At 42.4% G+C, this 72089-nt stretch overlaps 1 protein-coding gene across 1 annotated transcript; it reads right to left on the reverse strand.

Annotated features, from left to right (window-relative positions):
• Positions 1-3921: 3921 nt before the first annotated feature.
• On the reverse strand, positions 3922-60239 carry IRS1 (insulin receptor substrate 1). The gene is made up of 2 exons (XM_080933205.1): positions 55881-60239; positions 3922-8470 (listed from the first exon to the last, which is right to left on the reverse strand). The coding sequence occupies exon 1, from the start codon at positions 59589-59591 to the stop codon at positions 55902-55904; it is 3690 nt and encodes a 1229-aa protein (XP_080789331.1). The 5' UTR covers positions 59592-60239; the 3' UTR covers positions 3922-8470; positions 55881-55901.
• Between the last annotated feature and the right edge of the window lie 11850 nt (positions 60240-72089).

The raw sequence follows: 72089 nt of genomic DNA on the forward strand, positions 1-72089 counted from the left end.
GTTTGTCACACATCTTTACTGACATCTTCCCATTCTGGATGCTGTGACCTCTCTGGCCTTCAAGGAAGCCCAACCTCCACTTAAAAAGAAAAACTCTTCACTGATTTCTGCCATTCAAAAAAAATTTTTTTATTTTATAAAAATTAAGGCAGAAGCATCATCTTAGCCCTACTTCGTTCAGAGCTATTTGCCAAAGTATAAAGTAGCATTTTAGTTTATACATAAAGCTATTTAGAAGGATCTTTAACAGTCGATGGCAGAGATGCACCAAGGACTGTGAACTCCATCCAACAACATACTAACTGTGTCAGCATAAATTTGGTATCTTCTATAATATTGTTCATAGCTGGTCCTGGAGAATTTGAGAAGCCCAGGGCAGAGGATGCTGCTTCAGAGCCCAGTTCTCCCTCTTGAGAAACACTGGGCCAGGCAATGCACTCTGTACTTCACAGGCTATTGAGACTCAGTGATAACCACTCAACTGTGCTGTCAAATAGCATAGACATTGTGAAATTGGACTTGCATAGTTACATCCCAATGAAACTGTGATAATAAAACCATGACGTAGACTGGATCCCACTTCCAGCTGTTAGGTGACTAACCTCTAATATATAGACCATGGAATGCTTAGGCTGTGAGATTTTCCTGATACAACTCCCTTTCATTTTGTATTTTAAATACTTTATTGGTGTCTTTCTCACTATTAAAGTGAGATAGAATCTTTGCAAAACTTTATAGGAAAACCATACAAAATACTATCAGACATAAATTAGTTCTTTAGGGAGCCCATCAAAGCTGTCCTCACTTTAGGTTTTGATACACTCTGAGCTTCCATCAGAGAAGGGAGATTTCTGAATTGTGACAGGTTGTCAAGTGGCTCATTCTCCAACCGAGATGAGTCTCAGGCATCTGCCTCTCCATTTTTTTTTCTGCTGTCACCATTGCTTACCAGTGCCCTTAACAGACAATATTAAAAGCTCTAATCTAGGAGGGCTTAGCAGAGGTGACACGAAAACACAAGCCCATCTTGGACTGCATGTGGCTTTAGTGTCTAATTCACTGTTGCTGTGTCTACCTAAAACCAGATGCTTCTACTCTGTTGCTGGAAGGAGACATACCCCGTGAGGTAAATAAGAGAGGCAAGAGACTACAATAGCAATGGATGGACTAAACCAGACATAAAGGGTAAGACTTCGTCAGCTCATACTGTGGAAGTTATAAGCTGGACACAGGCACATTTTCAATCTCACATGCAATCACATTTGTTCTGACGTCAATAACATCAGGCAGCTGGAGAGATGCTCATAGGAGTGTGTGTTTGAATGTGTATATGTGTATGTGCCAGTGATCAGACCAAGGGCCCCTCACATAGTCAATAACTAGTCCTGTCACTTACCTGTACCACAACTCAGTAGGATTTTCAATGTTTAAAATGTAGTTTTCAAAACACATGTGAGGGTTTACTAGGCTATCAATAAAACCACACACTTGCCAACAAATAGTCGTCAGCAAGAAGCTGTGCCACCTCTCAGGAACCTGTGACCAGACACATACCTCATCTACCTCTGGGGTGTTAGAAAGCAGATGATTGATGCAAATCCTGATGTATCCTAAACAATGATGCAGATTTCAATAGTACCACTGTGCTAATTCCAAGCTCTCCTTGACTATTCTGCAACTCCATTGTCAGCGCATCCTACTTGCTGTACACTTTATGTGTGTAAAGGTAAGAAGATAATTCTGCTGTAAATTTACACCATTAGTGCATTCCAACCAGACCATCTTATAATTAATGCCAATTAGTGATGCTCCGATGTGATTTCAATAGGAGATAAAGCACTGTTTACTTTGAAATTCTACTATAAGGAAATAGTGGTTTTTGTTTGTTGCTTTACTATAAATTACTATAAACGTAATTTAATAAAGGATAAACTACAACTTCAAGCCCATATTAGGTCTTTTTTTTTAGTGGTAATAAATATTAATTTAATTGTAAGCAAAAGTATAATCCAAAATGGAATCATTTGAGTTATTTTATGTATATATACATGGAGACCAAATAGATAAATAAATTTTTAACTAGCTTTTTCATTTTGAAGTTCTTGATTTTTTCATTAATTATTTTATTCATTTACATTTCAAATGTTGTTCCTCTTTCCACTCTACCCTCCATGACTTCCCACCCCATCTCCCCTCCCCTTTGGCTCTAAAAGGGTATTCCCCTACCCACCCACCCACTCCTCTCATCCATTTAACATCTCCCTTCTTGAAGCATCAACCTCTCCACAGGACCAAGTACAGTCCCCTCCCACTGAGACCAGACAAGGCAGTCTCTGTTACTTATGTAATGGGAACCACAGACCAGACCATGTATCTCTTAGGTTGGTGGCTTAGTCCCTGGGAGCTCTGAAGGGTTCGGTTAGTTGATACTGGTGTTCTTCCTATGGTGTTGCAATCCCCTTCAGCTCCTTCAGTCCTTCCCCTAACTCTTCCATAGTCATCCATGGGCTCAATCCAATGGTTCTTTTTGTGTGCTCCTTGTAAACAGTCAATATATCAATTATCCTATCTGACAGCTCTCTCTGGTATGTTTACCAATTCAGTCAGTCTTTGAAAACTCATGGTCATAAAATTAATCAATTTTAAAACTCAACATTAAATCTTCTTACAAAATGTCAGTAGCTTGAGTTAGCCCCAGCAGATTCAACCGCAAGAAAGCTCAAAAAGAGGAGGAGAAAGGACTTGACTGGCTGCTTTGACTCCAGGAAGGTAGATTATCTCCAAAAGTTCTAGAGCTGTCTTTGAGGTGGTTAGAATGAGAATGTCCTCAGGGGCTCAGACCCAAAGTGACTCTATTTGGAGAGTCTTTGGAGGTGTGGCCTTGTTGGAGAAAGTATATCATGGAGGGAGGGCAGGCTTTGAGGTTTAGAAGTCTCAGGACATTCCCAGCATTCTCTTGCCGTTCCCTGGTTGCAGTTTAACATGTGAGCACCCAGCTTGCTGCTCCAGCCATCATGTCTGCCAGCTGCCTCACTTCCCTGTCATAATAGTGATGGATTTTATCCCTCTGGATAAAAGTCTATATGCCCAAATAAACTCTTCCTGCTGTAAGTCACCTTGGCCACAAGCCAGCAATAGAAATGAAACTAATGCCATGTTGTTAAACCTCCTGGTGACAAAACAAAATCCAAAATTTTCATCGACACAGAGATCGGGATTTCCCAAACCTGCCTATCTGGAAAGCCATGTGTCCCCCCTCCCCAAAAGGTACACATTCCCAGAATAGTCCAGCACTCCAAACGGTATTTCTAGTAAGCAGTTCTAATGAGCCTATGCATGTCCCGGCAGAGGCTCTTGCTAGAATCTCCCAAAGAACATCAAAAGCCATTGATGCCCAGGGTAACTGAACCATCATTTTCATGGTTGTCCCAGCTGTGGGTTCTTTTTGAAATCTGCCCAAATGATATGGAGCCAGGGCAAAGAAGCATCTTTGTCTCACTTCTCAGTATCATTGGTCTACAGGGACTAACAACTGGGCTCCTAGAACCCATGACCTACATTTGAACAGAGAGATCTGTGTGTAGGTGCAAGGCAGCAAGGGTAAGGCTGTCCCAGTGAGCAGAAAGGCAACACAGACCTTCCCACTGAGAAGACACATTCTTTTCCTCCCACACCGTTAACCTTTGGCACCACCAACCATCAAGCAGGTAAAAATCCTTACAGAACTCTTTTTCTTAGTATACTCGGCCATTGAATGCTGACCAAGAAAGGAACAGAAAACTACCTGTTCTAATGAGCATCTATGGAAACATGTTCACGGTGTAAACTGCCCATATCCAACCAATGCCCCATGTCTGTCCCAGGTCCCATAGTGAAAGACAGTAAGTCCAAATGATGACTATGCACATCTGTGGGTTCATTTAGACAGTTTTCTTTAATTAACGATGAAGAACACTACAATTCTAAGTACCAGACAGAATGGGGGGGGGGGGCAAAAGAACTGAACAGAAGCATAACACTACAAAGAAAGCTTGGAAAAGTGAGACACTTCTAGAGAAAAAAGAAAGATATAAACCTGGCCTGGTACCCATTACATATATACATAATACGTTATCCACATATATACAGTAAATGTTTTGGTAGCAACATAGACCATGCGTCGGTCTTTTGTACACAGATGAAGTAGCACCTTAGATAGCACCACCATCTTCAGATGATAAACCAAACCACATACAGCAAATGGAAAGATAGATGGCATTCGTTTGGCCCACCCTGTAGCCAAGAGGTATAAGGAAAGTAACTACGTAAGAAAGATTATTTTGAAAACTATATTCTTAGGACAGTGGCGGAGTTCTAAAATGGACTAAAATAATAATAATAATAATAATGCTACCACTACAGATGTATACGCAAACAGACACATTTTCCTGGGTAGTGAATTTGTTCTACGGTATGACGTAATGGTTAGCACTGGAGAAGGGGAAAGCATGGACAAAGAGAGGTTTACCTAGAAGGCAAATGGCAAAGGGATAACACACTAATCTCTTAGTGTAGACATCCCAAATACCAAGCCGTCAAGCTAGGGAAGGGAGATAACACCTTGCCCAAGTCATACCCTTAGAACCATATTTTCTCATTATAGGCTCTTTAAGAGTAGGGCCAAACAGCTCAAGCACCTCTCAGTCTCCCTCCAGCATCTATTTGGTGCTCTAGTTGCAAATAGTGAGGGATAGATACCCAACACACTGGCTGTGCCATACGTTCTGCAAGCATGTGGAGGAGACTGATGGACAGAGCTCTTGTAGAACCTTCACTATCTCAGGCTTGACTCAGGGATGACCAGAGGCCCAGTGTCTAATGCTTGGTTCTACTAAGTATATGGAAGGCTGTCTTTGCTCTTCATAGCTAAGCCCAGCAGCTCAGCATGGAAGCCTTTTTGTTACTATTGACAAGGCTGTGCCTACTCACACACCTGGAAGAACAGCCTGCTTCCTTCAAGATTTTTAGCTGTCTGTACATGTGAGTAAAGCATCACCTTCTGCTAACATATACCTTGTCATGGTAACACCAACCTTCCTGTCTTGTCACTGCGAAGACACTGTTTCTTATTTGGTTCCCCGAGTTGTACTCCATATGCCTTCCAAAAATCTTTTTCTCCCAACGTCAGGTTCCAGGTATGGGACCTCTTTATATGACCATCTCATTTACAGAGCTCAGCCAAGGCAGTGTGAGGTAAATATGGGATCATCACCTTTAGCCATAGCACTTCAGAACTGTACTATCCCTCATGGCTCTTAATGTCCATCTTATGGTAAGCCATCTTCCCCTATCTTTAAGTCACCCATTTTAAAGGTGTTTCCAAATACATGGCATATTGCTTTCAGGATGTTCCACTGAATCAAACAGGGTTTCCACACTATAAAATATTGTTTCTTATAGTACAGTAAAATTGTTTCTTAACACTTTGTCTCACATATAAATGAGAGCTAGAAGACAAATGCCAAGGAAAGACAGAATAAAGCTCTCTACTTCTGGCTAGATAATTCTTGAGTATATCTACTGTTGTAGTTGGTAAATTAGTCAAGAGCGTCCCTGACCTTTGAAAGTTAGCAAAGAAAATAATCACACGTGTAGCATCAGTACTGGTTTGCCATTATTGACCCAGGAGGTTGATCATTAATGGAGTCCAGCTGGTTCTAGGGCTATACTTTTGCCTAAAAGGGAGCTTATCATCATAGCCAAGGGAACATACATGTTCTTTTCACAAAGGAGAATTTAAAAACCCTGTCTTAACAAATCTTTAAGAAAGAATGCTGGGAAAGGTTGGTCTCATAGAGAAAAAGCCGCTAACTTCCAGGTTAGCCAGAAGCCACTAGAAGCCCCATTAATATAAACCCTTGATTGGCTTACAAATACTTGAAAATAGATAAAAGCCAACCCCCTTTAATAGGAATTAAACACAAGAACTTAGCAGCTGATGTGCTTAAAGTAAACCCTTCAAGGAGCCAGAGCATGATATTTCAGCCTGGGTACCAGCAACTTCCAGTTCTAAGTCAGCCAAGTTTGATGCTTTCATCAACCCCAGCTCAGGTAAAGTCTAGAAGAAGCTGAAGAAGAATGTCTACCTTTACACTACTGACTCAACAGAAAGCATGAGATATAGAAACCAGGAGACAATTGTCCAGTCTGTTCATTTCTGTTCTCACCCCAAATATCAATAACCCCACATGCAGAGGTATGTTAGTCATAGATATTCAAAGCCTAGGCTCCTTGAGAAACTTTAGCCATCTTTGCAGGCAAATAGATGGGGCTGACATTGTTCACTGGTCTCTTTTAGTAGCTCAGATCCTTGAGGGAAGCGAGCAAGCAGCTTGCTTTCTTCTTATTTTAGCAAGAATTTGAGTCAGAACGCTTACAAAATAAAAAATAAAAATAAAAAAAATCACTTTGACAATGAGAGTCTTTTCTCACACACTTGTAAAAGACCAACTTTCACTTCCTATTTTCAAAGCCAGTGGGGTTTTCTACTGACAGCAAATGATGTCATTCAGCGAGTTCCTTGAAAACAGTGAATTCTTATGACTAGAAGCCTATTTATCTTAGAAATTGATGAGCATGCAAATGATTGAGATCTGCAACACTGAACATTGTACATCTGGTTAACTGAACACTAACCCAAGCCTCAGCAGTTGGGGGGGTCTATTTATCTCTTTGAATAGAGCCAGGGGTCCCCAACCAGTTGATCAGGGCAACTGGGCACTGCAGTGCCTCTGTTTCAACCCTTGCTCCTTCCTTGCAGCCCCACCCAGGTGGCTCAACCTTCCCAGAAGAGTGTTGCTCCTCCCTGCAGCAGGGCTGAGTTCACAGGGACTCAGAGGGAGCCTGATCACTCAATCAACCCACTGTCATTTCAGGGAGTTTCAATGGCAAGACAATTTACAATTCTGAAGAAACCATCTTCAGGTATAGTCATTGCCATTTCTATGTGATAAAGTGAAAAGTTCCAAGACATGTGGACCTTCCAAACAAGAAAAGGGTGAACATTTTCACTCCTAACTAGATGTTTCGATGGCAGTTTTTATGTGTTCTCTGTAAACTGTGTTTTATTAGCTAACCACTAAAAGGCCAGCAAACACCAGGGCAAATGGGCCAATTGCATTCATTTCAAACACACATAACATGAAAAGTTCCCAGAACACATAAGATAGGTGTCTTAGGGAACATAACACAGAGCCCTGGTCATGACTCAAAAAAAAAATAAAATAAAATAAAATAAAATAAAAAAATAAAAACAACTCTGGAATTTTCACTTCCAGTTAGCAAGAATGCACTTGTCTTTCAAGCCTTCTCAAGGCGATGTATGAAATGAAACATGATATGTACACAGAAAAAAAAAAATAAAGGATGAGGGTGGGGGGAAGTTTATAAGTGGGGGGAAGGGACCAACAGCATCTAGTTTATTATGAACAGAAAGACATTTTCAGAATTTATAAACACCCACATTCTTCATTCCAAAGAGAGCCTTTGACTTGAAGGGACCACTTGTGTCTCAGTCTCTCTAGAGTTTACAATGGGAGTCTGTGGCCCCCTCTCTTTGTTGCAGTTTGCTTCTGTTCAACTTCCAATTCTAAGCTGACACTTGAAAACATCCCAGTAGAATACAACCTCCTTCCGTTTGGAAAAAAAAAAAAATACAAAACTAAGCTTAATTCTTAAAAGGAACTCAGCTCAACATCAAGTTTATATTACAAGAGACAGTATCAGCAAGTATAACTATACAGTCCAGAACCTTCTATGGCACTATGATTCTTATTATATTATTATTCTGAATTAGAATCTTAAAACAAGGATCATCGCCTAACCTACTCTTTTTAGCCTTGTTCTAAGTATTCTTCCCACTCTTTAAAACATAACATTGAATACCTCAGTTCCACATCCCAAAAAAAAAAAAAAAAAAAAAAAAAAAAATGTGTTGTAAGGAAAGTTACATTTGTTTTTTTAAAAAATTACATATATAAATCAAGACCTATGTTAAATATTTAATACTCTCTCCACCCAACGCGAACAGTCCCATATGAAATAATTTACAGCGGCGTGCATCATGGAACACGGTTTCAGAGCAGAGGAAGCGGATGTTGTAAATTTGATGAGAGTAAACCCATTCTCTTTCTGCATGGCAGGGGACGCACCAGCTCTGTGTGGCCAGCCGTCCTTAAAGTTCAAGATGACGTTTATGCTCACTCATTGTTCCGGTGTCACAGTGCTTTCTTGTTGCTTGGCACAATATAGAACGTGCGGTTCTGTCAATGAGCTCCTGAGGATTGTACAAAGTAAACAAATTGTCACGGATGCATCGTACCATCTACTGAGGAGGAAGACATGAGGTCCTGGTTGTGAATCGTGAAATAGTTCGAGTCTGGGTACCCATGAGTTAAAAGGAGGATTTGCTGAGGTCATTTAGGTCTTCATTCTGGGAAGAAAATGGGGAGGAAAAAAGAAAGAAAGAAAAGAAAAGAAAAGAAGAAAAAGAAAACGTTACCACGGGCATCTGGAAATGTGTATTCAGGCACAATATGGGGAGCTCAGCCCTTTCAGAAGGAAGTCTGTATGAGATCAATTAATGTTATAAGCACAAATGGTACCTACATAAAATCAACAAACTATTTAACTTTTCTTTCAAAATGCAGGTGTTTCTAGCGATCACAAACTAAACTCCGTCAATACTAAAACAGCAAACATACCAACGTAACCCATGCACTTCAGAGTTTTGGCAACCAATGAATAGACAATTCAATGGGGTTTTGATTGAAGCAAAAATGTACATTCTGGTTCTCGTTTAAAATATTAGAACACATCAGGAACAGTTTAGAGCCTACACTCAAGATTCTAATGTAGGTGTCATAGAAATTTATTTAGGGGAGACCATTGCCTTTCTTCTCTGAAGTTTAACAAAGCTGACCACAACAGGGCATTATCTGTAATTCTCCTTTAGAAAGGGGACCTTTTATGAACCCCTAAACACATCTCATGCTCTCAAGTTTTACATCAAACGGTCCCTTCAGAAATACCTATTTTTCATGCACCAAGAACTTAATCTATATATATATCAATAGAGTGTTCCAAATAGTCCACAGTGCAGTCAATTAGCATAAATACTCAATGAAGGAATAAACCGGCTGGTTACATTGAATGCCATGGGGCAGGCACAATTGCATCCTGCTGGTTGTTCCGGAAAGGCAGGCAAGTTTCATTCATAAATTGATAGACTGTGAAGCAAACAGGTAAATTTCACAACAGGTGCACAGGGGGAAAGTTCTAGATTCAAAAAGAAGGGAAGAGTGCTTTCAGCTAAGACCATTAGGTAAGTACCTACTGACACATTTGGCTGTGTTCAGAAGAAAAGAGATAATCCAGGGATGTGGAAACAGGGATTGTCGCCCCAGTGTTTGTACAAGGCTTGCCACATAACAGGCACTTTATAAATTTGAACCATGCCACAGACTTGCTATTAAAGACGAGATAGACCAGGGTGGTAAGAGACTAGCAATGGCTAAGCCACAGAAGAAGATGCAGTTTTATAGGATTGCTGAAGAACTGAAGGGACATATGGAGTTAAATACACTGATCTAGGTCAGATACCTGGTGAAAAACTCAATGAATAGCCCAGGGGGGTCTTTATCTAATTGCATGGGTAACAAAGGCATTGGTTTCAGATAAGATCAAGGTGAGATACAAGAGATCAGAGGTTTCCAAAACTCACAGGCATAAATGCTGACCAACTTGTTTTTCCGCTCGCCTTCACATTGTGTTTGAGACGAGGTCTTACTATGTAGTCCAGGATGTCTCTGAACTCATGATCCTCCTGACTCAGTCTTTCCAGTGTTGTGACTATGGGAGGAGTGTACCATCAAGCCTAGCCTCTATCTCCTTTTGAACGGGTTGATTGAAACTCTGATCCATTAGCATTTACTATTTACATAATGGATTTCAGATAAGTCACTTTACCAAACAAAGCCTCTAATTTTACAAGATTTGTATTTATTCTAAAATATTAACTCTGCCTCTAAAAGGCAAGCTACTGTTTTACCCACTCATAAAGACTCCACATGGAGATGCCAATGCAAAAAACAAACACGAGCATCCCGGGTTTCCACTTTAACTGCAGTGAGACTGTACTTCAGGAGGGGAAAGGGCCAGGCTATCTGACCAACAGCCCCAGCGGGACGATGAAACTCACCAGCGAAGCTCCGGGAGTCTCATTTACTTCTAAGGTTTGCCTGAACTCCTGTGAGAATACCAAGGGGCACCAGACACAGCTTCACAGCTCTGGAGCAAAAGTGAACCCAGTGGGCCACACTATATGACACAGAGGGTGCAGGGGGATGAAGGGCATACAGTATGTTTTCCATTTCCTGTCTGGCTCTCCTCCAGAAGCGCTGAACAAACATCTTAGGTTAGAAACAAGCTGTACCCAGGGTTATCATCACACATGTCAAACTGCATGGGTGCATGGGGCGGAGACTACTGAGAGGAGACAAGAATAATGCTTCGCTGTGTGCTTGAATACATTGCTTTGCCCACATCAGGTGTAACCCTTGTAATTTTGCATAAGCGTGTTCAAAAAGCAGGAAATTACAAAACAAGAAAAAAAAGAAGAAAAAAAAAACATACCCTTCATCAAATACCTTCCTTCCAAAGTCTTAGCATGCTACCTTAAAAAGTGTTTCCTATAAATCTTTATCCGACATCCACCTCAGCCACAGGTCTCACTTGTTGGTGTCACCAGTTTAGGAGCTTATGAAAGAGTGAGAGCGAGAGGTGATGTGGAAAGGGGACAGAAGGCTACAGAGGAAGGGTGACGTTGACACCTGTTTGTACATTGGTGTGAACCTGTGGCTGTGAATAAAGGATAACTATTGGGTAATGACACAGATTTTTTTTTTTTTTTTTTTTTTTTTGACAGACAACCCTCTTCTTCTAGATGTCCCTTTTGGAGGCAGCAAACATGTTCCAATCATGCCGTCATTGATTGCGGCAGCAGCGTTTGTAGACCACTTTCTCAGGTTCCCATCTCTTTGCAACTGTCTTCCCAACCTCAGGCATAGTCTTTCCCATGGTCTCGGTAGCAGATGGTCTTAGCTCTTGGAGGGCACACTTGATCATTGGAGCTAGCCCAAAAGCTTTCAGAGCCAAATATGGTGACTAAAGGGGATGAATAAACCGGGCTGATGTCCCCAGTATCTAAAGCCAGAGAGCATCAAGACTGAAGCTACAAAGACTTAGTTCATCCCTGTGCGTCAGGGAGACTACAGACTCCACAGACAGACCTTGCAGAGGCTCTTTGGGACTTCTGTTCATCTTCCCACATCCTTATCACTATGCTCTTGCAATCTAGCTAGACTAAGCCTGCAGCATCCAATGCACGTGAAGAAGAAAGGTCTAGGGCCACATATTTTTGTAATTTAGAAATATGCTTGAAGAACAACAACTAAAAGATAACCATATTAGGTTCTCCCAGACATTCAGTTCAATAAATATCTTAGGCCAACACAATGCAATGAGAGATACAATAATAAGCAATAACAAGGAGGGCATAGCCATAAATGCTTGCAATGGACTTGATATGCACAGCCTCGGCTGGCAGATACCAATCACCCATACCAAATGTGGCCGAGCTAATCTCCAAACCTAAGAGCTCGCTGGTTCTATCCATAGGCCAAAAGCACAACTGCAACATGTTTCCTTAACAAAAGATGCTGTGCAAATATCAAGCAGTAGTGTTCTGTCATGTATTCTCTCCGGTTACATCTCCAGGGAATAGCTTCTGAACCCAGAAATGTGATGTACCTGTCAGGAGACTGAGCAGCAGGAAATTACACTTTGACAAAACTTCCTCATCACATCAGTGTCTACTACACCCTCTGTGTGTGTCTTTTTGTGAGATAAAACCCACCTATTCCTGCTGCCAAACAGTGGGAAAAAATGTATTTTCTAAAGCATTATGAAATGAGTCAGCACTTGAACAGTGGCACTTGATCTGGAGGGGTTATTACAATACTGCATCCAGGAAGGATGGACCTCTCCAGGAACTGGACCCTCTTAAACTATGCCTACTGGAGCTGAAGAACAAATACTGCTTCTTCCCCCTTTTAGTTTGCTTTGGCCTGCTGGGCACTTTTGACCCTGAAAGTTAAAAACCATACACAACTAAAACAGAAGTCCAGAAAGAGCCTGGTCCTTTCCAGCAACCAACTTGTAATCCAACCCACTGATAAGGGTTCTTCACCATCCCGTGCTTGCATGTTTTCAAACATTTTGCCAGTTTGTGAAGTCAGGTGCAACACAGTGTCTGACTAAGGTTACTAGTCTGGAGTCTCAGGAAAGGAGTAAAATACAGTTCTAAAATGTGGCTAAAAAGTAACCCTCCCTCATGTAATGACATTTTTTTGTAAAAGACTGAGGGACTGAGTTTCCTTCTATGGAGTTCTCTGTTTGAAACCTCTCTGTGGATTTAGCAAGGCAATCTCCTATCAATTAAATCCCTCTAACTCAAAGACATTTGTCAACATTTGGGGATGCTGCCTAGTAGAAAGACACTTGATTCGTTTGGATATACAAGGTCCTGTGTTCAATCTACTGCATGGCAAAAATAGTGTCAAAACAGCATATTAGTGCTTCATTTAACATCAGTCTATGTTTTTAGAAAAGATATAGAACATTATCAAATACAGAAGATATACAGAAGGAATGAAATGTTTATAATGCCCAGCACCCATGGGTTAACTGGTGAGTCACTTGGCCCCATTTCGTGAAGAGTTTGAGGCTTTCTAATTCTGCACTCATTTTTAAGTGAGTTTTAAAAAGAGAAAGCTAACATTCAAATCACACTTTTGTGCCTTGAAAAACACATGAAGGAGAGCCATGTGGAATTATTAGCCCATTTTTAAAGTCATTCTCCTTAGGATCCTGTCCTTTTTTCGAATGTTCCTAACTCACTATTTATAGATGGAATGTGAGGTGTAGCTGCTGCTGTCCTGGTTTTGGCCCAGCTGGGTAATGAAGAGAGAAGCGGAAGTCTAAGAGCATGCCACTTGGGCACTGGTTTGTGCTCCAAGATGAGAGCTATCTATGATGCCTGTGGTAGCAACATCTAGAATCTTCTCCCATCAGTTCCCCACTTTGTATTTTAAAGACAGGCTCCCTCACGAAATCGGAAGCTCACTGAGTCAGCCATATTAGCAGCCCAGCACGCCTCGGGGATCCTCTTGTCTCCACCTCCCAGCGCGAGGCTTACCCGTGCACACCACCGTGCCCGGCCTTTTAAAGTGGGCTCCGGGGCCGGACCTGATGCTCAGATTGCACAGCAAGCGCATTTCTGGAGAGACATCTCTTCCACCTTCCTCTTACTTCACTGATTACATCCCAGTTACAATACAGTCATTCATCCCTCCCGCTCCCTCCCTACTGCTGCAGTAGCAGCTCCTCGTGTGACTAATTCAAAACTCATCTTCTAGAACATTGATATAGTAATACAGCATCTACAACGAACTCCAAGAAAACTCTCGCTACTACACAATCTGAGATGAGGACACTGATGTCACTCCACGTGATAGACTTGAAACACGAATAGGATCCTGTGATTGACAGTCAGAACTCTGCAAGCACCCGAGAAACCAAACAGCACTCTGTAGGGTCATCTCTGCCGGCCCTGCAAACATCCACTGAAGAAAAAGAAAGAAAGCTATGGCCAGACAGATTCAAAAGTTTAGTTCGCAGCAGAATCTATTTGGGCTTTAGAAGGTGCAGGCAGTATTAAGGCAAGATGAAGCCTTGGAAGCAGGTGGAAGTAGATGGTGAGAAAGTACTGTCTATTCTAAAGCCTTCCAGTGATTACACCAAAATAAAGAGTAGCAGGAAGGTTAGGGGTAAGGACTGAGATAGTGCTACTTGATGTTGGAAAATGGAAAGGCATTTAAGCTCAAGAGAGAAAACGTTTCAAACTGGCCAAGACTGAGTTGGCCAGCCTGAGTTCCGTGATCTTAAACGGCTAAGGGTAGCGAAGCAAGCCAAACCAATGCTCTAATGGAACTGCTTAAATACCGCTCGTGCCTGCTGCCAGTCACATGGGGAGAAGCGAGCTGGTGAAAATAACAAGGTTGCTGGCCAGACCTTGACTGGCACAGAGTTAGTTGCCAGGGAGAAAATCCAGGATGGAGTGCCAACATGTGAGAGGCTATCTCGCTCCAATTCCTCCTTTGTCACCGAAAAAGACCTGGCAGGGCTGGTGACTTCAGGAGACCACCAACGAAGAAAGGCAAGCTTTATTAAAAGGAAATATCAAGATCTACCAAGGAGGCATTGGAGCCATTCGGTTTCTCTGTGACCTCCTGGCGTGAGGGCTGTCCTTGTGCTTCCTTCCATAAGGCTCTGGAAACTTCTCAAAATGATTAAGGATGAGAAATGAAATTTAATCAGAGATACTCACTTCTCGGCAAGGAGAGGTTTGGTGTCAATAACAAATTAAATAAAACTCAAAAACATTTTAAACTGAAGCTAGAGAGATGGCTCAGGGGTTAAGGACACTGGGCGCTCTCTCAGGCGGACCCAGTTTGAGTCCTACCACCCACATAGCAACTCACAGTCTGTAACTCCAACTCCAGGGCATGGGTCACCCTCTTTTGGCCTCTGTAGGCACCAGGAACTCATATAGAGCACAGACATGCACATAAAACGCTCATAAACATAAAATAAAAGCAATTAAAAATCTTTTAAAGTTACTTTTAAAAAGTCATTATGCATGTTTTAATCAATTAAGGGGAAACATAATAATAAAGCAATTGGTACCAAAGGCATAATAGTGTTCCTAGAAATCAATCAGAATGCCGCCAATGTTTCCGTCAATACCGTATGTTACTATAATTAATCATTTTTGTCAACTTGACCAATCTAGAATCACCAAGGAGGCAAGCCACTGAGCATGTTACTGAGGAACTTTCTAGATTAGGATAACTGATGTAGGAAGAGCCAGCCTAAATGTGGACTTGAATCCAGAAGTGAATGGAAAGGATTAAGTGATCTTAGCAACAGTATCCATCCCTCTCTGCCTCCTGATTGAGGATTTCACATGACCAGCTGCCTATTGTTCCTGTGGCCAGAACTTCACCACCATGATAGACTGTATCCCTGAATCACTACCCTAAAAAAGCTGTCCCATCCTTAAGCTGCCTTTGTCACAGCAACAACATAAGTAGTATATATGTTCACAATATGACAGAATCAAGGCAGGAAGACTTAGAAAAATTCCTCTGTGGCACATGCCAGACCATAAGTGTCATGGGGCAGGAAGTGTTTCACATTCACGGGGTTGATTCAACAGCATTGTTCTCTCTCTTGCTAGAAGTACATTCTGGTTAGTTCTGAGGTTTATAATGTAACATCACATCACTCTTTGGGTTGGGGTTTTATTTTGTTTATAATGATCAGAAATACAGGGCACAGAGTTTCTAAGTCTGACCTGGATACAAACCTGTGGACTTCAACTCCATCATGGCTTCCTTTACAATGTAGTGAAGTGAGCAAGAAGTGTTTCCTAAACAGTTTATGTCATTGGACAAAAGGGAAGGATGCAGACTTATTGCCACAAACCTTTCTTTGCTCTTGAACACTAAATACATTTCTCATGCATGCTCTGTCCCTGGAGTCTGATTGCTCCAAGAAAGCAAACACCTGACTGTGCATGTGAGGAAGTGTCCGGACAACCAGTTGCTTCACAACCATCATCAGATTTTCCATAACAACGAGTGAACAGGGCTCAGGACAGACATCCACACAAAAAGCCCTGGATCTGTAGGGAACTGAAGTAACAATTGTTACCACAGCTGACATCACTTTTGGCAGCTGAAGAACTAGGAAAACCTGTGTTTAATCTAGTTCCTGATTGCTACAAAAGTGAGCCTGACCCCCCCCCCACCTGGTATTATAGTTGTGGTTGACTTTATGGAAGATCTGGGTAATCCAAAAAATGTCTATGGAACCGAAGAGGAAACTTTTAAAGGAACCACAGGGTAACTCAGCAGTGAGGTCTGGTTTCCATCCTGTAGGTGGTTTAAACAGGTCTACAAGAGGACAATACCACTCTGAACAGTTCCAGGGAGTTCAATGTGAGTAAAAGACTTTCTTTCCCCACTAAACACATCTAACTAACATCTCCAGGAAACCCTCATGTCAAATCACAAGGATGAGGTTTGTCTGTCTGACCTGTCTCCCATCTTACTTTGAGGAGACTGTGGGCAAAGAAGGAGCATTTTGCAGTGAATTTGATCTTTGTTTGAAATTAAGTGAGCTGTTCCAAAAAAGAAAAGAAAAATGGTCCAACTTATAAAAGAACACTTTCTCTCTGAAACTAATTGAAAATACCTAAGAATGTGGCATTATTTCCAAATCTACTGAATCCCACACTAATCTCACTGATCTCAATTTAAGAACTCTTAGGGAAATACAACTTACAAAAGTTTTTGGGTGTGAGGCTGTATCATAAACAAAATCACTCTTTGGCCTAAGATCAAAAGTAAAGAAAAAAATAAAGAAAGTTAGAAAACTATGCACTTAGCTTTAACTACACAAGTTCAAAGCTAAAATGCAATGTGATGGGTTGTGTTAAAGACGAGCTACAGATATCCCTCGCAACAACGCAGTAACGTGTGCATTTATTGAGTGTTCTGGTTTTATTTCTACTGCTACAACAAACAACTTGGGGGAGAAAAGGCACAGCCCATTATTGTGGAGAAGTGAAGGTAGGCACTTGAATCAGACTACATTACATTCAAGGAAAGAAAGCAGGCAATGCATCCTTGCTTGTCTGCTTCCATGCTTGTTCTCAGCTAGCTTTCTCTTTTCTCATACTGTTCAGGACCTCCTGACTAGGGAATGATACTACCCACAATGGGCCAGGTCATGCATCCTTGCTTGTCTGCTTCCATGCTTGTTCTCAGCTAGCTTTCTCTTTTCTCATACTGTTCAGGACCTCCTAACTAGGGAATGATACTACCCACAATGGGCTGGGTCTTCTGGTATCAATTAGCAATCAAGACAATACTCAGAGATAGGGCCACAGGATCTAGAGCATTCTTTATTAAGACTCTCTTCCCAAGTGACTCTAGGTTGTGTCAAGTTGACAGTGAATTGCTATTGCTCCAGTGACAAATAAGTAATTTAATGGGAATGCATTCTAAAATGTATTTTGAGAAAGTCACCCTGCAAAGAGTGAGAATGGAAACTGAGCCATCAGATAGTTTCATTGACTTTTAATAACTGATAATTTTGTCTAACTCCAAAACTATTCACAAATTATATTGTGAATGAAAACTAAGACAACTTCTGTTACCTCCTCTCTTCTGTGCCCTGTACCTTAAGGCAAGTTACTCACTCTCTTGAAGTTTAATATTTCCATCTACAACACAGAATAACAATAACCACTGTGTAGGATTATCATAGCAATCTGCTGTGGTGATACATGAAATTCTCTTATTATGTATGCCACAGAAGTCCTTGATCTGTGATTCTTTTGTAACTTCTCTGACTTAGAACTAGAAATTCTTGGCACGCAGATTTTCTCCTGATAACTGAAAACATGCTAGCTGAGAATAGCTTATAGAACTAATAAGCACGAATGAGTCCGCAGACTATGGTCCAGCCACAAGCTAGAGTTGAAGGCAGACCCAGGATGCAGTTTAGAAAAAGAGATGCATTTACACTGGAGAGGAGATGGATGGCCCAGGAAATGCCAGAAGCAAGAGGGAAAGACTATAGTGGGAAAGCTTACACTGTGCCCCATGATATAATTTTATACATGACTAGGGCACAATAGGAGTTAAAATAGCAAGATAGTACCACTCATCTGAGATCTCCAACTAACACCATCTAGAGATACACCACCACCGAATGGGCCCTTCTACTACTTGGAGAGGTCAGAAAATGGAAGCCCTTACCCTTTCTAAGTCTGACAATGAAGACTTTCACAAAGAAACTACTCAAGCAAGCTAGATAGCTGTTCACTCAGGTGTTTTTAATGCACTGTTTCTAGTTTCTGAAGCGTGTTTATCATTGTGGGGGAGGAACTGGGTGGCTTAGGTTTCTAAATTCCTTCCTCCAATCTCTCACCTGAACAGACTGAAGAGGACAGTGACCTGACCAGTCAGGGCTGCCTGAGCAACTTGAAAACCCGAAGTGATGCCAGATGCAATCAAGTCTAACCATTAGCAGCTGGAAGAGTAGGGGGGAAATTTCTGAAAGCTAATCTGGATGACTTGATAATTCGTACATGGCTGCCTGTAACTCTCAGGCCTTTGAAGAAGACACCCAGTGTGGATTCCTGACTAACTGCAAACAGTTCTTTATTGTCTCACACAAAGAAGCAAAATTCTCTTAGCTGCCAAAGGGAGTGACCTTTCACCTCCTGACCGGAAAGGTCCTGTGCCTTTCCTTTCATCTTTCAAGTCTCACTTCCACTTGGCTTTATAGACAACCCTCCCAGCCACGTACACATGCACACATGCACATGAGTACTTGCATGTACTCGCCTCTGTAGGCCAGAGACCGACTTTGTATCATCATCTCCACACCATATACACCTCGTATTTTTTGAGACAATTTCTCTCTGTGGCTTGAGATTGGCCAAGCATGCTAGGCCGGACGCTCAGCGAGTGTCTCAGATCTACCAGTCTCTATCTTCCCAGCACTGGGAGGCTAAGTGTGAGATCCGAGTTCAGAACTCTTGCATAGACTCTGGGGATTGAATTTAGGTTCTGATGCTTGCAAAGGTAAGCACCTTCTGGTCCTAGCTATTTCCCAGGCCCTTGTTCTTTCTAACTTGGAAAGGCCCCTGACTTGGGAGTTACCTGGCTACATTTGAAGCTGTACCACATTGCAGTGATGAGTGATGGTCTGGCTGAACCAAAAGATCCCCGAGGACTGTTGTGCCCAGTTCTTAATAAGAAGGTACTCTTAATCAAGGCATTGTGATAGAGCTCTATCACTGTATTATAAATTGTGGTTTCTTTATATTCTTCATGTGCTCATATTAGGAAACAGGGCCTTAGGACTGTCACTAAGTCATGAAGACACAGAAGGATGACACCTATATAAGACACAGAGTTTGCTGTCTACTATGGCTTTGAGGCCACCAGACAACCAGGGAAAAGGCCTCACAAAAACGAGAGATCAGTAGGATCCTGATCTTGGCTTCCCAGGGTTCCAGAATTGTCTTCCTTAGCCATTGTTATGGTTTGAACAGGAAATGTTCTCCAAGAGCTTGTGTATTTGAACTTTTGGTCTCAAGGTAGTGACACTGTGTCGGAAAGTTATATAATCTTGGGAAATAAGAGCTATCTGGAAGAAGTGAGTCGATGGGAGAGGAACCTTAGAGGTCTTAGTCTAACCCCACTTTTTCATGAGACTTCCTACTTCCTGACACCTGAAAAAGTCTAAGTACTGATACAATGTAACTAGCTACCCATTCTGATTACTTACACAATGTAACCAGCCACCCATTCCTGTCTATGGCCTCAATCTTGAGCCACTTTTGCTACCACACCTTCTTCATTATGATGAACCAAAGAGTCCTAAGTCAGATTAAATTCTTCTTCCCTTCAATTATTTCATACAGGTGTTCTGTCATAGTGATCAGATGAGTACCTATTACACAGCCACCCATTCTGGTTTGTGACCTTAGCTAGTACTAAGACAGCAACTCTGAGGAACTCACAGTAACAAGGCAGAGGAATGTGGTCGCCTTCCAGATCCCCGATGTCTACACAAGGGACATCTGTAACCTCTGCTCAAGAATGCACTAGAGGCTGATACCATCTCTTTGTAGATAGATATCTTCTTGTCCTCAAGCCTTTTGCTCAATTTCCAGACTAATTTTCTCAGATAGGGTTGGTGGGGAAAATTCTGTCTCATGAGGGACATTTGGTAGCATCCACAGATATTTTTGGTTGTCTTAACTGAAATGGGGTATAGTGGGTGGGGTGCCATTAATTTCTCATGGCTAGAGCACATACCTATTGTTAAATACCCCACCATAGACAGAACCGTCAACTGCAACCAAGAACTATCTGGCTTCAAAATGTCAATACTGAGAAATTCTGACATAGGGCTGCTACCTCCAGCTGAAAAATGGGAGGTTCCAAATGCATCTTATTCATGGACTTCTGGGATTTTTCCAAGCCCTCAGCAAGAACATGTATTGCTCTTGTCTTGACACTTGACATTCTTGTCTTGACACTTCCTACTTTGAGGACTTCCTTTGTTTAAAGCCTACCACTGCCATGCCTCTTTAAGTCCCAAAACATCCCTCTGCATATCCAGACCCTCTTCAAAATTACTATGCGTGCTTGACTCTTAGCTTGTGCCACATCCTCTTACCTCAATAACTTTTTTTTTGGCTAGAGGACAGCTAGCTAATCCAATGAGTCCAAATCTGTGATTCTCTTCTCTTCCTCCAGAGAAACTTTCAGATGCAATGACTTAGCGAAGCACTAACTCTGTAGCAGAGGTCTACAGAGTCTGGGGAAGAAGAGCAAGATGAAGTACTGCTCTTCCTGTCCTGATGGGTAGCCCACGAGGAGATTCACTTAGCTCTCCCAAGTCGGTCTTCACCCAGCTTAACCTGCATAGTCCTGCCAGTTTTGAACAGGGCCTCTATCTGCTTCTACAACTTAATAAAGGAGAGAAAATACCCTACCCATCCCCACAGTCACTTGCAAGCTCAGGGAGATGACATGAGGAGATATTCAGACAAAGGGACATTTTATTTAAGTCATTTGTGACTACTTGTTCCATGTCTTTTCCTCAAATGTCTATTATAGAAACAAAATTACGAATTGGATTTCCACGGTTCTTGAATCAAGCTGACTTTTTCGACTCAATGCCTTTCTAAACTGAGTCTCAGAGAGGGCACATCTAAATCAGTATGCTGTTTCCTAAACTTTTTTTTTCACAGTTCATGAAACAAGTATCCACCTCAGAAGTAGGTCTATGCTAAAAACAAAAAGCCAAAGGCAAACAAGCCAACAAACAACAGCTGTGATGTAAGACCAAGACCTGTATTCCAGTCATTCTTTCTCTTATAGATCTGCCTGGGAAGGCAACTTCATGTCTGTCATCCTTAAGTTTTTCTTAAAGGAAAATAAGAAAAGGGATAGATGGCTGAGCAGGGTTCAGGTAGCATTACTGATGAGACTATGAAAGGTTCAAGATTTTAAACACACACACACACACACACACTCACATGTACACACATACACATTCATACATACATACAAGCACTCACGCACATAGACACACTCTCACACCCATACATTCATGCACACACACACATACACATTCACACAAAACAATTAACACAGAATAAGTTAATTCATAGATAATTAAACAGGAAGCTATTCAGGCTGATCCCTAAGGTAATAACAAAAATGATACATCCTCCTTATACAGCCTCAGGAACTGCTGTGATCCCATCGTATAACAAGCAAATTTTCTTTATAGACTGTAGCCCAGGATGCTAACAAAATGTCACGCAATTTTACCTTAGTATCAAACACTGATCGTTTGAATTGTTATTAACGGGCTCTCCTGAATTTTGCTTTAAAAAAAAAAAAAAAAAAAAAAAAAAAAACACCAAAATTTATCTTAAGACCATGCCACTAGGGGAACCATCCTTCCTGGTCATGTGGTCTCTTGGTACTTTTCTTCCATAAAGACAGAAGGAAGGAGGTGATCCAGTTGCTCTCCATGGCAAGCCTAGTTCTTTGTAGAGGGTGCTTACCTTCCCATCTCTCCTCACTCTCCCCTGCCACTCTAACCTACTAGGAATACCTTTAAGGTACCTTCTCCTTAGCTTCTGGGATCTCCCAAGATTTTCCAGTAAACAGGATCCCCTTCCCAAAGGCTCCCAAATGGAGGAACCAGGATGGCTCCAAATAGGCTCATTTCCTGCCTTGAATGCAGGAGGGACATGTGACCTTAGTGTATAGGCTGAGACCTTTCCCCATGACCTTTGCTCTCTGCCTCTGACCAGTAATTGGCTTACTAGCACTACCTGCAGGGAGAGATCCAAGAGATAAAAGGAAAACTCAAGAAAAATGATAATGAAGAAAGTGCGGTTGTACAGAAGCTGACAAGGCATATGTCTGTGTTCTCATCTGAAGTGCAGCTTTGTTGGTCAGGGACAGAAGTCAAGGCAAGGCAAGCACACACTTCCAAAGACTTTAGGAAGTTGGGACAAAGTGAAAGCACCTTTCACCCAGGGCTGTGGGATACAACAGCAATGCCAGCCTTTTGAGACACCTTCTGTGTGAGCCTCAATCACTGACTGCTTCACTGGAAGACCCCAGCTCAACTTCCTAGTGAGACTTCAGACAGCTGGTTAGTCTCAATAAACTAGTAAGACAGGAATAAAAGTGTGGATGGAATGAGATGGTGATTTGCTGATCAGGAAGCACAGAACTTGACAATTTAGCAATGATAGCACCTGATTTATTAGCATGGTGCTCCTAGGAACCATCATAGAGAGAGGAGATGGTGGAAAGGGAAGGAGATGGGGAAGAACATTATTTGGCAGAAACTTCTGCCTCTTTGAGTTTTCACACGTTTGCAGACTGGGGAGTGTCTTAAAATCACACCATCACAATTACACACATCATATGATAACAGATCTTAATTTCCTTTCCCACTTTATCATTGGGTATGAAGATCCTTCTTGTCTTGCCTTGAGCCTACCATATGTATTGACGAATCATTTGTTTGGATTACACTGCCCTTAGACTCAAAGAAACGTTCTAAAGCACCCACTTGTAGAACTAAGATTTTTCTACGTCATTATCTAGAAGATAAATTATGCCTAGCTAAGCACTAAAGTTTCACACAGTGTTCCAACTATGTCATGAAATAGTTAGATATATGTATACATATATACTATTTCATTCATATATATTCATATATATGAATATACACATTTTATACATATATAAATTTTGGCTGGAAATAAGCTTGCAGTTCATTGACACCCTTACTAGTCTGTCCATGTTTCACAGAGCTAACCTAGCTGTTCTTGCTATCTAAAGAAGAATATAGGCAAATCTTTAGATACAGACTCCTTTAGCCTCAGGTTCATGCCATTTCCTTAAGGTTAAACTGTTTCGGCTAAAGAAAAGATAACAGGCTTTAAATTTCGGGACAAAGATCCCACAGTTGACATTAATTGAAGACAGAGATTTGTTTGGGTCAAGGCCAAGGAATAATTATTTGACTAGTCTACAGGAGGCCCTGGTGCTTAATTCTCAGAAGTCACCCCCCCCCGTGCCATTTCAATGTAATAATATTTTTAAGAGCTGACTTTGCTTTTTTAATGCTACAAACCGCACATCCTGATAAAGAAAACAAAGCACTATTAATATTGATGATAATTGTTTTCACTTTATATTTGTATCTTTCTCCCTCACACCCTGAAAGGGGTTTAAGGTGTCACCCAGCCCTGCCAATAACCACAGGCAAAGCAATTTAGGCTCTCCGTCATTATTAAAGGCTGTTGTCGTCACACGCCAAGCTATACTGAAGATCGTAATATACGTTTTTTGATGTAACTCTTACAACACTGAGATTATACTATTTTTCTTGTTTCTAAAACAGGTAGGAAAAGGATTAGAAGGGGTAAGTAAGATTCCTCAAAACCTCACAGCCTGAATCCAGGGCAGCTGGAATGCATATCTCAAGCTTTTAGCCACATCCACTCATAGACAATGCTATTTAAAAAAGAAGAAAAAGCAAGCATAGGTGGAAGTACTGTTAAGCCTTTCATCTAAATAGAATCCGCTGCAATATACAAAGTTATTTTTACAAGAGGAAGCCAAGGGTACACACTGTATTTACAGAGGGTAATGAGAAATTACATCCTGAAATGCCACGCTGATAAGCATCCACTGAAACAAAACAACAGTCTACCTCAGAGGCACCCACATATCAGAAATATCTTCTCTGCCGAACAGCATCTGCACAGAAGATGGCCATCACCCAAGCATGCTTCTATCCTTTCTTAGGTGTTCTCCCCGAGTGTGGGGGGCACTGAAAATCCAAGCCCCTCCTTTCTGGTAGAGTCTAGACAGTGGCAGACACAAGACTTAAGTGGGATTAAAAGATCCGAGCAAACCCGTGGAGAATCAAAGGTAAAGACTAAGGCTTGCAGGTTATGGACCCTATAACATGGAACCCTTTTCCCTTTAAGGGGCCCAACTCTGCTACCCCGCTGCTTCCTGCTAAGACCTAGTGGCTGTGTGGATATTTTTATCCAGTAGTTTCCCTTCAGTCCTTCTATCCTTTATTTAGAAAGCCAAAATAAAAAGCAGAAAAACTATACTTATATAGTCATGAGCCATACACTGTAAGAGGTAAATAAAAGTCCTTTGCCAGGAGAGAGGCCACAAAAGAACATGTGATTAAAAAGTAAACTATAAACAGCTGCATCTCCCTTCCCGATTGTTTACATTCTTAAACATTCAGCTTTTAAAAATACTCCCTGCGTAGATCAAAACATGCTGTGCCTGAAGAAGTGGAAAGCAGTGACGTTAGCTTTAAACTACTACACAGTTTACACAGAAACAGGGCTAAGTTTATACAAAGGCCATGGCAAACTGAACTGAATGGTCAAATGGCGGCCTATAATTAAACGTGCTAATTATCTCCTTCTTCTGAAAAAAAAAATACCTATGGTGCTATTAAAGTATCTATCATGAGTGCATGTTCCACGCAACCATCTAGATGATGGAAAAAGGCGTTTTCAGGTTGAAAGGGGGTGCTGTGCTCTACAGTCTGAGTAAGAGTCAGGAATATTCTTGAGGACCTAAGGTTGGTCTCCAGCGCCATATAGATGGGACATTGTAGTGCATGCCTGCAGCCCTAGTGCTAAGGAGGGGACAAAAGAATTAGGACCTTAAGGTCATTTGTAGCAACACAAGTTTGATGGCAGCCTGGTTTGAATGTCTATGCAAGGGTGGGATGGTCTAAGCAAGAGTGGGTAAGATCAGACATTACCTGGCACACTGTCTTCCCATCCCTACTTCCTTCTGCTTTCTTCCTTCCCACAAACTTTTCCTTCTTCTTCGACTTTAATACACTCTTTCAACTACTGCCATGAATAAATATGCTCAGCCCATCTCAGATGATCAGGTTTAGAAAACTGGGTGGCCTCAAACCAACAACCCTTCTTCTTGTTAAAATTCTTGCCTTCAAGCATCGCAACACTAACCTAACAAAAAGCTACCCTCTGGGGGGGGGAAGCAAAATGAGTCATCCCAGTAAAGTGCTTGCTACCCAATCATGAAAATCTGAGTTTCCATTCCCCAAAGCTGGGGAGAAAAGAGCAATAGTGCTGAGCATCTGTAATTTCGGCACTGGGGAGGCAGAGACAGGAGATTCCTGAGACTTGCCCATTAGCCAGTCTACAAGAACCACTAACATCCTGTTGAGTGAGAGATCCTGCCTCAAAAAAGCAAGGTAGAGCAGGGTAAAGAAAAATAGTCCATAGGCTACCTGTGCTCCACACTCCGTCACATACACATCCCCACACAGTCACACATCTCACATATGAAATCTTCAGGAGAGCTTTAACACTGCAACTATACATATGTGTAAATATATTACATATGGTACACTTTACACTAGAAAATTTAGTTTAAAATGAAGTGTATCAGAAAACCACGCTTCCTTTGAAAACACCATACTTGGTTTATTTTCAAATTCCTCCAACTGCTTAAAAGAAAATAAAGCACCAGTAAGTTTTAGTCCGGCATGAGATTTAGACATCAAAAGAATTATTTGCTGCTCTGGGTCTGAAGGAAATGAGGAAGTAGGAAAATGCAGAGCATAACCACCCCCCACAATCCCTACTTTCCCCCACTCTCACCCCCTATCTACCTCAATCCCCCACCCCCACCCCAGGGCAGGGCTAGTATTGTCTGGGTAAATCTAGGTGAGATTGTAAACTACCTGACTCACTATTTTTCATCCTCTACTTCCTTTCTCCCTTTCCTTCCTCTCAAGTTCCCTTTTTCTTTCCACTTCAACACAACCTTTCAGCTTCCCCAGGTCTTCACCAGCAGGTCTTCCCTAGGCCTGCCACCTTCTTTTCTGTTTCTTGATTCATCTTTGAAAGCTGTTTTATTTCTACCTCCGTGGTATTGGTGAACAAATGAATGCCTTACAAACCAAATGGTTTATTGTTCAGCATATCATTTAAAATGGTGCATGGTATGTAAAACCATTTCACACCGTTAGAGGACCCATACTTCCATCGGTTTCCCACCAAAACCAATCAATTACACAATGAGTCCTTTTAAAAGGCAAGCTACACTAACATGAGCTCGTCTAAGTTTTTAAACAGAATGTTATGTTACCTTTGAACCTAAATGCTTTTCCGGTTTTACAGCTGTCTTTATTTGGGACCTGTAAAGGGTAAAAGTCTTAATAGGAATATTCTGACTTGCTACAGTTTTCATATATTTGATATCACACAGAAATAATTACAGTCAACCAGACTATTGTTTTGAATTTCTCCTTGGCCTCCAAGAGCCTGGGATGATATTTTCTAAGGCATAAACCTAAATTATATTTCCCTGTGAAGACAGAATTGAACATGGGGGGCTCAGTGATGAGGAGGTAGTAGAGGGGCTGAGATGAGCTGATCAAACACAAATAAAATCTCATAAATGGCTAAGTAGGACACAGTGGACTCATGGATTCCTAAAATGTCCAAAAAGGTGGTAAGAGGGAATTTTTAAGGCTTGATGGACAAAATTATCCATCTTATAAAAGAAGTTTTATAAGATCTTCTAGCAACAATATTCCTTCCATGTTACAAATGATTCCATCTAGATATTGTGGAATAAGATATACCCTGCAATCATACATTCCCTTCCGTTTGTGCCAGAGTATGACTTAAGAAGTCCAATGCATAATTTTTAAAAATTATAATATTTATTAGGTACCCATGTGGTTCTGAAAGACAATTCTAAATGCTTATGTATGTAACTGTGAGATACAATTTCTAGGTTTTTGCAATGCTATCCAAGTCAATGGAAAAGTGCTTTCTGCAAAATGAAATGTTTTGTTCAGAGAAAACTTTGACAGAGATTTTTTTTTTTTTGACTAACAACTTTCCTAACATAGCACTTGCATTTAATAAAAAGACACATATGTACTGGCTTCTGGAGCCTCAAACTTCAAGGGCTTTGGCTCAAGTCCAATAAAACAAGACAGAAGCTTGGCAGCTGGCAAATGTCCTAAGAACCAGCAAACAGCTGCTGAATCGAGGCACATTCTGAAACCTTCTACCTCCTATGCTGTGCTAAATGCTGGCATGCAAGGAAACACTTGTCCCACTAAAGCCAAAGGAAGCAAACAGGAGCTAGCAGGATCAAAGCAGATATACACCTTCAAAGATTTTTTTTTAATGAATAAAGAAATAAGGTAGACACTTGTTTCAAAATTGCAATGAAGACAAATAAACCTTTTCTTTTGATACAATTTAAAACCTGTAGCTTCCTTCATGAAAAACTCAGGAGTGTTAAAAGTCACAATACCAGGCAAAGAAACAGTGAACAATAAAGCCAGGAAAATGCATCCAGAAGTTTCACACCCCCTCCCAATCCTCTGCTAGAAGAAAAGGTAGGAGGATATGCCCACCCATCCCCCAAACAAGACTTTTAATTCATGTGCACTAATTAATTTTGTTTGGTTTGCTTTATACTTAATGACAAGAGTAAAAATTAATTATAGAACTGAGATTCAATAAATGGCTTTACTAAGAGGTTTCTTGAAATACTATCCCAACCAAAGCCAGCCTTAAGGACTCAATCCCCTTTCTATTTCCCGGTGAAAGCTGAAAATACCCAATTAAATTATAAAATGTCAATAAACTAGATCTCACAAATAGCAAATCTAATCCAGTCCACACTTCTCTACAAATATACCCAGCCATATTTTTTTAACCTCCTAATCTCCTGTGGCTCCATTAGTAAGGCCCTAAAACTGTAAGCTGGCATTTACAGTCTTGTCCATCTGGAATGCTTCCACATTAGAGGAAACCATTGCTCCTCCACTTCCACAAAAGTACACAGTTGGCAAAAGCTTGCACACGGATGAGGGCAAGGGCTATTATTCATGCATGCACACGGCTCAAACATTTAGTCCCCTAGCACCTACATCTATCTATTCATTTTCAGAGAATGCCAGAAAGAACATGCACCTTTTTTTTTAAGATGAAAATCTGTGCCATTATCAGATAGCAAATTTGATTCTTTGTTGAAAGATGTTGCAAGAACAAAGCTTCTAAACTTGCCATCAAAGCTCAGTCAGGGGGCCATCCTCATTAGACCTCATCAGAAGCCTTGGAGCCAACTATGTTTAATGCAAAGGCCAACGTGTGAAAGTAATGTTGTGAAACCCAAGGTTGCACTGCCTTCTGCTTCATAGCAGCCCTCTCATGCATGCCACAGCAAAGGTAGAGGGATTGCTAAGGTTCTTCACACAGCTTCTGTGAAAACCACCCCTACAGCTTTAGGATGCCAGGCTATACTTAGACATCAAACTGGGTTCCCTAACAGGCATTACCACCTAACTCACTCACTGTGGGCAGAAATGTGACTCCTCAGACAATTCAATTCCTGACTATCGGTTTTAATGAGCAAAACATACTAATAAAATCCAGCCCTCCAGGTATTTGACAACATAATTGCTGTGGAATGTGCTTCAGTATTCAATCTAGCTGTTGGAACCAAAGTTTTGACCACACAATTTCAGGGCAATGATGTGTACACCCTGTTTGTCAATGCCAACCATTCCACAAACTTGTATCACACACAGCTGTTCAGTTGCAGTTTGGGGGGTTTTAGGGTTGGTTTGGCTTTTCAAAATGGGGTTTCTCTGTGTATCCCTGGCTGCTCTGGAACTTGCTCTGTAGACCAGGCTGGCCTGGAACTCAAGAGATCTATCTGCCTTTACTTCCCAAGGGCTGGGATTAAATGTATAAGGTATGTGCCACCATAGCCCAGCTGTGGTGACAGGTTTTATTTAACCACTCTACACCAATTTCCAAGACCTTTCCCTCAGAACCACATTACATGATGAAGAGTTTTATACAATTCTTCTCAGCCCCCTTTTCCCCTCTAGCCAAGAGTCACTTGTATTTAAAAAGCTTTGCCTCCTCGCCAACCTTTGACCGAGTAAAGTCTTCATGAAATTGCGAAGAATATTTCCCTTTATCAAAATAAAACTAAACTGTATATGATTTGGGTTCTAAATTTGAATACAACTAGAATTTTGTAGACAATAGATAACTGCAGACTGTAAAAAATTATAGATAACATTTGTAGATAAAAGAGAGAGAATGAGATGCATTACAATGTTCATAGCAGCTCTATTTATAATAGCCAGAAGCTGGAAAGAATGCAGATGTCCTTCAGTAGATGAATGGATACCCAAATTGTGGTATATTTACACAATGGAGTACTACTCAGCCATCAGAAACAATGACTTAACCAAATTCTTAAGAAAATGGCTGCATCTAGAGAATATCATCCTGAGTGAGATAACCCAGTCACAAAAGAACAGACATAATATGCAGTCACTGATAGTGGGATGCTAACCCCAGAGGCTCGGACTGCCCCAGAAACAACTCACAGACTGTGTGAAGTTCAAGAAAAAAACAAAACAAAACAAAACAACTACAACAAAAAAAAGTAATGCTCAATCCTTACACACCAAGAAAACGTTGACTAATTCTGGGTTACACCCTGTTTTACATGTACTTTTTGCTCATTGTAAATTGTAAGACCTTAATGCAGAGTATCAAACCTTAAAAAAAAGAAAGAAAAAAGCCAAGCACAGACACAATTGTATTTGTATACATTTATGCAAAAATGTTTTAAATTTTTTCTTTTATCTTTGTTTTTTAAAATAAAGTTTAAAAAAAACAAAAAAACAAAAGTGACTATAGGATATTGTATACCAAAGAAAATATTAAACAAATATTTACAAACATGATATGTAGCCTAGAAAATAAAGACTGTAACAAAAGTCAAAAGAGAGAGAGAGAGAGAGAGAGAGAGAGAGAGAGAGAGAGAGAGAGAGAATGAGGATAGGGTTTCCAATCCAAGAAAATTAAGTTAAACAGATCAAAATGATAGGCCTCAGTACCATCAACTTCTACAGGTGAATTCTTGGACCTTTCGCCTTTGGGGCTGGAGTGTCAAGTCTAAATGCTATGTCTGAGATGCTCATGGCATAGCATAGACACATGTAGCTCAAGGGGCATATATACAATCCTATATGTAGAAGTCTACCACACAAACTTTAGTTCTCATTAATTCTGCCCTGAGCCAAGAGAATCTGCTTCCCACTTCTTGAATTAGATCCCCAACTCTCCCAACTCACAGGAGAGATTTGTCAATTGCTATTTCTTTCTTATGAAAAGATTTGCTCAATTCACCTCCCTCTGTACCTACAGCTGAGTTTAAGTGGGAATCAGACATGAGATCATGACTTTAGATCTCCACTGACTAGTACTCAGCAAACTCATGAGTGGCTTTTGCCATCAGACAAACTTTGTCACAGAGTATTCTCTGCCCTACTTTCTCTGGCTCTCAACCATATATAGCTATTAAGGCCTGAGAGAATTTTTATTGAGACCCTGTGGAAAGCCAGTAACTTATGTGGGTTTTCTACAAAGTTGGGTAACATCCCTCTGCATCTGGGGAAGTTTTCCAACACAGCCTTGTGGTCACTAACAATCCTTTGTAAGTGGTTATAAAAGTGAGGACTTCATGGGGCTTTGACAAATGCCTGCCCAACAGCTGACCTCAGAGTTTTGGAGCAATTAAGAAGCCCTATATCTACTCTGTGTAGATATTATATAATTTTATATATTATGTATTATCTATTTATATTATACATATGCACATATTGCATAGTACATATACATATAGAGATATACATTCATAAAGGCAAGACCTCCCAAGGCCATCCTCAGCCACCCCATTAGAGAAATGTAAGAAAAGAGCTAAGAAATAAACCTGATAGAAATGTGGGACTGGTGATTATTCTAAAATAGATTCAATTGAAAACTGGCTATTTTATGTTTAAAATGATACAAGTTTTACTGGCTGCAGTCCCTGGAGAGAACAAAGTGTCAACCAAAGATAAATGTTCACTTTTGGATTATTTTCCTATCATGTTTCATCTCTGGTTTTTATAAGATGTCAATCAAAATGAAGAAACATTTCCACAGAACCACTTCAAGGTTTTACCAAGTTTTCTCTAGTCCTTTGTTAATTTCATGGTGTTTCTTTTTCCAGAGGTCAGACACTCTAGAGAAACCCTTATCTCTGTACCTCCCTATCTGCTTCACCTGACTGCGTGGGTTCCCTACTTGTCACCTCGATTTGTGGAACTCATGGTTCTCCGATGTCACTTTCACTAACTTAATTAAGTCTGGCAGGTTTTCAAAATACACATCTCCGCACTGAGTCAAAGGAAGGGAGAAATGGACTCCATGTATTAAGTAGAGCGAGCTGAGAAGCCAGGAGAGTTTACAAGTGGTTAGTTCATTAGTGAGTGTTTTTATATCTGCTTCCATGCAAGATCCTTTTAATTGCAGGAACTCAAATAATAAAGACCACTCTCCCCCTCCCCCGACCATATGGTGGGATTTGGTTTCACCACCCTCTAGCATGCCTCCCTGAAACTGCCAGTACCAGCTGTCTACAGCCGCTCGAAATGGGAATAGTCACAAGAATTATCACTTAGAGACAAAATACTCAACAAAGTCACTGAAAGTTAATTCAACCAACGGAATTTCCCAGGAAGTAGAAAATATTAGGATTTAAAAGAAAGAAAGAAAAAAGAAAGAGCAATAAAAGTCAAAGCAAACTTACTACACCTAATTAGTGCTACATGTTTCTACTGTGGGCTTAAAATATTACCAAAAAAAAAAAAAAAAAGTACTGTGAAAGGTAGGTGTTGAAGTCACCTATTATCCAGCACACAGAAAGATTAAAGGATTAAAATGAACTAACACTGTACTTCCTAAAACATAATGAGACTTCTACACGGTGCCAGTCAACTGGTAGCTGGGTGTTATCAGTGAGGCTAAGTTTGGATCTCATAACCTAAAAACCACTTCCAATAAAAGGACAGCTCAAATACTAGCACATGGTAAAACAGGTCAGGAAGTAAGCAGGTCACATCAGGTGACCTAGACTCCAGAACAAAAAGGACCAATTCAAGATATAATAAAAGCTAGGTCAAATTATTTATAGCAAATTATTTACATCTTCTGGAGGATTAAAACAAAAATCTGACCTCAGAAGGAAACACTTGGCTATTCTTTATCATTGAGATCCAGCCCTGAAGAAACCAGAGGAGGTATGTCTTTAGAGGTATGTGTCAAGAGTCACACCTAAGTAGTGGGTGGTCCAGTGTCAAGTAGGCTTGGATCTAAGACCAAGCTCTACTGGCAATTCTCAACAGGCTTGGGCTGACTCAAAGATGTTTCAGAGGCTAAAGCAATAGGCTGCTGAAGCCACCCCTTGGATATACCTGACTGGTACTAGGAATGAATATGGTGATCTAGGTTAGAAGTAGGTTTAGCTTACATTTAAGAGATCACAGCTCATGGGCTGTGCCAACACGAAGACACAGAGAATAACAGATTACACAGAACACCTGGTGGCACAGTGGGTGGTCCTGGCACATTTGCTAGCCTTCTCCATCATAATGTGAATAAAATGCAACTTAACAATGGTCTTACAGTCTTTCCAGGGTCTGATCCAAGTCTGTTACTCCATTCCTTCTTTTACTTCTGCTCTTTCATGTGTACTGGGAAAAGCCAAAACTGTTTTCACTGCAACCCTCTGAAGCTACTGAGCTTCTCAGGAGTGATCTTACTCCCATATTTCCTATGAGTCTACTTCCTAGCCTCAATCACACACATATATTTTTGTTCAAACACTGCCTTCTCTCTCAAGAATGGGCCACCCCACCCCTTTTCTCACCCTTTACAGCATTTGATTTCTTCTGTGGTTCTTTCTGAAGCTGTGTTACTTTAGGTTGTCATTTGCCTCTTCCATTACAAGACTACACAATCCACAGAGACATAAACCTATTATTCTGTCCAATTCACCAGATACAAAAAGATATTCTGGGCATATAGCAAAGTTGAACAGTATTTTGTTGATATTTATAGACTATATTGAAATAAATTGATTTTATGATTTAAGTGATGAAATACTAAGTAATAAGGTAGTAAAAATTGCTAAGATCAAAACAACCAAACCTGGCTCTGGCCACATGAATTTGACTCCCCAGCACCTATGGAATAAGTGAGGCATGATGGGATGGACCTACAATCCCAGAGCTAAGAGGGGAAAATAGTAAGACACCATGGGCTCACTGGTCAACCAGCTGAATCTGTGAGATCCAGACACTGTCTCAAAAAACAATGAAACAAACAAACAAACAAACAAAAAGACAGGGTGGAAAACAACAGAAAAAGGGTGCATAAGGTCAACCTCTGGATTCTATAGGTGCGTACATAGGTATATACAATGAGAAACGACTGGTAACAAAATCTGATAACTTCAACATGACAGCTTAGCATCAAGTCACTCTATGAGGGTTCCCACTTAAAGCACTGCTTGCTAATAATGGCTGTCCTCTGGGCACAATCAGAAAAGAGCTGTGACAGACACCAAAACTGATTGCAAGTGAGTCCATTACCCTTGCCTTGCCAAGTAGAGTCACTGTAATGCTGTATCTGGACCCTGAATTCAGGACAGTGCAAGTTCAGTCACTCAGTGACCAAAATGGAAAATAAAGCCGAACCAAGAACAATTGTCTTCATGAGCAACTAACCCTATAGAAGATTAACCAAAAGTAACATAAGCCTCTAGTACTCTATGAGAACACAGAGCCTGTCATTACAGCTAATCATGACATGTATGGAAGACCTAGACATGTAGGTAATGCCATCTTCACTTTCTTAAGACATTCAAAGGAGTCTTAGAAACAACTTTCATTTGACAACCAGTTGCTTATGGACCTATCATGACCTGTCACTATGGTAATGAAGTAATTTAGCAAAACTATCCTGTCTGTGGGACCAGGAAGGAAAATAGACTTCTCTGTCAGATAATGTTGTATCAAGACTCCAAGAAACTTGTATATTAACAATCAATTGTGATCAGATGGAATCAAAACTTCAACATTTTTTGATTGAACCCAGACTCTTCACTGAGAACTAATTACATTAATCTTAATGAGGAAGCCCCAACCGTGGACTTCCCAACTGCTATATAGGGTCTAGCCTTTCAAATACTACAGAATATAACATCACAGGTTCACCTCTCTGCATAAGCAGTGGAGGGGCCATGAAATTCATTCATCTCCCAGAAGGGAAAACGAAGAGACCGAGGGGAAAGAAGAACACTAATGAAGTCCTATGAACCATAAATGCAGTTTTAAAAGATCATACTTAAAATTGGCTAAGTCATCAACAGATAATTACCAGTGCTCCCAAATTACTGGTAGGTAAAACTAATAATCAAGAACTCTATGTACAAAAGAGAAACATCCTTTAGCATGCTACCTTTTAATTCCTTTAATTATTCTAATGAACTGTCATTTTTTTTCCAGCCTTGTATTTGAATGGCATCTTACTTGGTAAAAGTTTCCAGAAGAAACTTGAAAAACATCAATTTAAAACTAAATTTAAAATGATAATAATAATTAAAAGAGCTGTCAAATGGATCAGCAAGTAAAAGGGACTCGTCAGCAACCCTGATGACCTGTGTTTGACCCGCAGAAACGATGGGGTAGAAGGAAATAAATAACTCTTACAGGTTGTCCTCTGGCTTCTGAACATGTGTCATGGGCACATGAGTGCATGTACATACAAACACACACATGCACACACTAGTGAATAAACATAAATAATAACCACCATAATAATAATAAATTTGAGTGTGGTCCTTTAAGCTTCTCTGACAAATTTGTAAGATTGTGCATTTTGACCATAAACTCTTCTGCCTTTGTTTTGACTAAGTAGCCCTCACTATCCAAAAACAAAAGAAAACAAGAACCAAAAAAAATTTTTTTTGCCAGTTTATTAGCTGTTTCTTCCATTAGAACATACACTCCAGAAGGGCAGACAACAAGTTCTTTTGTTTTGCTTTCAAGACAAGGTCTTGCAGTTTAGCCCAGGTCAGCCTTGAACTCAATATTCTCCTTCCTACAGAGTGCTGGTCTTAATGCATAAACAACACTCTTTTTCCCAGCAATGTGCCTGCACCCAAAATGGTGGCTGGCATTATAAGCATATATGAGAACAAATGCACAAACACGCAATTCTGTAATACATAGTCATTGGCCACATACTTATGAATATGCAGCATGAATGCAGAGTTATGAAAGAGACAAAATATCACATACAAGCACAGAGAGCATGGGATGGAATATGAAGCTAGCACCTGACATGCAGATGTTCTCTAATTCTACCATGAGATGACTTCACCATCTTGAGCAAATTTCTTACCATCTCTGACCCTGAGTCCGTTGGTTAATAGGGATATTTCTATTACCTCTAAGGGCACTTTTAGCTATAGTGTTTTTCAAAATAAATTTAAGAGACACAGTCAACTATTTTTAGAGCCCACTTTGGAAAGAAAGAAAAATGAGTTCTAAACATGGCCGTTAGAAAATGAAACATCACTCACCAACTCTATTTAACCCAAACACCTGTTGTATGAGCCCCACATTTATCAGTGTACCTCCTTGGTACTCACTGGTTTTCTGTTTTCTTTTGCCTTTTTGCATCTAGTGGTGTCATCAGAAGTGACGTTGAGACACAAATAAGCAGAGGGAGCTGGCGGATGACTGGCTAATAGCAAACCCTTGAGTTCAGAGAAGGGAGCCCCGCTCTGACACCCTCAACACTTGTGCCGACCACTCTCAGCATCTTTCCAGAGATCTCTGAGGTTGACAAACACAGACTGGACCAAGGATGCAACTGCACATAAATGCATACCCTTCTTGTTAAAAAACAGGGCACACCTTCAAATTACAAACAACACGGCCATCACTCTCTGGCATCCTCTAACAGTGAGCATGAAATTGCTATAAAGGCATTGGCTAGCTCTTGTTCCCCTCAGGTCCTGTTGTTGGGACATGTAAATTTAGATTCGACAGCCAACATGGAAGAGCTGATCTCACTTGCTCAGTCAGTAGGTGAACGATGGCATTTCTTTTATCCTTCTCTTCAGGATGGTCTTCCTATCTGCCCTGCTTGTAACAGGAGATCTTTTATCCAAAAGTATTTTGTAGAAGAAAGAATGCTCAGTACTATGCTGTGCTCGTTTTATCTTCCATATTTAGTATGCAATTAAAACCACAGGTACTACAGAATGTATACATACCTCTTTTTAAGTTTAATAAACATGTTTCAGTCTTTAGCCCTAACGCATAGTTATAGTTTATAGAATAATTGAGCTGATATGTAGAATGTGTTTTTAACTATGCCAGTCTAATGAAGGCAACCCAGCTTCCTAGAAAGTAAAAGCACAACATGCTCATTCCACGAAATAAATATCTGAGCTGCAGAGTCAACACTAATGTATCTCCTCACACACTCAACCACCATACACACCACCACCAGCCAAGAAATCAGGGAACTGGCTCAATTTGAAAAATATCTCTAAGGAAACAACATAACCAAACTCTTGTGATCTGAAGGTGAAAGGGAGTTGGGGGTACATGCAAGCCTCAACCTCCATGGGCAATTTGCAATTTACAAACATGCACTCACTCACTCTTCCCTTTGGTCCTCAAGACAACACTGGAAGATGGGTTGGGAAATATAACTTCCTCCAATTTTATGAACCAGAAAATTAGGTCAGAGAATGACAGGTCCCCCGAGGGGGCAGGGACAAGAAAAAAATCTACACCACTTCCTTTTCTGACCATACTAATTTAATTCTATCACTGGGTTCACTAAGCTATAACCATCACCAGGTACCGCATTTGAGATCTATATGCAATCGGTCATTCAGTACACTCCAGTCACAATACACAGTCGGGAATAAGAGAGCATTAATCGGTTTCTCACCTAGCTGAAAAAGAACAATGAGTCATAGGAAATGGGGGGGAGCTTCAAAAATATGCAGGTAAATTCTCTTTTCCCTTTACAAACACTTTTTTTTTTAATTTCTAATCCTCTTACAGAAGACTATTACAAGAACCCTTGGATTGGGAAAGCAGACCTGTAGACTTAAGCTGCTCTAAGTATCCTTATCAACAAAACAGGAAGCAATAAGTTACCACTGCATCCTGTTTTATGTGTTCTTATCTGTGCTTTTGTTTTGTTTTATTTTCCACAACAGAACCCCACAGTTAGGACATTCTTCCAAACCGCATCTTCTGATCCTCAGCTGTTCGCTGAGGTTGTTTCATAAATAGCCTAGCCTATGCACTCATGAGCACTGGGCACACTTTCCACTCACCCAGTCACAGAGTTCCCTGTAGACTTTGATGACTATGGAATGTGCACAGCCAAGCAGTGACATCAAGGCTATACAGGATACCACAAAGGCTTGCAGCTAATGACCTATGGGCCCATGTGGACTATTTCTGGAACCTTTGAAGTACAAGCCATTAGGAGATATATATTCCTATTTTGGACATATAACTTACAAAGGACCATAAGATGTCCAGTCCACGAAAAACAACTTTGACAAAGTGATTCATTTTAGTGAAAGGGCTGTTAGGTAAAATCAAACCTCTGGGTTGGCTATTAAAATTAAGTTGTCCAGTCAACAAGTACAAAACTGATCATAAGGGACTGTGTGTGAAGAACTGCGTGTGTAATCCAAGTTTAAATTGTACAAAACACTCCCCTCTTCTCTCACTCACACACACACAGTTGTAAGAGATGCCAACTATAGTTTTTATGATCTACTATGTCAAAAATTTTATTGCTATAATTGCAGAGCAATCTGAAATCATTTCAGAGAGAAATGGTCTTCAGAGAGAGTCTGTGTTTTCAAAGAGGAAAGAGGGAGTACGTGGAATTGCACTAGAGCACACACAAATGGCTTGGGATTTTCAGTACATTTTTTCAGTACACACTATGACTCCCTTTCTTACCCTTCTCCATCCTCTTCAACCACATCTTACCCAAAGGTGTAGGATTTTTACTTTGGGTCCCTGAGAATCACAGTGGCCCTAAAATGGCACATAATCTATAAAGCTCTGCTGTTAGTGAACAGATAACACTGACACAGAACATACTAAAGTTAGGAGAAATAGGGAAATGGGAAGCAATCTCCAGCTCGGATGGTCCCTGGATGGTCAACAGCACAGTACTACAGAACACTGGACAATTCTGGACATGAAAAATATGACATAGGTTTCAGACACAACCACTGGGTTAACGAAAGTCATGACTGAAAACTAGAGATGACTAAAATGAAGGGGAAACTGGGGCCTCTCCAGGGTTTTCCAACACATATAAAAAGAGACATGTCAGAAATGGACTGGCCACACAACCTTTAGTGTAGACACAGAGGGTTTTAATTATCAATAAAACCAAAAGGTACATCTAAGCCATGTAAGGATGCAGATGAATCTTTGATGCATATAGCTAAGTAAAGAAGTCAGTTTGATAAAGTAACACACCAAAACAGTTCTCATAGCATAGAAATAATACACAGATTTGTGGTGGCTATTAGATTAGGAACACTTCAATGTTAATTAAGGGAATTTTTTTTAAACTAAGGTATTCTGTGTGACAGTTCTAAGACTGAACATAAAATGTTAAGCATTTTGCAAAACCCATAGTACTTTATGGCATAAAGAGAAAACCCAAATGTATGCAGATTTAAATACACCATTTGTGAGGTTAGTGATCTTAGGATAGAATTCAGAACATGACAAAAGACTCTAGATGTGTTGCAAATGCATGAAATGGCCATGCTTCAGGAAGGGGGCAGGGTGAGAGCTAACCTGGGTAACTTGGAATTGAGGGGGAAAGGGAATTTATGAGAATAAACATAAACCACAGTATACACGATGTGGATTTCTAGTTGGTAAAGTTGCTTCTCAGAGGAATTTGGGCTAACAACAGTTGTGCTAACAATAAAATGTAGTAGAAGTTTCCTTTGAGATTGAAACATTCTATCCCATAGGGTAGCTCTTTAAACACCAAAGTAAACAAGTCAAAATAGCTTTAGGAAGTCCCTGAAACTGATCAGATTCACTAGGCCCCTCCCTTCTAGGTAAAAAAGTAAATGCTGAAAGGTTCCCTGCAGATGGAAAAAAAGTTGAGCTGCAGAGAAGGTCCTTGAATACAGACCAGCTGCCTGGAAGAAGAAGAAACCATCTGGACTGCCTCAAAGAGATTTAGATCAGAATCTCTTGGAAAGGACACTCTCTAACCTGTTGAGCTGCCTACAGGCTGTGCAGTGTGCTCTGGGTTTCCAGCTGTTGTGAGCTGTCACTTATGGTAGGGTGGGCTTTGTTGATGCAGCTGTCTTTGAGTCATTTCTGTTCCTGTAAGCAATCCCTCACCCATACTCCTGTAAGTAAGCCCAATAAAACTCATTGTTTCAACAAGTTAGACTCTGTTGGTATCTGGACTTTCATTGGTCAGTCATATCTGGAGCGTGTGTTGCATCTCCCACAAGAAATGTTTTGTCATACAACATAGGAGTTGAAACTTTCTGATTGAAAAACAACTTAAAGACCCCAATTAATTTTTTTTATGTCAGGTATATCACACATTACCAATAACAAAATCAGAATAAGTCATCTCAGTAGAAATGTCCCAGCATAGCACTTATTACTCCTGCAGATAATAATCTCAAAACTGAATGATTTCCTCCAGCCAGGTATAGATTTAAGGGTGATATGCCTGAAGATCTTTATATGTAATATAATAATTATATACATATATAATATATAATAATATCTTCTTATATAAGATCAGTTTCAAAACATTCTTTCCTCCCACTTTCGTAAGGAATACACTGGAGAAAAGCAAAATGTATTCAATAATTTTCTCATGTGATATATTTTTCAACAGAATTTCAGAAAAGGATCACTATATACAGGCATAAGCACTTTTGAATATGATCCTTAAAAGAAAACTTAATACCTCTTGAAAAATTCCTAACATCCAACCCTGGAACACAGGCCAGGGTTCATGACCTCCATGCACACGTGTTTAATACACACTGGTGGCCCCAGCTGCCACCTGTTCCAGATCATTCACCTTGGGCAAATCCTCTCAAGCAGAAACACAGATTTCACTTGTGTTTATTCTATATCGTTATTCAGTATCTCTGTGACATTAGAGAGCTGTGACTTGTTCTCATCTGGGTATCTAAAGACTGCCTTGATCATAGCAAATAAAACTAGAAGCACAGAAGGTGACAGCCTACTTTTATACAGGCAAAAGAAGTCATAAATTTTATAAGGAAACTTTAGACTAGTCATCTGGTCAACCCTTCCAGTCTGTGGAAGTTAGCAGAAGTCCTTGTGCCTTCTCTTAGTACATCTCAGTTGTCCTCTGGGGAAACCTGACCCTTTTCACCCCCTTTGTTTGAACTGTTCTCAAGACTAGAAGCTGTAGGAGAACTTGGCATATGCACATCAGGCATAAGCACTTTTAGAATTTAAGCAGTAATAATTCAGTCACTCCTCATTGTGGTCATCAACCAGAATATTCTTTCCTATCTGGCCTAGAGATATTTGAGAAATTCCCCACCACTCACTATACAACCTTCTGAAAGCTAAGTTCTTCTCATTTCCTGTGCACTAAAGACAAAAGTTTAATGTGCAACAAGTAGAGATATTGAAGACAATGTCCAGACTCATCTAGTGTCAGGCAACAGTAACGACATTAGGCAAATCTCTGTGGTCAACAGGTAGGCTCTAGTTTACAGATGATAACCTACCTGGGCGTTTCCCATACTGTTGTCTAAAACAGACAGTTCAACCTCCATTCCTTTCATACCTAGGTATAACAAACAGGTCTACCAAATGGCAAACTTGTTCCTCTAAGCATCTGAAACTCACCAACAATGTGGCTATGTGGAGACGCCACCTCCCTTAATAACTGATACATACCTGTTGGAAAATATTTCTAAGCTTTAGTAATTCGCATAAATCAAGGGCCTGCAAGGTGGCAACAGAACTGAATCTCGGCTTAAAATAAGACAATGAAGTTATGTGATAGGACTTTCATAGTTGGAGACTTTATATAAAAAGAGAAAACCTTTTTTTCAGTGACAGGTACATTTGCTTGGGTCTCACCTTTAGTTTTCATACCCAAGATGCCAAATGATGTTATTTATTGGCCATTTTTTGAGGTAGGGACTCACTAGATAGCCTTGGCTGGACTAGAACTCACAATGTTGGTCAAGCTGGTCTGGAACTCAAAGAGATCCACCCACCTCTATCTCTCAAATGCTGGGATTTGGGGCTTGGACCACCAGACTCAGCCCTCAAATAATGTTTTATGAAAGAATTGTTGTAACAGCAGTCCATTGAGCCTAGAATACACTTGTATTACTTTGAACATGTTACTCACTGAATGTCAAAAGCACAGACTCGAATTCTAGGGAACAAAAGTGGAAAGCTTCAGATCTTAGCCATTGGGATCAGTTTCCTGAATCCGAAGAGCCACTTGGTGCTCACACTGGCCATACTGCCAAATGGATTCACTTAAATTTCAGAGCTTGGCCCAGCCCTCCCCACATATTTTACCCGAGGGTCTAATTGGCAATCATATACCCAAAAGGAATGAAGCAAAATGACATATGAGAAGTTTATGAATTACAAACTGGATAATTGAAAAACAGAAGATACAACCATTACTTTTAAAGTAATTTTTTTCACTGTGTTTGATATTTTTCTATGGTGTTTGTGTTCTGAGACTGGGTCTCACTGTGTACCCTTGGCTGCCCAGGGACTGTGTAGACCCAGGTAGCACCCAACTCACAGATATCCACCTGCCTCTTTCTCCAGAGTGATGGGATGTGTGCCACTCCCAGGGCTTCTGATCTCTCTTAAACCTCAGTGAAAGAAAACAACACTGTGCTATGACCTAGATCAGTGAGCTACAATTAACATCAGAAGAACTATATTAATAGAAGACAAACTGATGAACTGCTGTTGGAGCTGAGAAATAAATCTTGTCACAACACAGCGGAGCTTCTGTCAATCTTCAAATGAATGGTTTGGGAAATAGAAGAATTATCCAAGACTCTAAGATACACAGCAGGGGCTGAGGAGATGGTTCAGTCTGTTAAATGTTTTTCACACAAGCATGGGAACCAAGTGTTTGAACCTCCAGCATCCTGAAAAAGTCCATCAGGCAGAATGTATCTACAATCCCAGGACTGAGAAGACAGAAGTGGGAGGGGTCCTGGAGCTTACTGTCCAGCTAGTCCACACACACACACACACACACACACACACACACACACACACACACACCATAAAAACATGTACGCACATATTCCACACACAGGAGAAAATATACATTGCAATTTCAAAATGAGAGATTTGTAAAAAAAATTTATCCACATTTTCACATCTATATCAGTTCATAAAACTACCATAATTGTGCCTACATTTAATATATAAGATATTACTAAATCTAATTTTAATTTTTTTAATGTCTTGACTTAGGGTCTCTAAATATATCCACATGATTGGTTTCTATTGGGGATTTTCCTAAACCCTTCCTTCTTCTTCTGTGATCAAAGGCTCCTCTGTGAACTGTTGATGACAAGTTTTCAATTTAACAAGGGTTTTTATGAGCACTGACTTGGACAATGGAACCCACTCATACACAGCTCACAACATTTAGTAAGAAAAGAAGCCCGGAGCCTGCAGCCACACAAGAATAAGACTTGTCGTTTTAACTCAAGAAAGAAAGATCTTTCCAACAGAATGTTTGGAGCTAGAGATGCCTGAGCCAGAAACATAAAATATTACTCTGCCCTTACGATCATTTAAATGGATCGTTTTTCTAACTTACATTTCACAAACACAGTTTATTTATGCTGGAAATTCATTCAGAACTTTTTAGATCAATTATGTTTTCTAAGTACCTCTGTCATTATATATATACCACATGGGGATGGGAAGGCTGAAAATCCCTGATATATGAATAACAGTAAATCCTATTAGTGGGGTATAGAGGGAGCCAAATGAAGCTCTATTCTTATAAAGGAGGCACATTGATTAAAAAGTTCCCCTAAAAGGAGCCAGTAAATGAACTCAAATTTGGTGGCTTTTTTTTTTTTTTTTTTTTTTTTTTTTTTTTTTTTTTTTTTGTGGTGTGCTTGACAATGCAAGGACACTTTTCAAGTGCCCATCTAATACACTGGAGTGGGAAGCAGGCTTTGAAAACATAAAGACATTCCTCCAGTGAGTTTCACGCTGCAGGCTAAAAGCACCAGCCATTCATTTTTCCATCTCGAGACACATTCTTCACCCAGTTCAAAGGCAGAGAGACAACAAGCCTGTACACTTTCTGAAGGTCGTCCCTTGTAGGGACTTGTGAGGGACCAAAGGCTTAGGCTACAAAATATTTTTTAAAGACCTAGTTTTAGGAATACTACCTTTTCATTACACTCTAGTTGCAACCTTCTAACTTAACTTTCTTCCCAACCCCAAAACACAAGCACACACACACTCACTCTCCCTCCCCCCTCTCTCTTTCACACACACACACACACACACACACACACTCACATACACACTCACAGCCAAATGGGGATGTTTAGGTAAAGGAGATTTTAAATACATTCTCAGTGATTTCCAAGGTTAATAGCTTCAGCAATTATTTCATTATGCATTCTTTAAAGATAAGATACTTACACATATTTCTTAGCCTAAGCAGGCAGGAGGAATGGGACCTGCTTTGAAAGGGAGTTATCACTTAGCTGAGATTCCAAACTATGTTGGGATTGGGAGGGAGTGGGGTCGGTGGGCAAGGGGGGTAAGGAGGGGGCAGGTGGGCGGGATGAATGGGTGGGATGCAGTAAATCACAACATAAATCACACCAGTTCATCTAGCTGCACATAAAACTTTAAGGGTACCTCCCCCTTCCACCATCAAATGTATTTTATACAACATCCTGTTTTGTTTTGTTCTCTGACCTCAAGAATCTTTAAGGAATTTGTGATTCTGGTAAGAGAAAAATGTAAACAGTGACTGTTGGGAGGGCTGGGCAGTGTTCAGGAAAGTATTTGCCCTGGGTGAGACTCAACAAACCCTCTGTACTTCCAGGATCTGCATTTAGGCTCAGGTAGGAAAACTCTTCCAATGTGTTTAAAAGTCCCTTCCAGCCCTTGCCTCCCACCTCTCCCCATATAACCTGGACTTTTACCCAGCCAGTTCTCATATGATCCAGCTTCCAGATGAGTCTGCAGGTCAGCCACTAGAAAAGGGAAGGGGGGAGGGATTGAGGGGAAGTCGGTCTCTGCCTTTAGGTTTCCTTCCAGTGACACTTTAGGTCCTGTGCCAGCCACCTGGGGGCTGTCTGCAATGTGACACGAGTTTTCATCTACAAAGTATATGTGCTATAACTGTACAAACATGTCCCCCCACCCCGCCCCCACCAAAAAAAATCTCATACGTTGTAAATACGTTTCTAATTTTGGGTTGGGCTATATTGAGAGCTACCCTGTTCTTCTGAAGCAGGATGGGAGGGTGAGTGAGAGAGGAAGTTCACAGGCTGGCTAGCCTGGTATGCACTGCTAAAGACAACAAGGAGACCTTGTCTGACCGTGTCTCAAACAAGAAACTTCTGTACTAATACTTGAGACTGTCCTCTGACCTCGATATACTACTGCACACACAAACATGCAAACACATGTATGCATGCACACATTGTGCACACACATACATACATGATATACAGACACAAAAGGAACAATTTAAACGTTAGATATGGCTGTGCAACTTAGGCTTTAGAAAACAGAACAGGAGCAAATGTGATATCATGGCAGATAGAGAGTCTTTTGCTTCCCTTGATTTCAAACTCCACCTAATACCAGGTGTAGTCCTGGCTAGTCTCTGATGAGCACATGACCCTTTAGGTAGGAAGCACTACCTGGAGCATCGTTTGAAGGACAACTTCCAACTCGCCTCAGACAACCCAGGCAGACAGGCAAAAGAACTGCCTAGTAGATCCTAGCCAATAACAGCAGCCCACAGAACTGAGACTTAATAAATATGTGATATTTTAATGAATCTGGTTTTGGAATGGTTTGTTTTACTCCAAAAGCTAAACAGCACATATATCATGTCCAAGAAAACATGTAATTTCACACGTAAGACTTTTCATTCCTACAACTAAAAGAAAATGAACACAATTGCCATGAGCGTATTTTTATGAAAAAATGTCACCAAAGGTGAGCAAACATGGATAAGCATTGAATAAATTTTGTGCATTCTCATATTCTTAAAAGTTCCTATTTTTGTAACAAAAGCCATCTCATTTCAAACAAAATTGTCCTGGACCACAATCAGGAAAAAAAAAAATAGAAAAAAAAGAAAAAAAGAAAGACGGATGTCAGGTATGTATATTTTGAACAGTAGATAAAGTCTCACTTCGGTTCAAATTAGAAGCTGCTTGAGCAATTTATCACTGGGGACAGGAGAGACACTCCACATTCCACTCTGGTCCCATGGAGATCCTGAGTAAGACAACATCACTGAGGTAAAGGAATTCCACCATGGGAGTGCAGTTGTATGTCTAAAGCACACTGCTCCCAGAACCTGAGATGAGAGAAAAGGATTCCAATAAAAAGCACCAGGGCTCTCCAGCTTTCAAAAATACCATCCCTTATTCCCAGAAAGCCTCCACTGGAATCCTAAACCCTTATACTTAGTCCTACAGCATTACACAGAGAAGAATTATAATCCATTCCCTCCAAGGAGCAGCAGGGGCATGAGTACACGTAATCAAAGAAAGAGCGGTGATAACATTACATTGATAATTTTAGTTTTGGGAAACTTGGGGACCTTTCTTCTCAACACCAGAGAAGCTGACCGCTTCTTTACCAACGTCTTTCATCTTTACCAGACTAAACACAATCTCTAGAAACTTTCTGTACCTAAAAATTCAAAAGAGTCTGTACAGATCGTTCAACTCTGGAAGATAAACAAAACCAAGTGGTATTTAAAAGAGGCGTGGATGAAGCAGGTAGGAAGGAAAAAAGAGAATGCATGAAAGAGTATGTAAATGTATGACATATCTTTTAAAGAGAAGTGTATAGTTTAATGTGTATGGTTGTTTAGCCAGGATGCATGTTTGCACCACAGGCATGCAGTGCCCTCAGAGACCAGAAAATGGCATCAGATCCCTTAAAACTGGAGATATGGATGGTTGTAAGTCACCATGTGGGTGCTGGGAATTAAACTCAGGTCCTGTGGAAGAGGAGGCAGTGCTCTTAACTGCAGAGGCATCTCTCCAGTCCGTCTCAGTTTTAGTATCAGTGTGACTCACAGCAAAGGGAACAAACATCAGAGTGGAAAGAAAGCCTATTAAAATGAGAGGAGGTGGACCTAATCAACTATAAACAGACAGGGAATTAATCCTGACTATATAAAAATGTGAAAAATTAAAAGCAAAAAAAATTCAATTAATAAATGGGTCAATAAACTGAATAGAGTTCTCAAATGAAATACAGCTGGCCAATGCATATTCGAAACAATGTGCAACACCTTTATCCATCAGAGAGACACAGACAAAAACTGTACTGACACTCCATCGCAGCCAGCCCAAATGGCTACCACAAGGAGAACAAATGACTCAAGTGTCAATGAGGATGTGGAGAAAGGGAAATACTGTATATAGTACTAGTGAGAATGTAAATGGGTACAGGCACTATGGAAGTCACTTTGGACATGCCTCAAAAGCGACAAATAGTACTTCTATATGACCCAGCCACACTACTCCTGGGTACAAACCCAAAGAACTCAAGTCAATATACCACAGGGATACTCACACACTCATGTTGCACTGTTTACAACAGCTAAAGAAGAGAACCATCACAATGTCTATCTATCATCACCAAACCAACAGATAATGGAACTAGAGGTCATTATGCTAAGTGAAACAAGCCAGACACAGAAAAACAAAATCAACTGCCTCTTTTTCCCTTCCTTCTCCTTCTCCAAGTGTGTGTTGGGGGGGAAGGTAAAGTAGAGGAGGAAGAAAAGAGAGTTGAGAAGAGAAAGAACATAATAAAATATAGGTGACATGTAAGTAAACAGGGAACTACTTGGGAAGATGTAGGAGACCAACAAGAGGCAGGCAGGAAGATGGAGAAGGAAAACCCAAGAAGAAGATATGTAAGAACAAAGTATATATATGTACATGAAAATACCACAATGAAATATCACTTTTCATGTTAGTATTTAAAAACTTTAGAGATTAAAAACAAGCAAACAAATCATATGAGTAGACTCAGAGATGCCTCATAAAATCTGGGAAATATGTTCTCTTTTAGCTTCTCAGGGAAACTACCACATATTTAAAAATAATAGAGAGTGCTGAAAATCTCAAAGGACATTGCATTCCCAACCAGAAGCAAACATAGTTCAGAGGATCACAGTCCCTGAGGACTGAAATCAAAACAGAACAAAACAGCACTTAAACCTACCTGAAGGAGGAGAGGAATCCCTTAATAACAAAGCTAAGATACAAAGAATTATAATTTCTTCTGCAGTCTCCATGCTTCCTAAGGCCAATCAGCAAATAACAGGTCCCACTCCAAGCTCTATTCATTTCCAGCTGGACCCTCTCCTTCCTGCTTCATTTGGACTAATGGTCCAAACCAAAGATACTTGTCACTTGTTTTCTTCCTGGCTGCCTGAAGATGGGCCAGTCTTTCAAATGACAGGTTCAACAACCTCACCAAATAACTGAGCATCTTGTTTTGTTGCCAGGGAGGAAAGCCACGGTGACTTCAATTGTTTTAAAAAGCCCTCTTAAAGCCTTTTTTAAAAAAGCCCTTCGGTCCTACAGAGTTACGAAAATTGCTGTTTACACGGATTATATGTTCTGAATTTTAACTTTTCATTGTCCCAGATGAATTATGTCAAAAGAAATGTGGTAACTGCTTTGGAGGGTTCTTCTTCCCAGTGACTTCTCTATAGCCATGTGTTCAGCCTCACCCACTAGTAATAGAAGGTGAACAATTTGTAATGTGCTGGTGCTCAAATGGTGTTTACAGAGGAAGAAGAGAGGAAGAAAGAACAGGTGTGGTCAGGGGCCTATTTGGCCAATAGCAAACAATTTATGATGAGACTGGCAAATAGGTAGATTTTAAGACTACACTGGAGTTGTTAAAGATCTTCTGGTTATTGGGGCTGGTGAGATACTTCAGTTGACAAATGCACTTGTATGCAAGAATGAAGATCTGCGTTTGAGCTCTGAGAAAAAAGCTGGACAAGCCTAGAATCCCTGTGCTAGGGAGCCAGAGCATCCTTGGGGCTTGCTGAGCAGCTATTCTAGCTAACTCAGTGAACTCCACCCTGTCTCAGGTAATAAGATGGAGAGCCATTTAAGAAGATGCCCAACATTAAACTCTTCTACACACACAGAGCAGCTGAAGATTTGATTATCTCCACAGCCCATGAAATGCAAGAGTATTTATAGACTGAGGCTCCCAAATAAGTTAAGAATGAACAGAGAAGTGATCTTTGAAAAAAAGATGAGTGTCAATTGAGTTATACAAGTCTTCTAATGGCCTGCAAGTGCCAGCTATGTTTTATTAGTAGTAAATTTGTTGTTTTCTTATTGTTGTGTATATGTATGGTGTGTGTGTGTGTGTCTGTCTGTCTGTCTCTGTGTGTGTATGTGTCTGTCTGTGAGTTCAAGTGCATGTGTGGAGGTCAGAAAATAATTTTACAAGTCATTTTTCTCCTACCACTGTGGGTTCCAGCTCTTAAACAGAAGTCATCTGTCAGGCTTGGACAGCAAGCATCTTTTCAACTCACTGAGACCTCTTTGGTTGGCCCCACCGCTGGTTTCGTTGTTGTTGCTATTTTGTTTTGTTTTGCATTGATTTTTAAAACAACTGAACATACCCCATCTTTCCTGAAAGCAGGAGTAAAAACTTCCCATGCAAGACATAATTTGTTTGCTACATGGCATGCATTTGCAGTGAAATCACAGCTCTTTGATTACTTCAAAATTCTAAAGGCTAGACAATACTGATGGCAGCGTGACCTGATTATGTCAGGGTAGATCGGAGACCTGGCTTCAGAGAACACTTGGTCAAACAAACAATGGGCCAGGAGGATACATACACAACACGGAACTGTAAGAGACAAGATCAAAACATGAAGTGGTCCAGGGAGCGTCGAATGCAGCTCAGCTTAGGCAACTGGGCACTTGGGATACAGAAATGAGACCACTAGATCCCTTTCTGGGGAAGACTGACATAATAAAGTTAACCTCTGACCTGAGTATTCCATTCACCTGCCATCGGGAATGAAGACACAGTATAGGGGCTGAAAGGGATGTGCAGCCTTGTCTACATAAACCCGTTACTTTTAAAACCCTGTTATCCAAAGATCAGTGACTCACAGAAAACATATAAATGGCATTTAACCAGATTTACTTTAACAAACAGGAGATAGCAGAACCTATAGCAAGAATCTTACCAAAATGGAAAAGAACTCTTACACTGGGGCTGACAAGGAACTCAGCCTGACCCCCTTGGTCATCTCCCCTTTTCTGTGAATTAAGATTGGGAAAAACAGTACCATTTCTGTAGATGCCAACTGATGATACTTATAAGCCTATGACTTCAAATATCCTTCTATTCACCCCCTAAACAGTTCCACATTAGACCAAGATACACTGGAATTATAGTATACAGCATTAAGATGTGAGTTTTGCTAAAAATTCCTTGTGAGTATGCTTTCTAAACATGCTGTAAACATAACATTTTCAAAAGAGAAGAAAAAAATCCGACTATAGTAGAAATATAGAAAATAGTTTTAGATAAAAAAAAATATACAGACTATTATTTTAGTGATATATGAAGCCCATGTAGAGATCTGAATAGTGTGGGAACCTCTGAATATATTGGTAACTCCAAAACCAAGGTATTGGGTTGGTCAACAGAATACATATATTAATAGCTTGGCTCAGCGCTCCAAAATTCTAAGCACATTCTAAATTCTAAAGGCCTGGGAAAGTACACATTTTGCCTATTTTTTAAAAAAAAAAAGAAACTCTTTAATATATCTAACAAGGAAGCACTAAATTGAACAACAACAAAAAAAAAAACATATAGAAAAACAGCCCTCGGCCCTCAGATGGGGTTCACAGGTTTCCTGTCCACTCTCTTGGATGGGTATCACACTGGAGAAGTCTGATACTACAAATAAGAAACACCATACATAAAATAACTACCTCGGAGAAGGGGGAGGTTCTCAACGGAGGAACTGCTGCACAATTTCCTTACAGCCTGACCTACACTGCAAAGTGAGATGCTCCTGACAGGTGACCTCAGAAAGCAGAAAACTGCAGACGACTTGCATTCCCATGGGATAGTTTATTTTTAAATGAGACTGATCCTGTCTGGTGACGGCTCCGAACATGTAAATACAATGGGAAGACTTTGCCTTAAAGTCCGTTAGAACATGAAAATGCCCATTTCAAATAAGGTCAAAAGACCAATCCTAAGTCAAAGAGCCTTCTTTCCAGGCCTCCGTGTGCCCCAACAGAGGATGGAACATGGAGGTAAGAAGAGAAATGGAGAAAGAAGAAGAGATGAGGGCATCTAATGCACTTTACTAGGGACCCAACTACTGCTTCTGAAGAAGCACGCTCAGTACAGATGACTCATTAAAAAGTATCAGTCACTTGCTCCAAAACATCCCTATGTTTAGAGCTGCAAAGAAGGTTAGAACAATGTGGAACAAACTTCTCCAGTTACTGATGAGGAAACAGACCCAGGGAAATTAAGTGACTCGATCAAGGTCACGAGGCTAGAACTCAAGATCTCACTCCCGGGAGCAGCTTGGATTTTCCATTACCTCATTCAAGATAGCACAAAGTGATTTTCCAGGAATTTTGATAAACTGGAAAAAAAAAAGATTTAAAACAAAAAAAAAAGGCAGCATGCTGGTTTAGAGCTCAAGTTCTCTCCTGTAAGGCAGTATTAGAAGTAGGCAAATAGGCGGTTACAACATTGAAATGTATGTTTAAAAAACACAAGCAGAAACTCGATGCTGCAGTAACTCTTTCCTGCTGCTCTCAAGAAACCTTCATCTTTTCACACCGGAGCTGTCCTTTACATATATATTTTTAACCTGTGCTTTTTCCATGGGCATCTCAGAAAAACACTAACCCTGTGGCTTACGAGTCAACAACGGTCTGAGAAAGATGCTGGCTGCTGAGAAACACTTTTGAGAGTAGGAGGAGAAGAAAACACTTTTATAGATGTCTTGCTTTGTTTCTTTAGTATCTTCTTCATTCCCTATACCAATAACATGTCTTTTTTTTTTTTTTTTTTTTTTTTTTTTTTAATGACGGAACAGTGCAATTAGAACAAGCCTCAAAACCAGTCCACACTGCCCTGATGGGATGTCACTGACCAAAACCAAATGTTTGAAAACCACACCCACTCTTTCTCAAAATCTTGGTAAAGGAACACACTATAGTCTTCTAGCATTTCTAATGATTCAGAAGACACAATGTGCAAACAATATCCTACACTCCTGAGTTCCCTCACAAGGGGGCGGGGAGAATCAATTTTCCTTGATCTTATCCAGCTCCTGTGCTTTGTAAACAGCAGGTGCTCAATAAAGTGTATATTGTTAGTTACTGGAAAGAGCCTTGGGCTCTTTCAAGGAAAAGGAGTTTTTCTCCGAATGACCCCTTAACAACCTTGTGTCTCCTTCTACTCCCGTACAGCAAGAGACTTAAAAGTGACAAGCCGTGACCCAGCCCTGTCAATCCCACACCACGTGCTGTCTGCCGCTAGCTCTAGCGTGCAAACGGGAGATGGGAAGATGAAGGAACTGCGTCGTAGTAAACCCTAGTAAAGACAGAAGGAAAACAAAATGGGGCATGTCACATGGTCGCGGCCCGATTTTTTTTTTTTTTTTCTCAATTAAAAAGAAGAGGAAGTGCGGTGTTTCCGGCCTCTGTCAGCCCACTGCGTAGTCTTTTTCATTCTTATGAGTCTGTCAGAGATGCAATAGAGATGGACCGCACCGCATCTTAAGACTTGGGGGCAGAACGACCTGGAAGAGCTCCGCAGCACCCACAAGGGCGAGCGAGCTTTCCCAGCGAGGCCTCAACCTCCCCGACCTCGCCCCGGCCATCACTCATGCTGATTGGCTCTTGCAGGAGCCAATCGGCATCCGGCGTCCGGCCCGCCGGCCTGAGGGGTGGAGGCTCGGCTGCTGTGGCCAACCTCGAGGCCTGGGAAGGGGCCCTGTGTCCCGCGAGGACTGAGCCAGGCGGGGGCGGGAGCCTGGAGGGCCTCCTCGCCGCTGTCTCTCCCACCCAGGGCGGGAGGGCTCTTGGAAGAGGGGGGCCCAGAGCCAAGCAAAGAGGGGGGCTGGCAGGAAGCGGAGGTGACCCGGGAAAAGGGAAAGTGCCAGGGCTCGCGGGTCCGCGCCAGCTCCAAAGGCCAGGGGGCGGGGAGCATGGGGGGGGGGGGTCATCTGTGGAGGATTGGAATCCTGGAGGTCGCAGTAAGGAAAAACAGGAACAAGGACGGAGGGAGTGGTAAAATTCTCTTTTTACGGGGCTCTTAACAAAAGGATGATGGGGGGAAAGGATCCCGGAGGGATGACTCCAGTCAGTGTCAGCAAGTGTGCTCTGTCTGCCAAGCTTCAGTTTCAACAGTAAAGTCAAATCTAAGGCAAATGCTGGTTAAAGGTATTTAGACCAGCATGCTGGCCCAGGGGGTCCTTTTAGTTTTCCACTATGGGCTCTGGGTTAACCCAGTCCAAACAGTAGGCCACAATGACTGTACTAATGCCAGGACCATGCACTAGGAGATGGGGACAAAGGGAATGGGGGGAAGGAGTAATCTTTCCACAACACAATCTAGCAGTTCAGAACAAAGTTAGAGGTGACCCTGACATGAATCAGAGAAAAGAGACACAGAAAAGATTGTTGTTCCATCAGTCAAATCCTGTGCAAGGGAACTAAATGCTTCACAAATGGCTCTCCTTGAGTTGACATTGGAACAAAGTAAACATACTGGGATGTTTAAAAAGAGGGGCTCAGAGAAAGAGCACTAGCACACGCGTGCCTGTGTGTGTGTGTGTGTGTGTGTGTGAGAGAGAGAGAGAGAGAGAGAGAGAGAAAGAGAGAGAGAGAGAGAGTGTGTGTGTGTGTTTGTGTGTGACCTGTATACCTTTAACCTTGTTTCCGTTTTTTGTTTTTTGTTTTCTAAGACAGGTGATGTAGCAGGACAGCAATCGCAGGAGAGGTTAAATAGCTAACTGATAACTCACTGTGAGCAGAAGTTGTTTGCCACTGGCAGATCTGATTCCGCTCAGCCTCTGATAACTGACTAGCAAACAAAACCTTTAAACTTAGCAAAAGCAAGCACAACCGAGGGTGTACAGCACCAGGTAACTCTCCTCTTAGAGCACACAGCACATACTTAAAATTTAGATACGCATCGTAGAAGTTCGCTCCTGGCACTTGGCAAAGCATCGTCTATTGCTATTCCAGCACTGTAACAGATACGATCGACTTCTTGGGATCATAATAGTGTTTTCCCTAAGAAAGTCAAGAAGCTGAGCATTAAATTTCTAGGAGGGGGAGGACTTTTGTGGTGTGTGTGTGTGTGTGCGCGCACGCACACATAAGCAGGGTTTTCATTTAAATCCCCTTTTAAAACGATGAGGATTCTGTTGGTCATTTCATTTCTTCAAAAGACAAAACACTGCTTATTCTATTTTGTGAAACAAAATTTATAGGAAGTAAGAAAGTGAATGAAGGGAGAAAGTGCTTTTCTTCCTTTACCGCCTGGTTTACTGGATCTGTTTGCTTCAGGTTCCCCCTACTTTATGAAGTAAGCAGTTTACAATGCAAGTTTTGCAGACGTTCTCAAGAACAACATGTTAGAAATAACCAAGAATTTTATGCTGGCAAACAATACAACTAAAAAAGAAGATAAAATTAAAAAAAAAAAAAAAAAAAAAAACTCTGTTCCAGTGATGAAAGCAAATATTGAAATAAATAATAAATCAAGTAGGTGCTTTCTTAACATTCACATAAAACTTGAGTTTCAATGTTCATGGGCCTCCCTTTGCTCCTACAACATAGACAATGATCATTGCTGGAAGCAGAATCAGGACCATTTTGACCACAGAATCAGTTTATTATTCTTCCTGTTCTTTATTATTATTCCCTATTGATAAAAGCCCAAATTAGTTCCTTACAAAGAGCCTTACCAAGAAGAGTAAATGTTTTTCAGTGCTTTTCCTGTGAAGCATATATAAAATTCATGAGGTAATCAGTTTGTCAGAATAAACTGCTTCCAATTCTGGAAAGTTCTGATTTGCCAACTCATCACATTATCTGAGAATGACACTCCTCTCTTCTACCCACAATGACCACCAGAAAATAGGCTCACAGAGCGAAGGGCTAACTTTCTATTACAAATGTTTCTCATTTCCAATACAGCCTTAGCCACAGATGACCTAAAGCCAACTTTCAACATCTCTGAGGCAGCTAGTCATAAATTTAAACAAAAACAAATACCCTACAAATGGAGAATACACAGGTTTGCCCCATCTTTCAACACACACCAAAACAAACACCCTCTTTTCCCTGACCAAGTGCCTGTTCATTTTACTAGAAAATTTGTTAAGCCAGATTTACAAATTACAGAAAAATGCACAGTAGCCTCCAAATGGTATGTGTGATGCCTTAGTACAAGAAAAGGAACTACAGGGCAGACAAGCTGGGGTGAACTCCCATAACTCTTAACTCATAATGGGTCCCAGGCGCATGGTGTTTATTGCATATGCTGTACAAAAGTAGCCAAGCCTGCAAGATGGTAGGTTCGTGTGTGAAAAACATTTCATGAATCCTAGTTCAAGAACAAAAAGAAAATGTGCCTCACAATGACTTTCTTTGGAGATCAGAGATAGGCAAGAATTTCTCTATAAATACTTGGGCCTAAAGAGCTCTTGCAAATCTTTTTAAAAGAGCCTGAATAAAAGTCGCTGCTGTTTACAACTGCTTTGGTACTGTGAAATCACAAAACAAAAGTGCATACAGCCACTCCGCGTGCTTGCCCTTCAGAATCTGAGAAAGGATCTCAAAACAAGGGCTTTTTAGCCACTGTATTAGCAAGCATTTTTTGGTAGAACTGTCCCTGTGAGGGGCTGGCCTCAATATTTAGTCAAAAGAAAACTTCGAGATGAAGAGAATGATTCCAGAGGAGGAACTCGTCAAACCTCAAAACTCGTTGTATAGAATGTAAGTTTTAAAATGCTGCAGCAAAGTACTACTCTTGGGAATTCACAAATACAGAAGCCCTTCTGTGGCTGCTCCAAACACATTTCTTTGACTGTCTGCCAGGTGTCACTGTGAGGTGAGCATCTGTGTACCCTAACCCACCCACCCCCACCTCCTGAAAGCATATCCTCCCCAAGGACACTGTGAGAAGAGAAGGAGTGAGAGGGAAGGAGGGAAAAGAAAAGAACTCAAGCACCCGTGGTAAAAAGCACTTTGGTCTTCTGACTTTGCCACCATAAAACGCACCTGCTGTGATGTCCAGTTAAGCTACTGACGGTCCTCTGGCTGCTTCTGGAAGCTGATGCTGGCATAGGTACTTAAATCCTCACTGGAGCGTCTGGGGGAGCTGCCCTCATTGCTGCCTAAGGGCTGGCGAGGGGGAGGGGGCGGCAGGGACTGCTGTTGAGAGGGGCAGTCCTGAGAGCGCTGCTTAACGTCCTTGGCCAAATCCAGGTCTATATAGTTAAGACTCTTCTCCAAACCCCCAGCAGCCCCACACACTGGAGCCGACTCCTTGGAGGCTCCCCCTAGATCCCCAGGTCTCAGCCACACATTCTCAAAAGATGCAGAGCTGTGGCGTTTTACATCCTCACTGCCACCGCCGCCACCGCTGGCCCCTGCTGCAGCCCCTGCTCCAAAGGACGCTGTGTTGCCAGCCCGAGTAGGTGCTGAGAAGGTCTCAGAGCTATGCCTCCTCCGGCATCCTTGAGTGTCTGCACGAATCACTTTGGCACTCTGGTTATGGTTGGGGCTGAGGTTCACCCTGGTGAATGCACTCATGCCCCCAGATCCCTGAGGGCCTCCCAGCAAGGAAGAGTGAGCAGCCTGCTCAGCTGCTCCTTGGGGTGAAACAGAAGCAGAGGCTGTGGAGGATGGAGGGGAAGCAGTTCCCGTGGCTCTAGGCAGGCTCACCGTCTCTGCAGCAATGCCTGTCCGCATGTCAGCATAGCTGACAGGGGCCACTGGTGAGGTATCCACATAGCTTTGACGAGGACAACCTATCTGCATGGTCATGTAGTCACCACGGCTATTTGGCACCGAACGGGTTGGCCTGCAAATGGCAGCAGCCCCTGGAGGTGCAGGGCCTACTCTGCCCAACTCAACTCCACTACTGTCCTGCCAGACTGCCCTCCGGCCTGGCCCCAAGTCCATGTTCATGTATTCTTCCGAGCCAGTCTCTTCTCTGGGAGCTGGGTGGAGCTGGGGTGGACATCGAACTGACGGAGAGCTACGGGAACTTGCAGGGCCAGCTAAATAGCCAGGCTGGCCACTCCCGAATTCAATGTTCACATATTCTCCCGGGCTTTTGGGCTCTGGGGGGTGCAGGGAAGACTGCTGCGGCTGCTGTTGCTCTCGGACCCGGGGTAAGGTGCTTGCCTTGGGATCCCCCAAGGACAGCCTTGTGGGTCGAGCCAGGCGGCTATTGGTCTGTGCAGCTGTGTCCACCTTTCGAGGCAGATGGGGCTGCAGGACATGGTGGTGAGGGTGTGTGAGGCTAGACTCTGGCCGAGCCCCACAGTAACCCCCACCCAGGCTGTCGCTGCTGGTAGAAGAGGAGGAATCTTCGGCAGTTGCGGTATAGCGAAGGCGTCCAGAGCTGGAAGAGAGGCGAAGATGCTGGTGCCTGGCACCCTCCTCTGGCTCCCCAGGACGCTGGGTGTGCTTAAAGGACCTTGGTAATGAGTAGTAGGAGAGGACTGACTTGTGCTGAGGATCTTCTGGGCCGTAGTAGCATTCTGAGGGGCTGCTGGTGTTGGAATCTCCCACTGGTGACATGTTCATGTAGTCACCGGTGCAAGGCAAAAGCTTACCACCACCGCTCTCAACAGGGGGTTTGGCATGAGGAAGGGCATGGGTATGGTGCCCCCCTACTCCATTTGTCCATGGCTTCCCATAGCTGCTCCCAGAAGGGGCCGCACTGATGCTGCCACTGCTGCTGGACCTACCTCCAATGTCAGGAGAGCAACTGCCACTGGGAGACATCATCATGTAGCCATTGGGGTCCACTCGCTGTGGGTGGCGTCTGATGGGGTTAATGATCTGCTGTGGGGCAGATACACTTTTGGGGCTCATGGGCATATAGTCCCCATTTCCTTTGCGGTTGCTGGGCACTGGAGCCACCCCCGGAGACATGGGCATGTAGCCATCATCAGTGGTGGTGTCTGGACGGTGGTGGCCCCCACGACGTTCCAAGTTGTGCATCTCGAGACCCTCTTCAGGATAGGAGTGGGTGGGCACGAAGGCGGAATGCCGGTAGCCTGGCAGTCGGCCTCCACTGCCACCTCCTGGTGGGTAGGCAGCAGCGGGCATCATCTCTGTATATTCTTCAATAGAAGCCACTGAAGACTGTGAGGGGGTCTTCTGATGGGAAATGGTGGGGGACGTGCCTGCAGAGTGAGTTCTCTTTCTAAACCGGTTATCCAGATCTGCTGCACCAGCGGCTTCATCTCCAGTCAGTGCTGGGCTTGTCCCCAAGTTAGCACCTGGGAGGTAGCGATGGCCGTTGCCACCCCTAGACAACATGTAGTGACCATTGGGAGCTGTCAAGCTGGAGGCTCCCTTGCCACCCATGCAGATATAGTTGCTCAGCTCCTCCTCACCCCTGGCTGGTGGGGTGTGGCCCAGGGAATCTGGGGTAACACTGCGGAAGGAACTTCGGAAATCGCAGGGACTAGACCCATACTCATCAGAAGAGATGAAACCGCCATCGCTAGGAGAACCGGACACGGAAGCACTAGAGCGCCTCGGAAAGAGACAGTCTGAAGTGGAGCCATGGCCACTGGTACTACTGGATGACAGACTCACTGGGCTGGTGGCTGAGGGTGAGCATCTCGAAGAAGGCATGGGGATGGAGCGGCTGTGGTTGAGTGGGGGGTGCAACCTGGAGCTGCCTCGATGCCGATGGGCGTGGGTTCTGTTGGTGCTAGGGCTCACAGGACTGCCATCCACTGATGCTGGACGGGACATGGTGCCTTCACCATCGCTGGAGGCACGCACCCGGAAGGAACCTGGTTTCCCACCCACCATACTGGCAGGGGAGGTGGCTGTGATGCTCTCGGTTCGAGATCTTCGAGTCAGCCCCACTTGGCTGGGTGGAGGATTGTTGAGATGGTGCCTGCGCAGGGGAACACTGATGGGGTTGGAGCAACTGGATGAAGACTGGCTTTTGCTGCGCGGGCGAAACTCATCACTCATGGCCCGCATGGCCTCTAGAATGGTCTCATGCATGTTCTGGGCCACCACGGAGTCATCCACTTGCATCCAGAACTCGCCGGGCCCTGTCACAGCTGAACGCCCCACCTCGATGAAGAAGAAGTTCTCTGAGTGGCCACAGCGTCTGATGTTCATCAGCTGCAGCACCACAGCGGCTGCTTCGGAGTTTAGCTTCACAAAGCTGATGGTCTTGCTGGTCAGGCAGAGGCGGTAGATGCCAATCAGGTTCTTTGTCTGACCCAGGCCCTTGGGTTTCAGGATAACCTGCCAGACCTCCTTGAACGCGGGTCCAGGGCCCGTGTCATAGCTCAAGTCCTCCCCTGCCTCTCCGACGCCAGAGCTGCCGCTGCAGCTACCACCGCAGCCTCCTCCAACCCCGTCATGGTGGGCCTTTGCCCGATTATGCAGCTGCAGAAGAGCCTGGTACCAGCTGTCTTGCTCTGCCTCGCTATCGGCCGCAATGGCAAAGTGTTCGTCTCGGGTGTAGAGAGCCACCAGGTGCTTGTTCTTGGAGTCAGCCCGCTTGTTGATGTTGAAACAGCTCTCGAGGGGGATCGAGCGTTTGGGGGCGCTCGACTTGTGCCGCCACTTCTTCTCGTTCTCATAATACTCCAGGCGCGCCGGGCCCCCGGTCTCGCTAGCCGCCCGCAGCACGAAAAAGCGCTTATGCATACTCTTGGGTTTGCGCAGGTAGCCCACCTTGCGCACGTCTGAGAAGCCATCGGTATCCGGAGGGCTCGCCATGCTGCTGCGGAGCAGAGGGAGGTGTCGAAAAACTGGGTGAGGGGTGGCTTTTCAGTGCGGCCCCGCACATCCACTCCGGGCTGGAGGAGGCGAGCAGAAACCCTGACTCCGAAATTCACGCTGTTCCTGGCGCTGGGGAGGGGCAGCCGAAGGACGAGGTAGCTGCGCCAAGGAAGATAGCCTGATCCGAGTTTAAGGGCGTTTCATGCCCAGAGGGAAAGGCAGTGGGTCTAGGGTGAGTGCAGCCGCAATCTTCCGAGGACTAAGTCTCCCCCAGTCCCAGCAGCAGAGAAGGAGCTGTGGTGCATCCCTTGCCGCCCGTGGTTGAGTCCGATGCAGGGAGGCAGCGACAGCCCGAGGAGTCCCCGCTTGGCCCTCCAGGCGCGCGCGCCTTCCCTCCCGAGTTCCCCTCTGGAAGTAGCGATTCCCGAGGCAAATTAAATATCCTTGGGCAGGGGGAGGCGGGCTGCCAAGTCCCAACGTTGCACGGGGTTCTCCCTCCTCCTCCTTCTCCTCCTCCTCCTCTGCCTCCTCCCACCCTCCAACCGTCCCCGCCGCCACCAGCCGCCCAAATACCAGCTCAATCGCAGAGACCGCGGCGCTGCGGCTGTTGCTGCTGCTGCTGCTGCCGGAGGACGCGTCCTCTGCAGCCCGCACTCGAGCCCATCTCGGCGGGCGGGGAAAGTGGCTTTTCCACGCGCAACGCTACTGGGCAGCCGGGGGAGCAGGGGACGGTCCAGAGGGACAGGCTCATCCCTGCCCCTAGCTCCAGTCCGCAAGGGAGGAGGGGAGGGGACGAGAGAGGGAGGCGGGGGGTTGGGAGGGAGGAGGAGGTTTGGGAAGAGATGGGGAAGACGCCCGGTCCTCTGGAGGCGCAGCCGCCGCAGTTACTTCTCTCCTCCTCCTCCCTCCTCCCTCCTCCTCCTCGGAGAGTTGCCGAGAGCCCCAACCAAAACAAGCGGCGGCTGCGGCGGCTGGCACCGCGCGCCGGCCCTTCTCAGACCGCGCCGCCGTCTCACTCCAGAGGAGCAAAACACGTGACGGAGCCTCTGCGCTCTGCAGCCTGGCCGCCGCCGGGAGGCTCCAGCCCGGGTCTCACTCCCTCTCCCTGCTCGCTCTACATTCCGGGCCGAGCCCGCCCCACGCCCGCCCCTCTCCACCCCCCGGCCGTGCCGCAGAGGCGCCCGCGCTGGCCCTTTGCTGCAGCGCTCCGGCAGCGCCCCTGCGTGGCCGGCAGAACCCCGGGCGCTGCGCCTCCCATGCCCGCGCCCCCCGGGGTGCCCTCCCCCCCCCCCCCGGTCCCGCAGGAATCCCCGCGGCGGGAGGGCTGGCGTGTTTGGGTGGCTACCGGAAAGCAAGAGGGGAGTCTGGGAAAACGGGAGGGGGCGATCTGGGGAAGACGCAGGAGTGAGGGAGGGGGCAGTGAGAAGGGGTGCACTGCGGCTGCAGAGCCCCGAGGGGGTGGGGGCGCTGGGGCGGAGGGAACGCGGGTGACCTGCTAGCTCTCACCCAACAGGTAAAGGCGACCCCCGGGAGGCAGCTGGGTATGGGTGTCTGGGTGAGAGGCCCTAGTGGGGAGATCTACATTTTTGTAAGGTTTTCTAAAGGACTTCGAGGCCAGTCTTCTACCTGGAATCTCCAAACGTGCTGCGGTGAGGCACCTGGAAGGAACGGAGAGGGACACCCAAGGGCAGTGACTGTTGGCTGAGTTATGGTGTCTCGGAATCAAGACCTGGGATCTCATGTCTGGCACTATTAGCCGCTGATCATTGGTCACTAAGAAAATAAAATGTAAATGTCACGATTTCTCTCCCTTCATCAGGTGAACAGGGATTTACGCTTAAGGATTAGTGCAAAGCATGGGGTGTGTGTGTGTGTGAAGGAAAGCAGGTACTACTTATCACATTCGTAAATGTATTTGTGATTTTTTTAAAGATGTAAAGGACCTTCAGAGAGTTCCTAAGTCCAACCTCTACTGCGCACATGTTAGCAAATGCTTGCTTCGTAGTTTGCACGTGCACTGGACGACTCTACATTTTTAACCTTGACCACAAGGATAAGCGAGAGACAGGATAAGTGGTTAGGCTGTAAAGGAAAACGGGTACTTCTTGGTGAAAGCGGGTCAGCAGCCTAGTTGCAAAGCCTGTTTCTCAGTCTCACCACAAGCAGACACTCCCCAAAGTTTTTGTTTGTTTGTTTGTTTTAAGGTGACCTATAATCAAGCAGGCCGTCCCTGTCTAGCCAAATCGGCATTAAAGACCTACAAAGGTGACATTGGTCCCAGTGCTTAAAGCCATTCTGCTCTAGACAGGGGCGGTTCTAGGTTTCTGCCTCCTTTCCTACGAACCCCGTCAAGGTCCAGCTCTCTGGCACTGCAGGACGTTCGCCGGGAGACGCAGCAGTACAGGTGCTGGGCGTGTTCAATTCTCTAGACCGCCTGGCCTGGAGTAGGGGAGTAAGGGGCGGGGTAAAGGGGCAGCGCGCCTCAGCAAAATGCGGGGAGGGGCGGGGTGAGGTTCCTGGGGCAGCCTGCTGATTGGTGGCGTTGCCTGTCGTTCCCATCTTGCACAGATGCGGTAAAGGGGAGATAGGGTGAGGGTACAGACGCAGGCACTGGCGCCATTTAGACGCCTGCAGTACTTGAATTGGGGTATCCCGCATCTGTAGGTGCCACCTCGTCCTGAAAGCCAGGAAGCCTCCGGTTTCTTTTTTCACCTCCTTTATCATGCAGGTTCTTCTAAACCTGGTTAATGTGTTATCTGCTGCACACGTTGAATTGAAAGCCCACATTTTTTTCCCCTCTGACAGTTTGGTGATGCGGGCACACGTGCCCACTACAGGAAGGCTATAAATAGCAAGTAATTTGGAAAAGGTACCGGAGGCAGCAATAGCAAAAGGATTCTGGAGGTTTGAAATGCTTTAGGGGGGGGGGGGAGGATGCCAACTGGAGATGTCTGAAGTACTTGTAGCAGAAGTAAATGAGGGGGGGGGGAGATGGGGAGAGGGAGAGAGAATAAACAGCTAGTCTGGTTTTAAATTGCTTAGTCTAGATTAGTCCAAAGGCCTTTTTCCAGGAGGGGAATCGCTGTGTGTTAGAAAAGTACTTTATACCCATACTTTCACTTTTAAAATCCCTTCCTTCCCTCTGTCACCAACCAAGAACAAATAAAAAAAAGAGAGAGAAAGGAAATAAAGGATGTGCATCTATGGGGGGAACAACATTTTCTCGAGGGAAGAAACAACATAAAAGCAATTTAATTTGGAAGACTTTTGTAAGTCATCTTTACAGAACATTAGGGTTTTCATCATAGGAAAGTGATGTTATGACTGGAAAGGAAGTAGAACAATTTCTTTAAGGTGTACAAGACCCTAGATTGGATCCCCAGTTATGCACACAGACACACACCAGATCATTGTAACAAATTGCTCACCAATCAGTGAAGTTCAACACACAAACATACATACACACACTCACACACAAACTCACCCCACACACACTCACCTTCACACACAGAGACACACACCGGATCATTGTAACAAATTGATCACCAATCAGTGAAGTTCAACACACACATACACACTCACACACACTCACCCACACACACACACAGAGATACACATACCACATCATTGTAACAAATTGCTCACCAATCAGTGAAATTCAACACACACATACACACACACACATACTCACTCACTCACACACACACAGAGATACACACGCCAGATCATTGTAACAAATTGCTCAACAATCAGTGAAGTTCAACATACACACACACACACACACTCACCCACACACACTCTCACCCCCACATACACACTCACCCACACACTCACCCCACACACACCCACACACTCATCCATGAATCACTGGAGATTTACTAGCGATTTTAAAGGTAGCTAATACTCAAATTGTACTATAGTCAGTTCAGTTCTTTGCATTTATTTTAATTCATGGGTTGAGATAACTCTAGGAATGCAAATTCACATTTGATTTACACAAATATACAGAAGAGAATGGTAGGCTTCTGTGGAACCAAGTGTTGAGCAGATACCTGTATTATCCTGTCACCTTATGCTAAATTAGTCTTGTGTATTGTAATGAAAATTTCACCTAACAGAAAATGTACAGAAAAGGTTGCTCGATGCTGCCATCTGTAGGACAGCTAGAAAACACTTTTGAACCGAATAAAGGAAAGCTCACTGCATTTTAAAACATTGACTAGAAGCACTGGCAAACTAAATTCAAAACATACTGATGCCTTGAATACAGTCACGATTGTGAGAATTAAAATTTTACATGTCTTTGGTGCATATTTGATTAACATATCTACAATTACTGTTAAAATGGGAAAATGGCTTGTGTATGATGTTACTAAGAAAATCATAGAAAAATGTCTGTTATTATATATAGTATATGATTATATGTTGTTATGTAATATATTATGTATTTTATATTATATATAAATATATCAGTAGACATGTTCCTTAATACAAATAGGTCATCACTAGAGAAACCATTGGAAACCCAGCTAATTGTAACAATTTGAAACAATGCTTAAAGGAAAATGAAAAGTCCTGGATTTGTTTAAATTGAAGGATATACTTATTTTAATATACCTTCATATAACTACAAATATTTGAAAGCCTCCTTTGCTAAGCCACTCAGACCACAGGAGACACATTCTTGTAGCTTTGGCATCAAAGATACCAAATAACTGAATGTGCTAGGTTGAGGCTTCTCTGGCCCCAAAATTTTTTTTTTCTTAATGAAGGTCCTGCTTCAGCGGGTTCCAGAAGGTAGGCAAGGGGCTTGTGTAGTTACCGTGTTCTCGGTGTTGCTGACTCCACAGAGTCCTACTTCTGATGACGGATGATGGGCGTAATAGTGAGATGCTATGAAATGCATGCAGGGTGCTCCTCTCACAGCTCGATGCATGCTCAAAGAGAGCCGCAGTAATAAACAGTCTACTTAACTGAGCTCTCACTGCATGGGGACTTCTCTATTCAATCACAGGTATCAAGCATGGAGAGCTATTCTTTCCAAGATGTAATTAAAATATTGCAGATTTCTGACCTCCTCCAAGCGCCAGAGCAACATGTAGTAAAAAATATTCTCATCTGAAGCAGTATAAAGATACTTCTACTTATACAAGATTTTAAGCAATATTGGCTTACACACAAAGGAGAAAATTTTAATTAGCTGATACCAAATTACATGAACGTACAGCTTACCTAATAAAGGTCTCTATCTCCGGGTTCACTACAGATGGGTGGAGCAGGCGATGACCCATGCTTGGGTGCATCTCATAGCAGCTTTGAGAAAAATCAATTACTGGCAATCAGCTAGTGAGAATCCATTTCTGCTCTCGGTCTGGATTTCACACTGTATCTGGGGGAATTCATGGAGGGTAAATGCACTGAGTGCTAACCCAGAATTTCAGAAACATATTAATTTCCTCAGCAATGTCAAAAGGTTCATCATTTGGTTTATATAAAAGTAGGAAATGAGCACATGAGTGAAACTGGGAAAGGAGAAAGTAAAAACTTAGTGCCATGGCTTAATTCTTCCATTTTGGAAATTGTACTGATTGGTGCTGTGTTTCAGAGAGAAGTCCATACATGGCACTTGTCTAAATAACCTTTATTTCCTGTACCTGAGTGTATGTGTAAGCATGGGTTCCTTCGTTCACGGAGATATCCATGGAGGTCAGAAGAGGGTATTAGACCCCAGGAGATGAAGTTATAGATGGTTGTGAGCCACCAGGTGGGTGCTTGAAATTGAACCTAGGTCCTCTATATGAGCAGCAAATGCTCTTAGCCACTGGGCCATCTGTCCAGCCTTTCTGTGCATCTTTACTTTAACTATGATATTTTAATTTCTTTTCAGTTGTCTTTAATAGAGGTATATTGTTTGCTATTTACTCCTATAGCTCAGACAATGCCATTCTGTTAGCTTTGGGTCGGGACACCAGAACTCAGGACAAGAAATTGAGCCCAGAATCTCAGGACTGAGTTCTCAAACCTCTTGTAACTCTTTGTTTTGAAGCAGAGTTTCACTCCTTGCTGACCTTGACCTCATCAAAGTCCAGACTTCAGGTTTGCAATCTGTCTCCCAAGCAGCTGGGATTACCAGCAGTGGCAGAGCATGAGGCCAGCCCCACTCAGTATCTTAATATTTTTTTTTTGTTATTGTTGTTCTGCTACAGTTCACTCAGTCTATTTTTTTTTTTTTTGCATGTGAATTTTATCGATGTGCCCAGTGTAACTCCAGGAAGATTCTCTGACATCAGAATCACCCAGAAAGTTACTAAAATCAAAACTTTCTCCAGCCCACATCCCCTTTCTAAAGTCTGCTGTGAGTTGATATGGACTTGTTTCAAATCCCACTCCCATTATCAGGAGATGAAGGGATGCTGAGACTTGAAAACCAACAGAAGGTTAGCCTATGTCTAAAACCATATACATGGGGGCATTAGAATAGGTATGCAAGTCAGACCTTCAAGAACTGTTACAAGTCTGCTTCAGTGACCTTAAGCTTTTTTTGGGGGGGGGGTATAATTTTCTGAATATAAATAACTCTGGATGCTCAGCTGTGTTTGGGTCATCCGCATCAGCCTCTCACCATTCAAAGCTCAGGAAGCCTCTAGGAAGAGGGGGGCAGAAAGAATGAAAGTGCAGGTGGTGGGAAAGGAAGCTATGAACTGCTGGCTTCAGGATATGACTGTCTCACACAACTCACAGTGGCTTTGGTTACCAGAGCAAAGTCAAGCCAGCTGACATCTTAGAATAGAGTGAGGAAGGGCTCACCAGTCCCCACTCCTATCTGAGGAGCTGCCGGCAATAAATGGCTACTGAGCAAAGGAGGGTCACTTTCTTTTGGGGGAGAGGTCACTGGTAGATTACTCAAGCCCCAATGGAAAGACACACACACACAAACACATACACACATACTCACACACATACACACACACATACACAGACACAAACACACACACACATACACAGACACAAACACACACACATACACACACAAACACACATACACACACACAAACATATACATACACATACATACACATACATACACACATATAGACACACACATACACACACAAATACATACACACACACATACACACAAACAGACACACTCACACACATACACACACATATACACACATACACAAACACAAACACACACATACACACAAACACACACATACATACACACACATACACACACAAACACACATACATACACACATACACACATACACACAAACACACACACATACACACACAAACACACACATACACACACACATACACACACACAAACACATACATTCACATACACATACACACATATAGACACACACATACACACACACAAATACATACACACACACACATACACACACATACACACAAACACACACACTCACACACATACACACACATACACACAAACACACACACTCACACACATACATAGACACATAAACAGACACAAACACACACACACATACACACACAAATACACACATACATACACACACAAACACACATACATACACACATACACACAAACACACACACTCACACACAAACACACACATATATACACACAAACACACACACTCACACACATACATAGACACATAAACAGACACAAACACACACACACAGACACACACAAATACACACATACATACACACAAACACACACATACATACACACACATACATACAAAAACACACATACATATACACACAAACACATGCATACACACATACACACACATATAGACATACACACACAAACACACACACACATATACACACACAGACACACACACACACACACACACACACGTATATGAGTGCTGCACTAACTAGAACCAAGGGCTATTCACTGCCAGAAATAAGAATGAAAAGTAGACATGAAGCTTGGAGGAGACAGGGTTGGGGGACAAAGGGGAGATAAAGGAAGTAGTGGAAAATGGATACAGTCATTATACATTGTATAAATAAGTGAAAATCCCAAAGAAACAAAACATTTTAAAGATTTTACTATAAATCACAGAAAATACATATAAATGCATTGAAATAATAAGTAAGTGTGTGTATAAGGATTTTTATTCATGCACCTGAAAAGGACCTTTCCATCAACTGAAAATGTGTATAATTTTTTTGTTATTTCTGGGTTAAACTGATTTTTAGAAAATATAATTAAAGAGCATTTGTGTGTGTGTGTGTGTGTGTGTGTGTGTGTGTGTGTGTGTGTTAGGAGACTGGGTCAGGCATTCAGACAGCTCTGTGTGGGGATAAGTGTTTTCTGCTTCATGAAATGTAGAAGTCTGAGCTGAGACAGTTCAAGTGGCTTGCTTGAATGGTTGAAGTCTGGGACCTTTTAAAAGTTCCTCATACATATGTCTCGTACCTGGGCTTGAAAGACTAAGATGAGTCAAGCTGACTACTTATATTGGATGTCCCCCAGGCCCTTCACAGTGTAGGAACTAGATTGTCAAAGAGGTATCTCAAAGGGAGCTTCTAGAATACGGGTTTTGCAATAGGACCAAGCAGAAGTTGTGCCACTTTTAGGGGACTATTTGAAGCTCACAGGGCTTCGTAGCCACTGCACACATATACCCTATTAGTTCTAAAGAATCGTTCCCGGGCAGAGAAGAGGGAAGAGAGCCTGCCTCACAGTTTTGATGGAACAAGTGTCAAACAATTTGTATCCACTTTTTAAAACTATTACAGATTGAAAGGTTAGTGAGGGACTGAAAGGGGGGAGATGCAGGAGGAAGAAGCTCCAAGCTGAAGGAATGAACACACATTCACACAGGGTACTGAAGTTGAAAAGATGAATCTGGGCTTAAGATCATTAACTTGTTTAATTTTTCCCAAGTTAACTATGGCTTATTTATCAGTGAGTGAGAAGATTTAAACATTGCTAAAGAAACGATAATTCAATCAAAGAAACAGAAACAAACAATAACAAAAACCATTTTCCCTCAACAACCTCTCTACTTCCTTCTTTTTCTGTTTGTTTGTTTGTTGTTGTTTTTTATGTGTCATTAAAGGCCTCTGAAAGGAACCCCAAGGTGTTGTTCAGGACCGTGGACAGCATCAAGGGGGGGTCACAGTCAAATGCCTACCTAAATCCTGTGGGTGGGAGGTAGGATTATTCTAGAAGTGTCCCTTCAAGGGAAGTGATAGAGAGAGAAACGATGGGTTTCCAACCTCCTGAAGTTTGGAGGGAATGATTTCTTTAGACGTCTGGCCAGTGCTTTCTGACTTCACTGACAGCCTGAGATGGTCACGGATACCTGTAATCTTGGCAAGTGGCAACAGGATCACACAGGAAGTTGAGGCCCTCTATGACCTACATAGTGGGTTCCAGGACACCCTGGATACTTAGCAAGACCTTGTCTCCAAATAAAACATAATGTCTCCACTGAATTCCATCTAATGACAGGCAATGGGGACACTCAGTTTTTCTAAGTTGCCGGTTGAAAATATGCAATATTTGGAGTTTGCAATTTATGATTTGGCACCACTCATGCAAAGTTTTGCATTTTTAAAATCTGTGGCAGATATGAGCCCACAGTGAAAGAGATTTGAGTCATACAGAGACGGCAACCTTGAGACTGATGACTATAAGGCATTCATACAGGTTCTGGTCCCAATTCTGCAGAAGTGCCAGCATCCCTTTACTAACTACCTTCCCCATTCTGCGCACATTTAAATTTCCCTTAAAATCTAGTTGTTGTTTGCAAGCAAATGTGTGTATATCTCTGAAGGATCTAAATAAAACACTAAGAATTCAAGAGTAAAAGATAAGAAAGAGTATAGCATAGAGCTTTCTAGAACCATGAGGAAACTGGCTAAGAAAACCCAGGGGTTTATATGAAATATAAATAACTTCCCTCACTCCCAATGGTGGAGCAACTATACAAATTTACAGCATCCTCTTCAGAGGACAATTGAAGAACTATGCACATTTCCAATGCATATTTTCTAACCCAGAAATTTCATTATGAGGAGAGAAAAAAATAACCATATAGTGAATATAAAAATAATATATTCAAATGATAGTTTTTCAATGAAAATGACTGGAAACAACATACCTGAACAGAACTGGCTAGATAATTTATGCTACATGTCATTAATGAAATAGCATATAACCATTAAAATCAGTGTTGTAGATATGTGTGTGCTGGTACTGAACAAAACCCACACAAGAAAAAGGCAGGGTGCAGACTTGTGTCACAAATGTTTCTGTTTCTGTTTTTCATAAATATAAATGATTTTTTATATATGTAAAGACATTACAGATGAGCAAACAAGAATTCTTTGGAGCCATTTTTTTTCTCTCAGAAAGAGCTCTGGATGCTCTTGTAGAAGATATGGGTTTGATTTCCAGCACCCACATAATTCACAGCCTTCTTTAAGCCCAGTTCCAGGAGATTTGATGTTCTCCTGGCCTCCTGAACACCGGGCATTCACATGGAACACAGACATACATGCAGGCAAAATACCTATACACATAAAAATTTACAATTAAACATTAACAAATAAAGCAATGTTCTTAAGCTAGTCCAGTTAAAGAACAGAACAACAAACTTCTTAAAGGTGTGTGCCTAGTTATCATTTGCTGAACAATTTCTGTATGGGTGAATTTTTAAGCCCTGTATACATGTTATCTAATTCAATTTTCACGCAGGCCTATGCGGGAAGGATCCTCAAACTGCAAAACAGACCACTAAAAAGAATGGGTACTGTGATTGGGAACTCTCCTCCAAAGACCTTCACTTCAACTATTTCTCTCTTTCACTCTTCAGCTGAACTGACTTTGCTGGACTATGCTTAAGAAGGAATTTCTGTGGCTAGAAAACCAAGTTCCCCTGCAATTCATTGGTAACATCCAAAAAAGGGTTATCTGGGGCTGACAAGATAAGTCAGCAGGTACAGGTACTTGCTGCCAATACTGATAACCTGAGTTCAAGTCCCAGGCCCTGTATGATAGAAGGCTGAAATTGTCCTCTGAATTCTCCACGATCACTGTGGAACATATGTATCCCCCACTTAGCCACAAATAAATATATGTAATAATGTTAAGGGTTATCTTAATATGCCTAGTAAAGTGAGTCACAAGACAAACATTTCCTTCTGTGTCTGGTACATAGATTTGCTATGTTGTTTTGTTTAAACAGACAAGGTAAATAACACTTCATAAGTACCATCCATGGGCAATGTAACTGTGGGAGTTACATTGAATCAGGATAAGGACACACTCAATCATTCCCATTAGATAAACAGCTCTCATAGCTTTAGAAGATGGTTTAGAGAAAAGGAGATCATGAGGGAGAGGAATTTAACTCATATAGACTTCTCTTTTGCCATGAGTCAATTCACAGGATAGCTGTTGGTTTGGGCTTTAGATCTGGCAGCCTAGACTCAATTGGATGTGCCTTACACTTCCTTGTAAAAACAGACAATTTACTTAGCCTCCTTCGTGTGCTAAGTATCATCAATATGAAAGTAATAGTATCTTTGTAAAGTACAATAAGCTTTTATTGATTGATTGATTTGGTTGCTCTGTATGTGCACTGTGTACATGCAATGCCAGAATGGGGCATCAAAGAGTATAGGTTTGTGTTTGTATACATAAGAGTAGGAAAGTCAAGAAAAACTCTAAGCATTTCATGTTGTTGTGGTTTCATTCTCTTGCTGTGCCAAAACACTTTCATCAAAAACAATTTAAAGGAGGAAGGGATTTATCTGGCTTATACTTCCAGACCACAGTCTACTAATTCAGAAGGTTAGGGCTAGAACTTCAGCAGACACGGAAGGCAGGATGCTTGCTAGTCCATGCATTAGTACCTCCTGCCAGGGACCAAACACAGCATGGAAGTACAGGAAGTACATACAGCAGGCGTGCAAAGATGTTACTCTAGGTTTTAGGACTCTGCGTACCGAAGCTCTATTTCCCTTTCTCTTTATAGTAGAAGCGTAATTGTATGGCAGAGACATTGAAAATAAAGGTCTACAAGTTTGGGTGAGGAGCAGAACTAGAGAAGAGGCCAGTCATAGCCTGCAGTGTTTGCTCTTAATTAGCTGCCCCCTGCTTTATTTCTCCACGTTATAGAGCACAATGCTGACTGCACAGGTAGGGCTGTCTTTGTCAAGCATCTGGCTTCTGCTTGAAGCTGGATTCAGTAACGTTCTGCTGACTTGCAGGCTCCAATGCCTCTGACTAAGGGTGGGGATGGGGTGGGAGAGGGTCCATCACATCTGGCACCTGATTTGGTATCAGCCACTGACCTTTTCACCTTCATCCCCACGGACTTCTTAACTTAGTAATTCTGAGGCTATTATGCAATGCTGCCTTGCTGACTTAGATGAGGCAGTGACAAATCTAATGTTACCTCACCTCTGTTAGGATGGATTCAAGACCATCCCTGTGGTGCTGACACCTGATAGGAT

The sequence above is a fragment of the Micromys minutus genome (assembly GCF_963924665.1).
Source record: "Micromys minutus genome assembly, chromosome: 19".
Taxonomy (NCBI): Eukaryota; Metazoa; Chordata; class Mammalia; order Rodentia; family Muridae; genus Micromys; species Micromys minutus.

What these genes read in the sequence shown, in the direction of transcription:
- IRS1 (XM_080933205.1), bottom strand. Translation starts at nt 59,591, where the DNA reads ATGGCGAGCCCTCCGGATACCGATGGCTTCTCAGACGTGCGCAAGGTG.